Source organism: Artemia sp. Qi Xiang Cuo, chromosome 3, assembly GCF_049724085.1.
Source record: "Artemia sp. Qi Xiang Cuo chromosome 3, ASM4972408v1, whole genome shotgun sequence".
In the NCBI taxonomy this organism is placed as follows: Eukaryota; Metazoa; Arthropoda; class Branchiopoda; order Anostraca; family Artemiidae; genus Artemia; species Artemia sp. Qi Xiang Cuo.
In genome coordinates, this window is record NC_142796.1 from 30,866,262 (window position 1) to 30,932,121 (window position 65,860).

The 65,860-nt window shown below is 36.4% G+C and overlaps 2 protein-coding genes across 2 annotated transcripts; both read left to right on the forward strand.

The window, feature by feature from the left end:
• The first annotated feature begins 30,148 nt into the window (after positions 1–30,148).
• On the forward strand, positions 30,149–30,697 carry LOC148953996 (uncharacterized). The gene has a single exon (XM_089086068.1). It carries the CDS (start codon positions 30,149–30,151, stop codon positions 30,695–30,697), a length of 549 nt encoding a protein of 182 aa, XP_088942194.1.
• Positions 30,698–31,924: 1,227 nt separating this feature from the next.
• LOC148953997 (uncharacterized) lies at positions 31,925–53,314 on the forward strand. Its single transcript, XM_089086070.1, has 3 exons — positions 31,925–32,071; positions 50,659–50,770; positions 53,229–53,314. Exons 1-3 carry the CDS (start codon positions 31,925–31,927, stop codon positions 53,312–53,314), a joined length of 345 nt encoding a protein of 114 aa, XP_088942196.1.
• The last annotated feature ends 12,546 nt before the right edge of the window (positions 53,315–65,860 follow it).

A 65,860-nucleotide genomic window follows, 5' to 3' on the forward strand; every position in this document is an offset into this window, starting at 1 on the left:
AATTTTTTCGAACGAACAAAGTTTTATATTGTAACATTTTCCCAGTAGGATGTCGCTTAAATTTAAGAGAAGTATATTTTATTTATTGTAAAATTTGTAAAGAATATTACGGTTTAATTTAATTAAAATAAACAGTTTTAAACTTAGTCTACAGAACAATGTAATTAGCTTAAGCAAATATATTTTGCATCTCGAGTGACTACTTTTTTTTGTATTGTAAATCTTACTCTCTTGACAGTTTGGTATTTTCGAGCGGTTATTATTCGAACTACTTTTTTAGTCACCTGTCGTATAAGATTTGGTCAAGCTAATATTTATTGGATACTTTGGAGACGGGGAGTCGGATTTACTTATTACATTTTCAGTGGGAAAGATTTTTGTTTAATTAACTACGTTTATTACAGTTTTTTAAATTGAACGCTTGATATTTGTTTGATCTGTAGGTTAATCAAATTTTCGGATTCACATTCTTGGGTGATGTTACTTTATTGGGGTAACTTTGATTGTGGAATTTTGATGTCTATTTTTTGAAAATCCACCCCATTACATGCGTCATTGGCGCCTTACTGAAAACTATATGAGTCTTGAACAGTCTTGGAAAGTATAAACAAAATCAAATTCAATATTAGATATATAATGATATTAATTGTTGAAAGATCCATCAGTTCAAGATTTTTTTTTTTCACTGTAATTTTTATTTTCATTTTCAGTGCTGTAAGAACTGGAAAAGAATAAATTTGTAATATACGAGTAATTTTTTTCAGTGAAGCGCCAATGATGCAGAAGTATTTAGGTTTTTACGGTTAAAGAAGGGGGCAGTATTCAAATTTTGTTTGTAGTGAAACTATATTTGTCTTGACCAATCTTGGAAAGAACTAACAGATTAAACTGAATGCTGTAAGAACTGGAAAAGAATAAATTTGTAATATACGAGTAATTCGTGTTCAGTGAAGCGCCAATGACGCAGAAGTATTTAGGTCTTACAGTTAAAGAAGGGGGCAGTATTCAAATTTTGTCTGTAGTGAAACTATATTTGTCTTGACCAATCTTGGAAAGAACTAACAGATTAAACTGAATGCTGTAAGAACTGGAAAAGAATAAATTTGTAATATACGAGTAATTCGTGTTCAGTGAAGCGCCAATGACGCAGAAGTATTTAGGTCTTACAGTTAAAGAAGGGGGCAGTATTCAAATTTTGTCTGTAGTGAAACTATACTTGTCTTGACCAATCTTGGAAAGAACTAATAAATTAAACTGAATGTTTTATGTATAAAGATATTAAATGCTGAAACCTCATCAGTTCAAAATTTTACTGTAATTTTATTATTTATCTTCAATATTAAGTACAAAAGAAAACATTTGTAATATAATTTGTTTTCAGTAAAGCGCCAATGCAATGCTTAGATTGAATATGAAAATCAAGCTTAAAACAAGAAAAATAGTTTGTAATGAAAAAAAATAGCGAGTAATGCTTAGATTGAATATGAAAATCAAGCTTAAAACCAAAAAAAATAGTTTGCCATTAAAGCATAAATGAAACTTAAAACGAATAAAAATTAAATAAACAATCAATGCGAAAAACATACAATATATATTAATGTAAATGAATAAATAAATCTTAAAACCAGTGAAACTTAAATTGAATATACAAATCAAGTTTGAATCGAATAAAAATAACTACAAAGAGTTTGGGTATTGCCTCACTGCAGAAGTCTAAAACCTGCTGCGTCATCGGTGCTTTACTGAAAACGAATTATATTACAAATGTTTTCTTTTGTACTTTTGATAAATATTAAAATTATAGTAATATTTTGAACTGATGAGCTTTCAGCAATTAATATCATTATACATAAAACATTCAGTTTAATTTATTAGTTCTTTCCAGGATCTGTCAAGACAAATATAGTTTCACTAAAAACAAAATTTGGGTACTGCCCCTTTCTTTAACTGTAAAAACCTAAAGCCTTCTCTGTCATTGGCACTTCACTAAAAACGAATTACTCGTATATTACAAATTAAATCTTTTCCAGTTCTTACGGCATTGAAAATGAAAATAAAAATTACAGTGAAAAAAAAATCTTGAACTGATGGATTTCTCAACAATTAATTTCATTATATATCTAATTTTGAATTTGATTTTGTTTATACTTTCCAAGACTGTTCAAGACTCATATAGTTTTCAGTAAGGCGCCAATGACGCAGTAGGTTTTAGGCTTCTGCAGTGAGGCGATACCCAAACTCTTGTTTGTAGTTATTTTTATTCGATTCAAACTTGATTTGCATATTCAATTTAAGTTTCACTTGTTTTAAGATTTATTTATTCATTTACATTAATATACATTGTATGTTTGTTCGCATTGATTGTTTATCTAATTTCTGTTCGTTTTAAGCTTCATTTATGCTTTAATAGTAAACTTTTTTTTCGTTTTAAGCTTGATTTTCATATTCAATCTAAGCATTACTCGCTTTAAGATCTATTTATTCATTTATACTATTACTTGTTGTGATTTTCGCTATGATTATTTGTTTAATTTCTGGTCGTTTTGGGTTTCATTTATTCTTTAATAGTAATTTCTGGTCGTTTTGAGTTTAATTTTAACAGGTATTTGTATCTCCGGAGCCTAAATTTAAAATGCCTTTACTTTTCTTTGAAAAACTTATTTTTCGGAAAGTTTTTTTTTAATTAACGGATTCTGGTCCATATTAACTGAAATATTTAAATACAATATGAACTCTAAGTGTTTTCATGGTTTACATTAAAAAACGATTATTGGAATAGCAACCCATTGAATACATTGGACTTAGTTAGCTACCTGATTGTTTGAGATTCGTCTCTTACTATTTCAAAGAAGAAAGAGCCATAGGCTTTATCCTGTTTGTCATCGTTACATAAAGAATGTATATACTTCATTGTAAATGGTGCTAATTAGTATTACATCATATAGTAGTTATTAAATAATGTTTGGTTTGGACTTTAAATTGACAAATACGTAAAATTGGCTGAGGCAGGAACTGAACCTGTAACCTACGTATTAGAACTCCAACACGCAATCCAATACACCATTCAGGCTATTTTGGGTACAATTTTTAAACAGTTCATAATAAAAGACGATCATTAGAAGAACAAACCATTGCATAAATTGGACTTAGTTAGGTGCCAGATTCTTAGAGGGTCCTCTCTTACTGCTCCAAAAAAGAAAAAGCAGTAGGCTTTTTCCTGTTTCTAATCAGAGTTTAGTTTCTAATCTGAGTATCAGCTACAGTCCAGGTTATAGCGGTAGCTTGTAAGCTAGTAAGACATGATCACGCCCCCTAGTAAAAACTAAATTAACCCATAACTCGTAAAATTAGAGTCAAGTCAAAACAAAAAGTATTAGAACCGTCTTCTCCAAAACCTCTATATAGCAAACTTACCGTCACTTGGCTTGAACAAGAGGGAAAATATATTGGCTTGAAAATCAAGAAAAGTGGCTGAAACCACGATATTCTCTACATACGGCATCTTTTTATCTTTCCTTTTTTTTTCCTTAGCTAGCTTGGCACTGGAAAGTCACAGAGAGCTGTATAATGGCTCATTTTAAAGGAAATTGCTATATCTAGTGCCTTTTGTAATTAAAAGTAAAATAGTTTTTAAAATATATCAATTTTGACAAAAAAAACTGCATTTTCATGTACAAGCTTGATAAATTTTACATTAAAGAACGAATTCTAACCTATACTAACTGAAAGGTGTGTATGGGTGTGAGGAGTGGTTACAGTATCAAGTTTGCAGCTGTAGCTGTAATCTAGTTTATAGTAATAGCTACATAAGGGATCGACCTGATTAATTATAACTGGGGATTATGTAAGTTTTATCGGTATTATAGCTGTAGAGATGGCTGAAATCTACTAAAGAATAAACCAGGGCCTATATTGGACTTAGTTTGGTGCCTCACTCTCTGAAGTTCGTCTCTTACTATTCTAAAAAAGAAAAAGCCATAGGCGTTTTCCTGTTTTTTATATACATTATATGTAACTTATTTTTTATAAGTCTCCGATGGCACAACGGTAAGGATACGTGCTTGTATCTAGTAGTTAGGATAGCATGCATTCATCAAGATTGGCCATAAAAATGGAGTTTTTAGCGGAATGTTTGATTATATTTAAAAAAAAATTGGAATTAGAAAAGGTTTTTAACCCCATCATTTTTCTTTAAAATGAATTACACAAAGGATCGATATAGTTCATCATAAAGAGTGTCAGTGTAGAGTTATATTAAAGAACGAACTTTAGTCCGTAGAAACTGAAGTATTATAATTAATCATAATTTACATTAAAAGATGATTATTGGAATAACAAACCATTGCACACGTTGGACTTAGTTAGCTACTTGACTGTTTGAGATTAGTTTTTTACTATTTAAAAGAATATATTAAAGACCGAGCTGTTGCCTTTAGTAAATGATAGTCCTTCTAATAAAGGTAGTGAAGAATCAAATAGTTCGTGGTAACGAAGCGTATAGTAAGAGTGACTCGTCTCAATAGTAACCGAAACTCTAAAAAACGAAATTTTAATATCAATAGGTACATCAAAAGAATCGGATTTTATGCTGATTTTAAATATATAAGTTTCATCAAGTTTAGTTCTAGCCATAAAAATTACGAAAAAATTAAAACGAGAATTACAAAGTTACATCAAAAGTCCTGAGAAATCCTGGCTCCAGTGGTAGCTAGTAACCTAGCAAAAGACGATCACATCCAATGTTAAGAAATATAAAAACCCATAGCTCCTAAAAAAAGAGTCAGATCAAAACAAAAAATACACCATTGGAACTGCCTTGTCCGAAACCCCTACAAAGGAAACTTTCTGTCCCTTGGCTTTAACAGTAAGGGAAATATAGTGGCTTTAAACTCAAGAAAAGTGGTAGCTACTACAGCATTCTGCCTAAACGGCATCTTTTTCTCTTCCACCAATAGCTTGACACTGGAACATTGTAGAGTTGTTCAATGGCTCATTTTAAAGGAAATAATGGGGTTAAAAACCTTTTGCAATTAAAACAAATTATTTTTAAAATAGAATCAATTTTTACGAAAAACTGCATATTTCATGTTAAAGATTAATCAATGACGTCATAATCGTAGGTTATAGCCAGGTCGTCTCTTACTGTTCCAATTAAAAAAGAGCCGTAGGCTTTTTCCTGTTTGTAATTTTATCATACGGAGATCACTTGACTCTTTGCATGCCCTTATATTGATGCATGACGTCATAATATATAAAAGCATATATAATATGTTACAACCATAAATGACGTCATACAATATACACAAAGGATCAATATAGTTCTTTATAAATCATACAGTTCGTGGTAACAAACTGTGTAGTAAGTGGAACTCGTCTCAGTAGTAACCGAGACTCTAAAAAACGGAATTTTAATATCAATAGATACATCAAAAGAATCGAATTTTTACGCTGATTTGAAATATATAAATTTCATCAAGTTTACTCATATGAATCAGCGTAAAGTGACGAGCCTGAGAAAATTTGCCTTATTTTCAAAAAAAAGGGAAAAACACCCCCTAAGTCATAGAATTTTACATAAAGGATCGATATGGTGTATTAAAAAGCAAAAATTATACATAACGGGTTAATACAGTTCATTATATATGGGGACTATGTAGTTTCATTTGGTATAGCTGAAACCTAGCAAAGAACAAACCAAGGCACATAGTAACTAAAAGTTAAGATCGTACAAGCATCGTCTCTTGCTATTCCAACTAAGAAAAAACCATAGGCTTTCCTGTTTGTAATGTGGGTTGCAGTGGTATCCAGGTTGCAGCGGTAGCTAGCAACCTAGTAAGAGACAATCACGTCCCACGATGAAAAAAAAAATTCCATAACTCCTAAGACTAGAGTCAGATCAAAAAACGAAATACACTATTAGAACTGTATTTTCTAAAACCCCAATATGAGAATTAAAACTCTAGGGTCGACACAACCCCCCAGGACCCAGAGACAGGCGTTGCAAGTTACATTCTGGGGGTATATATGGTTTTTATAGAAGGGATGCTCGTATAAACTTCAGAGAGGGCTCATTTGATTGAAAATAGAAAGTTTTATTTCACTTTTAAAGAGTAAAAGAGACCGAACGGCAATCAGCCCCCCCCCCCCACCACCCCCTTTTTTCCTCATACCCATCTGATAAAAATTTTGAGATAGACATTTTGTTAAAAATAGTTCGAACATCAGATAATAAAAACTCCGAGGTGACCCAAACCCATTTTTTCACTTTGATATTGTTACTTTGATACCAGTTTTGATACTTTGATGAACATTTGATTAAAAAAAAAATTTTAATATGAAATAAGGAATTTTTAAGAACGTGAAACTTTTTGAAATCAAAAACGAACAAAAATTAATTTAAAAAAAACTTTCCGTAAAATAAGTTTTTCAAATAAAAGTAAAGGGCATTTTAAACTTAAGCTCAGCAGATACAAATACCTGTTAAAATTCAAACTCAAACGACCAGAAATTACTATTGAAGAATAAATGAAACCAAAACGAACAGAAATTAAATAAACAATCATATAAACAAACAAGCAAAAGACTTAAAACAAGTAATAATATAAATGAATAAATAGATCTTAAAGCGAGTAATGCTTTGATTGAATATGAAAATCAAGCTTAAACCAAAAAAATATTTTGCTATTGAAGCATAAATGAAACTTAAACCGAATAGAAATTAAATAAACAATCAATGTAAACAAACATACAAAAGAATAAATACATCTTAAAACGAGTTGAAACTTAAACTGAATATGCAAATCAAGGTTGAAACGAACGAAAATCACTACAAGCAAGAGTTTGGGTATCGCCTCCTCTCACGTTAAAACGTCTAAAACCTACTGCGTCATTGGTGCTTTACTGAAAACTATATGCGTCTTGAACAGTCTTGGAAAGTATAAACAAAATCAAATTGAATATTTGATATATAATGATATTAGTTATTTAAAGATCCATCAGTTCAAGAATTTATTTCACTCTAATTGTATTTTTATTTTCAATGCTGCAAGAACTGGAAAAGAAAATATTTGTAATATAATTCATTTTCAGTGAAGTGCCAAAGACACAGTAGGCTTTTGGTTTTTACAGTTACGGAAGGGGGCAGTATCCAAACTCTTGTTTGTAGTGAAACTATATTCGTCTTGAAAAATTATAGAAAGAACTAATAAATTAAACTGAATATTTTGATGTATAGTAATTGAATATTTGATGTATATTAATTGCTGAAGGCTCATCAGTTCAAAATTTTACTATAATTTTAATGTTTATTTTCAATATTAAGTACAAAAGAAAATATTTGTAATAAAATTGGGATGCGTAAATCATCATCATGATCTAATTCTAGGAGAGTTTTATCTCCCCATTTGATCTTGTGTTCTCCCATTTCCTTTGTCATGCTCCTTGAGACAAAGCCCATCAAAATGATCCATATAGAAGGGGATAGAACGCAGCCCTGCTAAACTCCTGATTTAATACCAAACCACTGAACCAGCTACTAACCTCATTTCCTTAACTGCAACAATGTTATTCTAGTACACGGCATAAATCCCTTTAATGTATTTATTTGGTATACAATACAAGGATAAAACTTTTGCCAAAGCTCTTCTGAATCAGTTGAATCAAACACTTGCCCATAATCTATGAAACTGTGGACTAAAGGTGTTTGATGACTCAGGTACTTCTCAATTATTAATCTAAGAGTTAAAATTTTAGTGACACATCCTCAATCCTTCTTTCTCTTAAAACTTTATCTACAGAATCTTCAGTTTGAAAAGTATCATCATACTAAGTAATTTTTTTCCTACAGATACCAGGCTAATTGGTTGAAATTATTGGATTGGCTAATTATTATGAATTTTTTTGCTATTGACGGTCTTGGATGTTTGTTGTGTTCCTTCATTATTTTATGTAGTGCAGTGTATCATTTGCATGGTTCTGTTGTTGTTGTTTTTTTGACAAATCATAAAAACACATTGGGGCACAGCCAGTTTAGGACAGTTCTCCCCTACTGCCCCCCATCCCTTAAGCAAATAAAATCCAGATCCTGTTGTTTGTACATGCTAATTACTTGTTTCACTTTATTTTCTTTCTTTTTTTCCCTACTGGTATGAGCTTTTCAGAAATGTAAATTCTGACTACTGCATTGAGTGCACCTACTTCTGATAAGTTGTTCGTTACTCTTAACAATGCTCGAAATTTGTAATTGAATATTTATCAGGAATGGATACTCGTTTGAAAAGGCATTACTTCTTTCTGTTTTTCGTGGTACTTCTGGAATAGACCGAATCTACTTGGGGTACCCTGTTAGTGGATTATTAAAACTGTTCACATGTGGTTTTATGTTTGTTGGCCAATTAATAGATGTGCCAGTGCCAGTTTGGACCTTCAGGGTCTAGTGCCGTCATACTTACTTACTACTATACTTATTACAATACAAACTCTTGGTCCAGCAGATGGCTCAGTATGCTTGATTAGCTATTATGGCCAGGTTTTAGAAATACTGCAAATAAATGATTTCACATACAGATATCCGCAGGAGGATTGGATCTCATAATGGTACGTTTATCTGAATATGAAAAACTGATACCGTACTATAAAAGCTAATAGCTGCGGAAATATACAAGGAGGAACTGAAAAATCCGGTGAAAATATAGTTGTGAACATCGTTCGATCCCTTGCTGACTTATCACTAGTTTTAGTGAGTTTGTTTTTCTCTCTGGGGTAATAAATCTTAGAATGGGAAGGGGAGCTTAGCTATGTTACTACCCTATTTGGAAGTCAGGATTTTGAAAGATAATAATGTTGGGGCCCAAGTATCCTTCCGAACAAAGTTTGTTATTACACTCTGGCTGCTTCTGTGCCTGTAAATCTGATTTCATTTTAACACTATAGCCATTTCTCATATTCATCCCCCAAAAATGCTGCGTAAAATACCACACTAGCGCACATATATCACTAAATTTGTAATTGCACACAGCCAAAATTCTTTTTCTAGCATTTGAACTTAGATTTTGCACACAGCCAGATAAGCTTTTTCTTCAAAGTCTACTGTATATGTTTACTTCGTAGGTTATGAAGAAAAAAAAATTAAAATAAAAATATATAAAAAGAGCATTTAGAGTCACTCCGAAATGGTAGTTTCAATTTTTGTTTGACAGGCTACTTTAAAAGCCCAAAATCAGTACTTCGATTTGACAAAGGAAGTGAACAAAAATACAACTTATGCATGTTTGTGTTTTTAATGTTTGTTTTTTGTCCCTTTTTTCCCCTGGTACAGCAATTCAATTTTTTAATCATTCCTTACTATTCAAGTCAATTTTATTTTACTTTTTATAAATTTTTCTCCTTAGGCCAGGGGTAGCCCTGGTTGAATTAAAACTTGGATGAGATAAGGTTGAAAGATAAATATGAACTAATTGAAATATTTGCATCAGATGAAAACTATTTTTTAGAATTAGCATCTCCACTCATAAAGTTTCAATTACTTTAAGCATTATTACCCAAAATCTAACTTCAAATACTATATTTCAAAAAATTTTGAAATGCATTAATATTTTTTCGGATAAATCATTAAAAAAATTCGATTAACTTTGATTTAGTGGGAAGCTTCCAGCTAAAAAAATTTTCTTTAACATTACAGATTTCATATGGTGTACTTCTTATGAAAATTTAATGACAAAATAATATTTTTAAGTGCAAACATAGTGACACAAAATTTAATTTGAAATTTCATATCCATATTAGGATTACCACTATTATACTATAATCAAAATATATTTATTCTCAGTTTAAGAAAGTTAAAAACGTCTCTTAGATTTTCTTGTGACGTGTGTGTAGGGTGATCAGCCTTGACCCTTGTTGGTGAAAAGGTACAGTATACTTTGACGGTCAGATCTTAGAACAATGATGAACTAAAAAACGGTAATCTGTGCATAATAATGTAAGATCTTAGTGGTAAAGAATGGGGTTAATAAATTGTCCATATCTGCTTGTAACATACTGAGCAAGCGCAGAAGGACAAGGTAACCAAAAAAAAATATTTTAATAGGCTCACCATTTCTAACCATCATTTAATTTTCATACGAAAATATCAGAATCCATTTGAATCTTTTTTGAATATATTAGTCAGCTTCTTTATGTACCAAATCAGGAGTTAGTTTGCTTTCACAGCCAGCCAGATCAAGCCAGTGGTGGATCCAGGGGGGCCCTAACGTAGTCTAAAGTAGTGTAATTTACTTAATTAACGCAAGACTTCGTTAATCAAGCTTGCTCCTAATGCAAGTTTATCGGATCAACCTAAAAAATCCTGTATCCGCCCCAGGATCAAGGTTCATATTGTAGAGAATCAGTCGGCAGGCTGGCTTTCACACCATCTCACCTAAGTCCTGCTAGTAGGACCTAGATTGTTTAACACCGACAAGTCTCTGAAAACATGCATCTTTGACAAGGCTCAAAGTTCTACCGAGTGAGGGCATACCTCGTTTTTACGTTGACTATGGACTTGGCTCGTTTTTACACCAGCCAAGCCTTTATTCAGCAAACGTACTATGAGCATCTATCTATCTAAAAATACCTTTCTCAACTGTATTATATTGCAAGGAAAAAAGGATAATTTATTATAAAATCAAAGCTTGAATTAATATGGATATTTAGCGCTCAAATGGAATTATTATACGATTGAATGAGTAACACTTCATTCGGCATGCCTAATGTTTTATGCTAATTTGTTAGCAGTCATCATAATGCTCTTGCTTGAGTAATAGCATAGTTTGCGCGAATGTGCTTATTGTCAGTATGCAGTGGAGTCAGTTTATTTAACAAAATTCTGGAGCCTTTTTTTTGCTGCTGTGGTGATTATTTATGCATTAGAGAGCTGATATAATTATTTAGCTGCTGTTCATGTTGATGTTGCTGCATAGTGTTAACCGTGCCAGTAACTAATGGCTAAAGTGAACAGCATGTTAAGATCACCGTGGGTAAATAATTGATTCCATTAGAGGTTCGCGAATCTCTTTAATCTTAATTTGGTATGGGGCGTCATCGCAAATGTAATCATCTTGGTGAAGACCCTGAGAACCATTCGAGTTCGAAAGCTACTAGCACCGGAAGTACGATTGCCAAAGTTACCATGAATACTTTGAAACTAAATTTTAAACAAATACTGGTATACATTCAAGAAAATTAAAAGAAGTTTGACATTGTGAATGATAAGTTAAAAGGGTTAGACGTTCCTGTTTCCAAATTAGAGGTATCCTAAGCGGGGCAATATTCTAAAGCTGCTAGCATATATTTTAAAATGGCATTTCTATTGAATGAGAATACATCTTTGAAATCACAAATACCAGTTCTTGTCGATGAAGCTAAGGTCCAGTCACAGGGAGCTTTAGATTTGTCGGATAGGGTTTCTAGAATGGAAATTGATCAGAGGGGTAAAATATATAATTGTTTGGATGCAGCTAGTGAGAAAGAAAACGCTGCTACTAATTTGTCTAAAGATGTTATTACAGTTGGCCTTGAACAGCCTGCAGTTCCACCCTTTAAATTTATCAAGTGTGATAACAAAACATAAAATCGTGGAAAAAAGAGAAAACGAGGAAAATAACAGCCAATTAAAATTTTTTAAAATTATGGAAATATTTTGATCAAGACCTCCACTTGACCGCCCTCAGTGCAGAATAATACTAAAAAAATATAAAATACCAAACCTTAAAACAAAACTAATATAAGATGACCCTTTCAGAGTAACGGTGAAAGGGTAACCGGTGAAAGGGTAAGTGAGTTATCCTTTTTCTATCCCTAGGAATAGGCGAATTATGCATTGCAAACAAACTAAAAAATAAGATTATTGGTCCATTCGAGGATTTGTTTCTTAGTAATGATGAAACCCCCAGTTACGCCGAGCCGGAAATGCCCTACTTAGCAAGCGATCCCAGTTACGTGATGCAAATTTTGATGTAAGGGTATCTAAATCATTCCCGCTTTATTTGCAAATCAGACACTCTGACGGATTGATAGCTAAATATTTTCAAAATGATCCAATTGATGAACTTGCTAAACCAGTCACTAGACAAGATTATGGTGAGCGTAGTCAAAGGGTTTGATTCAGGCGAAATAATTGAGAGTTTTTTAATAATCATTATTCAGAGAATTATACCATCAAAAGTTATGAAATAGTTTACTTACTTACTTAGGTCCCGGCCATCCTCGTGGGACGTTTTGGGGCCACTCCTCTTGCTAGCTCATGCGTAAGGGCTCGGTACATTGCTCTATCTGGTGCGATACGTGATAACTGGGCTATCTTTACGTCGTCGAAGTGGAAGTTCTCCACCCATCGTTTTCGTGGTCTGCCTCGTGAGCGAAGGCCATGGAGGGATCCTTCAAGGGCGATTTTCGGAAGGCGGCTCGGCTCCATTCGCTTGACGTGGCCGAACCAGCGCAGTTGTTGCTTCTTAATTTTATTGAGTATGGTTTCAGTGGACTGGAGCCTTTGACGTACTTCCACATTTGTGATTCGGTCACTGTATTTGATTCTAGAAATTCGACGGAGGCATCTCACCTCAAAAGCAAGAAGTTTTATTTCGTCTTCGGTTTTCAGAGTCCATGTTTCACATCCATAAATAACTATGGGGATTACTAAACTGTTTAATAGGCGCATTCTGAATTTGTTGGATAGGTGGTTACTTTTCCAGATGTTGGCTAGTCTTTGGAAGCTGGAGATAGCTAGTGCAAGTCGACGTTTCACGTCAGAGCTATGACAATTATCTGAGGAGAGTAGGCTACCAAGGTACAGGAAGTGATAAACCGTTTCAACCTGTCTCCCGCCTATGGTGATAATGGGCAGGTTGTCTAATTCACGTCTCGTAGTTACCATGACTTTGGTCTTGCTGGCATTGATCTCCATCCCGAAGGGCTTTGTGGTATCGTAGAGTTTATCAGCTTGTGCCTGCAATTCTTGTGTAGAGTTGGCTAGCTCATCAATATCATCAGCGTAGGCAAGATTCTCTATTAACACCCCTCCTATTGTTGCGCCATATTCCGACTGCATCATCGACAGAACGGCATTTAGAAAGAGGTTGAAGAGATGTGGTGATAAGATGCAACCCTGGAGTACTCCCGACGAAGTTGTAAACTCTTCTGACAACCCATCAACGGTTATTACTTGGCCTCGGAACTGGTCGTACAGACTCTTGATTATTTGGACTATCTCATAAGGGATACTGTAGTGAAGAAAGATATGCCATAGTCCTTCGCGCCATATCAGGTCAAATGCCTGACGGAAATCAACGAATAGTTGGTAGAGTTCTTGGTTGAATTTGATATATCGTTCCATGAGTTGCCGAATGACAAATATCTAATCGATTGTTGATCTTCCAGGGCGGAAGCCGGCCTGATAGTCTCCAATGGCGAAGGTAGTTGTTGCTTGAATGTAACGGAGTAGGATTTTTGTAAGGACACGTGACTGATGGCTCGTGAGGCTGATTGGACGGTAGTTTCCGCACTTTTTCTTTAACCCCTTTTTGTGAATGAGTACATTGGCAGCCTTGTACCACTGACGGGGTATGTGGCTCGTCTCCCACACCGCAGACACAATGGCATGGTACAGATCAGTTACATCATCCGATCCAACGTTAATGAGTTCAGCGGTGACTCCGTCTGGGCCAGGCGCTTTTCCTTGTTTGAGAGTCTTGATTGCTGACTCGGTTTCTGACTTGAGTAGGGGTGGTGGTCTGAGTTCTTGGTCGGGTATGGGGAAGCGGGTTAGTATTTTAGGATCCGCAGCTACTGGGGGATTCAGTTTATTGTTAAAGTATTCTTTCCATCTTTTCAAGTTTCATCTTTGAATCGTAGATCTCATTTCCGTCTTTGTCCAGGATCACTGATGTCTGCGGCTCTTTTTTCCGGCTTAACTCGCGTACCATTCTGAAAACTGCTCCGCTAGTCCCCTTCTTGGACAGTACTTCGCAGTCTTCGCATTTCTTCCGCAGGTGGTTACGTAGTGCCTTTCTGATATCTCGCTCTGCTCTTCTCTTGAGGAGCTTGTAAGTATCCCAACTGTGACGGTCGGATTTATTGCAAAGAAGTCGCTTATCCCCGCCTAGCACAATGATCTCATCTGTGATCCATGGTTTTTCATTTGGAGTTTTTCTTCCAAGGACGTCATTCGCTGTCTCTATGATAGCTGATGTAGCCTGCTCGGTCAGGAAGTCTATCTCATTAGCAGTGGTCAAGGAAGAATGAATTTTCTGGATCTCTCGGAATTTTTCAGATAGAGTGGAAGTGTAGGTCTGCCTTTTTGCGGGATCCCGCAGCAGATCCAGCCGGAATCTTGGGATTTTTGTTGCTTTTTGCAATTTTGTTATTCTTAGCTTGAACTTTGACATCAGGAGAGTGGGGTCAGATTCGAAGCCTGCTCCTGGTAATGCTACTGTGTCTAGTACGGAAGACTTCCAGCGCTTCGATATCAGGATATAATAAATCATGTTCTTGGTTTTACCGTCTGGGGATCTCCAGGTCACTTTACTTCGATGGCGGTGTTTAAAATTTGTGTTGATTAAGAATAAATCGTTTTCTCAGCAGAAGTCGAGCAATCGTTCCCCTCTCGCATTGAGTTTTCCGTGACCAAAAGTCCCCATTACATCGGATCGACCAGTATTATCCATACCTACTATAGCGTTAAAGTCCCCCATGACAGTCAGTACGTCTTTCTTGTGGATTTGGTCAATGACGCTTTGTAGTGTGAAATAGAATGCATCGCATTCTTCCTCACTTCTGGCGGAGTCTGGGGCATAGACTTGGACGACAGAGATATTCTTGGCAAACTATGAAATAGTTTGTAGTAATAATAATTGGTTGAGAGTGTTTGGTTACCTTCGTGCGTGGTTATGCTGTATGTTTTTTTGCAATTGATAAGGATTACTTTTCCTGTTTGCCTTAGTCTAAAAGTTGTACTTTTTGTTTTTTTCTTCTTTAGAGTTCATTTTCATTTTTGTCACTGATTTTTTTTATTATAATGTTATGAGAGTTGAAAGCGTATATTTAATTGTGACTGGTATTCACCCTATTCGACGCCACATACCATTTAGTTCTTTACTAGCTAGTGGTTAGAGAACTTGTTCTTCCGTGAGGGCTTATACCATAGTTTATGTAAGAAATCAGAGGGTAATTTTTTATGATTGTTTTATTGAAAGTAAAATGGAAATTTGAATTTTATTGTTCTGGTTTTGGAACCCCCTGAAGATACTAAATTTTTATTGAATTATAATTTTAGTAATGTTGGGTGCTAACATGGTGGATCACAGGATTTTAGAATTTTTGAGTTGAATTACCAAGGCCTTAATGCAACTTTTGATTTTCTAGTTAATGTTAATTAACAAATGATCAAGATGAGGTGCGAGCTGCACAGTTCCGGACGAATAGCCGCGGCGGCGAAACTTAGAAATCGAATCGTGGCCGTCAATCGTTTCAAGTGAAGAAATTATGTTCGGGAAAAGGTAGTACCCCTTCTCCAAAGTAGCAGTCGGAAGTGGCATTCCACAGTGAAACAAATGACTGGCAAGTCAGTTAACAGTGAGCTGAAAATACCCAAGCCTGACGGATCTCAAATGAGCGCTTCAGACGTAAACGAGTTCTTTGCTGGCATTTGTACCACCTAGCCCTCAATTACAGAGGTCAAACTGGTTGATCTCTTAGTCGATTGTGAAACTGACGAAATAAAACAGTTTACCGAATTTGCTGTTTATAAAGAACTTAAAAAACTAAAACCGAATTGCTCTTCCTACCCTGGTGAGTTGCCGGTCAAACTTATTCGCGAATATGCCTTGTTTATAGCCAAACCATTGGCATCGATCATCAATCAGTGCTTCAGTGAACAAGCCTTTCCCGATGCTTGGAAGCGAGCCTATGTTCGCGTAATACCCAAAGTTAAAGGACCTAAGACATGTGATCAGTTAAGACCTATTTCGATCACACCAAACTTTGCTAAAGTTTCAGAATCTTTCATATATCGTGTACTTCTCACGGACATTTCACCGTCACTTGACCCCTTCCAGTATGGTTGCTTGAAGGGATGCAGCACGTCTGTTTATTTAGTACGGCCTTATCACCTAGTAGTTGAATGGTTGGAGTTTGGAAGCTCGTTTGTAGATTTACTTCTGGTAGACTACCGAAAGGCATTTGATTTGATTAAGCACCCTCTTGCCGCCCAGAATCTCAAGTCAATGGGTGCCCGTAAGCACATCCTCCAATTAGTAATTGATTTCTTACGTCACAGGTATCAAAAAGTGTACGCCCTTTTTCTCGGTGATATTGAATTGGAATGGGTGGAAATTACATGTGGCGCCCCACAAGGTACCAAATTAGCAGCTCTTCTTTTCCTGGCTGTTATCAACTATGTACTTTCTGACTTTGACGATCGTTTTAAATTCGTCGATGATTTGTCTGCGCTTCTTAAATACCACGTAAAGGATTCGCAAGCTGTAGCCCAGTTCGACCCAAATTTTTCCGATCAGTTTAAATCACAGTGTACTGCGAACAGTCTTCAAATTAATGAGAAGAAATCAAAGGTTTTGAGGTTCAACCCACTTAAACACGATTTTACCTGCCCCGCGACTTTGTTCCCTTCTGCTTCGTGTGCGACTATCTTGGGTGTCACCTTTAGTGTGGACTGTTCGTTCTCAATTCATGTACAAGAGCTGGTTAAGAAGGAACAATATGCTCTGCGGACACTGGTGGCGATGCGCCGCCTAGGTTTTCCAGTATATAAGCTGAAAACAGCGTACCTCACTTTTATTCGACCCATCCTTGAATATGCGTGTCCCGTCTGGGGCCCAGTTCATGACATAGATTACTTAAGTGATGATTTGGAGGGGATCCAGAAACGAGCTGTAAAGATCATTCTTTGCGACAAATATGTAGATTATAGCTCCGCTCTGAAGTCTCTTGAAATACCAAGCCTTCGCGATCGCTGTTTTGAGCTGATGATTCGTTTTGGCCAGTTTTATTGTCTAGTCCTGTACATAGGACAATATTACCACCTGAAATGCCTGTCCGCGCAAATACCAGAAGCAAAAGCAAACTTATGCCCGTCTCGTGCCGCACAAACAGACTTAGTAACTCCTTTGTTCCATTTTTCACAAGTGCTTTTAATAAAATGTAGAGAAGTGTTTTTATGTAAAAAAGTTTTCATGTAAAAAACAGCGCCTTTTAGTGCATTTTTTTTAATGTGTCTATGACAGCTGTTTTTCATTAAAATGATTCTATGATTCTATGATTCTAATTCCTTCCATATGCTTGCTTTAACGGAGACTTGGCTGGGTGTTCGAAACTTTACTCTTTTGGATGGACCGGGGCATATTTTGTCTAAACGGAACTGAGAGCTGCGTCAGTACGGGGGTCTTGCAGTTTATGTCCATGAAGATCTGCAGGTGAAAATCCGTAATGATCTGAGCAAATATAGTGAAATGGTGTGTGAAACACTAGTTCTACAAGCTAGATTAAATAATGTTAATGCATATTTAGTCATTGTGTACATGTCTCCCTCTATCCCTATCCAAGAATTCTTGAGAATTTTCATGAACAGCTGGTGAAAGTGTAATTTAGCAATAAGCCTTGTTTCTTTCTAGGTTGTTTCAACATCAACAGGATAGATATCGAGTCTTCGGTAACCTCTCAACTGTTAATCCTTTGTCTGTCTTATGGTTTAGTCCCTACGATTAACATGCCTACTAAAGTTTTTAAGACGTCTGCAAAGCTTTTAGACGATATATTTTCAAATGTACCTTTTAGACCTCCAGGAGTTGTTGTGAATATTGAATTTGACCACTTTGGTGTTTTTGCTGAATTTAAGGTTTTTACTCATAACCGAGTAAATTCTAATTTGAGTAAAAGGGCCGTTATTCTTCTATCAAAATTCCATCTTAAAATTAAATAATAATTTGGTTCAAATTGATTGTATGTCCCGGCTTGGAGAGGAAAATGGTCCAAATAGTAATTTGCGCTTTTTTATGGTAAGTTATTGGAAATGGCTAAGGAAGCGGGATTTACTAAAAATATGAAAGAACGAAGAAATAATGAAAGGAAGCCATAGATAACATGAGATACATTTTGGAAAACAAATGTAAGAGACAAATTGTCTAAGTTACAAGCTTTAAAACCTGCGGATAAAGAACAACGCCGTGTTTTTCGTAATGGGTTTGAATAATCTTCTCAGTGAGGCTAAAAAAGGTATTTTAACATGAAATTTAAGGAAGCAGAAGGTAACCCACTGAAGACCTGGCAAATAATCCGTAGTGTTATGGGCCAGAGTCCTATTATACTACCATCTGAATTCATAGTAAATGGGGCCATACCTGCAAATAGTTTTGCGATTTATAATGAGATTAAGTAGGTTCAAAAATAACCGATCCAATTTCACCATTTCTGAAAGATCCACTATTTGAATCCACTTTACCGTCCCCTATTGATGAATCGTTGCATCTAAAGAGGAATACCAAGATCGAGCTATGGGATACCATATAGAATATATATGGATCAAGAAGTGCGTTTGGAGCCTGTGCTATTGAAGTTTGCCTCTTTGCTAAAACTAGTCAACTGCAGTCCAAGTTTCCATTGCACTCTAGACGGTATTAGTTAACGCTTCTGACATCTATTAACTTCTTGTAAAGTATCTTGTTCAAACAGAAAATTACACTGAAATTACCTATAGATAATTCCCATTTTGAACTATTGTGTTTAGGTTGCTTAAATATAAAATGGTTTGTTCTATTGCTTGGTTCTATGTTTAAAGCTACTGCAAATTTTTGCTCGGAAAAGGTTGTAGTAAAATAGTAGATGCCAGGCTTTTTGCTTCCTTGGAAATTAGGCTAGTTGGAAGGCCTAGGTAATGCCATGTGAATGAATGTTATTTGCGGTAAATTAGTTTTGGTTGACCACTGGTAAATATTTACCAAGTCATATTATTGAGTTAGGAATAAAGTGAATACGCCATTTAATGCCTTTTTTGGTAAATATCTACCGAATCATATTATTGGTTACGCATAAAGTGAATAGCCTATACAACTCAATGCTTTTTTTATGCTGATTACAAACATAATAATCATTTCTATTGGAAATGAATTTCAGCCCCCCCCCCTCTATATATGCCAATTCAGGGTATATATTTCTACATTAGGGAGGGGGTGGGGGTAAAGTTTAAACTTACCTCCCATTTACATCAGAAACAAAATTGGCCCCCCCCAAATGTAGAAATATATACCCTGAATTATCATATATAGGGGGGGGGCTGAAATTCATTTCCAATAGAAATGATTATTATGTTTTTAATCAGCATAAAAAAAGGCATTGAGTGATATATTCACTTTATGCACAAGTCAATAATATGATTTGGTAGATATTTACCCCTTTTTTATGCTGATTACAAATATAATAGGCCTAATCATTTCTATCAGAAATGAATTTCAGCCCCATCCCCTTAACCCCCACCCCCATATGTGCAAATATATATCCTGAATTGACATATATAGGGGAGGGACTAAAAATCATTTCTGATAGAAATGATCGTCATATTTGTAATCAGCATAAAAAAAAGGCATCAAATGGTATATTCACTTTATTTGAAACTTAACAATATGATTTGGTAAATATTTACCTGACCACATCTAAAGGAAACACATACCTCTATTTTAGTGGCCTGTGCCCTCAAAAGGAAACATCATAAAAGTTAAAGGTTAAGAATAGTAGCTTTCCAGAAGGAGACATGCTAGGACAAAAATGATATATTCTAAATTGCTAATTTTATGTTCATTTTTATGGTTTTGTCTACGTTTTTGACAATCTATTCCCAGACTCCCCCTTTAATGATTTTATGTAGTCTAACCAGAGCTATCAAGCAGAGATGATGAGGCCTACCTTAACAACAGTGGCTTTGGAAGGCTACCTAGAGGGGGTTCAGGTCTCCCTGAAATTCTCAAAGAATTTTTTTTAAGAGTTTAATTACTTGCTCTCAGCCATACCCTGATTTTTTGTTGCATATGTCAATGATATATTAGAAGTGCTGCACAGCAGAAATTTTCTCCCCTTTATAGATCTTTTATATATCTGTCTAGGTCTAGATCCTACACTTATAATTTATCTGTCATGTCCTTAGCCAAGAATTGTGAAATAGAAGAGCAGCATGATTTGGTCACCTTTGATTAGTTCTGTTGTAGTAGTCTAGCTTTGGGTAGCCTAGCATATAGCCTGAACCTGTTTGGTTTTATTCCCTGATTTAGTTGATATATAATGTCCAGCAAAGCTAAAAGAAAACATATTAGCCCAATTAAAGGCAATGACTGATGTGCTGCCAGTTTTACAGAACTGGATGAAGGGTCCTCTGCTATTGAGTATAATATAGTGAGAAGTGGATCTGTGGTAAATGTCTGGACCTGTCCCCTAGAGAATATAAATTATTAACTAAGATGATGCAATGCCTTACAAAAATATAGAGGCTTAACTCAACAGCAACTGGTTATGTGAAATTTGAAAACAGGAGTATATGCCTTATTTATGAGACAAAAACATTTTCTTACATATTGTGTGACATTTTCTGCTTAATATTACCTTTATTGTCAATTTAATTGATCCACCATTGTGTTTTATTCAACTTGTTTGGACATTGAAGTAAGTGAATTTTTGTTTCAAATCCCTTGGGAATTTTAATTCCTTTGTGTCTTTTTGCTTACGTTTTCTGTAAACAAATCCAAGTGTTCTTTCTTCTTCTTCAAACCCAAGTTCCTTCTTCTTCTTCTAATTCACAGCAGGCAGGCTATTCAGTTGGTACTATTTAGCTCTCTTCTTTTTGCTTCACTCTGTGGGCTACAGAGCTACTGTCTTGGTTGTCTCTTATTTATTAGATATTCTCAGATATCTTTCAGTAGATTTTTGACTCAAGGAGTTCAAATATAAGATGATAGATATCAATTTCTGTGCTCTGTGTGCAGGTATAGTTGTCTAGGCTCTTGGCTGATAGTGAGATTTTGTGGTGTTTCAAGCATTTTAACAGTTTACAAAACAAGGTATGTTGTGCAGACGTCAGCATATTACATTCAAATAGGCAATGGTCAATTGTTTCATTATTCATATTACAATTCCTGCAAAGGGGGGACAGGGGAATTGAACCACTTGAATTAGAAAACTTATATGAGCATGCAAGGAAATTTAGTCCATTTGTTCCAGAACGAATTCTATGATAAATTTTAGAAATATACTTATTGGGAAAGGGGGAAATGATAGGATTAATCTTATTAAAATTAATATCTGACAGCCTCCATCGGTAAATATCTAGAATTGGGATTGGTCTCCCACTTGGCTGGTCAATATTTATAGCATTTTTTGCTATTTCATCAACCTGATGATTAACACTTATGCCAGAGTGGCTAGGAATGTACTGAAAATAAGTTTTTATGCCACTTGAAGCAAAATTATCAATAATACTGAGACAATGATAAGTGTTAATGTCCAACTTATATTGAGGAGCTGAGGCAAGCAACTCAAGGCTTGATAGAGAGTGGGAATATATGATAATATTATTTGAATTTGCAATCAAAGGTTGGTTTTCCTTAAGATGTTCTAATGCCATGATTATGGCATTTAACTCAGCAGACATTATAGATAAATTATTATATAATCTCTTGCCCGTTGCAGTTTTCAGATGAGGAAGGAAAACACCACTTGCAACCTTCTCATTCATTTTTGACCCATCAACAAATATTTGGAAGTGATTTTTATAGGTAATTGTATTAAGTTCTGCAAATTTTTTCTGGACAAAAGAAATGGGGGTTAAATCTTTATTCCACTTTGAGAATTCATTATTTATTATGGGACCTGACCAATTCCATGGGGGGGATCGGGGGAAAGTGGGTGCCATAGACTTTGCTGGTATGGGGAACTTCTTCTGAATATTGGCATACTCATCTGCAATGCCTCTATACATGGCTGGATTTCTTAACCAATTATGTAATGTACACCTGCACATTGGAATAAGATAAAACAAAAGTTCCATCTTAAGATTAAGTCCCTTTGTACTATTTTTGTCGAATAAAATATTATTCAATACGTTTAAATTAACAAAAACACAATGTTTGAGATGTACCTTCATTGATATTTGATTCAATTTTTGTAAGATGTTTTGTCAAGAGAAAGCTATGTCTCTCCCTTATTGTTGTTAATCCACTCTTCATAAGCAGAAACTTGGTGCTTGTGGGTTTCCTAAGACCAAATATGAGACATATTATATCATTTTGTGTTTTTTCAATTTTTTGCATCTGTGTCTTTGCACATGCACCATAGACGATGTGCCCATAGTCAATATGGGGTCTTATATGTGATAGTATTGTAGTGTATCTGTTGTAAACAAAACAAGTCTTCTTCTTCTTCCAATTCACAGCAGCTGGGCTATTCAATTGGTACTATTTAGCCCTCTTCTTTTTGCTTCACTCTGTGGGCTACAGAGCTACTGTCTTGGTTGTCTCTTATTTATTAGATATTCTCAGATATCTTTCAGTAGATTTTTTGACTCAAGGAGTTCAAATATAAGATGATAGATATCAATTTCTGTGCTCTGTGTGCAGGTATAGTTGGCTAGGCTCTTGGCTGATAGTGAGATGTTGTGGTGTTTGAAGCATTTTAACAGTTTACAAAGCAGGGTATGTTGTGCAGACGTCAGTATATTACATTCAAATAGGCAATGGTCAATTGTTTCATTATTCATATTACAATGCCTGCAAAGAGAGGACAGGGGAATTGAACCACTTGAATTAGAAAACTTATATGAGAATGCAAGGAAATTTAGTCCATTTGTTCCAGAACAAATTCTATGATAAATTTTAGAAAGATACTTATTGGGAAAGGGGGAAAGGATAGGATTAATCTTATTCAAATTAATATCTGATAGCCTCCATCAGTAAATATCTCTAATTGGGATTGGTCTCCCACTTGGCTGGTCAAAATTTATAGCATTTTTTGCTATTTCATCAACCTGATGATTACCACACGCCAGAGTGGCTAGGAATGAATAGACTCTGATGATATGGAGAACTGCTTCTGAATATTGGTATACTCATTTGAAATACCTCTATACATTGCTTGATTTCTTAACCAATTATGTTATATGTGTGAGCTCTTTGATTCAATTTTTTAAGATGTTTTGTCAAGAGAAAGCTACGTCTCTCCCTTAGTGTTGTTAATCCACTCTCCATAAGCAGAAACTTGGTGCTTGTGGGTTTCCTAAGACCAAATATGAGATGTATTATATCACTTTGTGTTGTTTCAATTTTTTGCATCTGGGTCTTTGCACATGCACCATAGACGATGAGCCCATAGTCAATATGGAGTCTTTTATGTGATTTATAAAACTGGAGTAAGGTTTTCTCCTTACAGCCCCAGGGTGTGGAAAGAAGTCTTTTTAGTATATTTGTTTTTCTATAGCATTTTTTTATTGTGTTTGAAATGTGGAGGTGGAAATTAAGTTTTTGGTCAAGCATGAGACCTAGGTAATTAATATGATTATCTTCTGGAATAGCTGTTTTATTTAGAGTTAGTTTTGCATTAACATGGTTTCGCTTCCGTTGAAATTGGATTATTTTTGAATTGGTAGGTGCAATGGGTAAATCTGAATGCTGAGAGAATTTTTCAAACTGGAAATGCAACTTCAGCATATTTGACCGTGCTATCTGAAAAGTTTAGCCAGATGACCATTGCACCATATCGTCCGCATATTTTAGATTTGTGTGGGGTAGGCTCATGTCCCACAGATATAAGATAAATAGGAGGCAACTGAGGACTGTTCTCTGAGGAAGGCCAATGGTTATTGTCTTTTGGGGTGAAGAGGCCAAACCAACACAAACAATGAAACTTCGCACTTCTATGAAGGATTTAATAAAAGATACTAGCTTAGGGGATACTCCAAGGTTTGCAAGTTTGTTTAAAAGGATTTGGTGGTTCACATTGTCATATGCCCCTTCAAAATCTAGGAAAGCTGCAACTAGGACATTATTTTTTGAGAATGATTCATTTATTGCATTTGTTAGCAAAATGAAAGCATCTGTTGAGGAGTGGTGTTTCCTGAATCCAGTTTGAGTCTGAGGGATCATATTATTTTTTCAACAAACCAGAGGAGTCTGTAATATATCATTTTCTCCATTATTTTCCCTATCACAAGAGTAATCATTATGGGCCTATAAGACTCAGGGTTATGTTTTGGTTTATTTTTCTTTAGGATTGGTACGAATGACGGACATGTTCATATATTGGGGAACCTAGAAGTTGCCCAAGCATAATTAAAACAATTTAGCAATTCTTGTTTGTATGAAGGTGCGAGATTCTTTTTCCATGTAGGGTGTAAATTGTCATAGCTGCCGCTAGTTTTGGTTCTAATATGATGTATTGCATTATTTAGTTCTTGGATTGAAAATGGATTAGTTATGTACTCAGATCTTGGTCATGGTTTGTAACTTGGGCTCATAGGAATTGTGGACAGTTTGTTTTGATTATTTGATGTTAGCTTATTAACAAAAAGAGTTGCAAATAGGTTAGCTTTTCCATTATCATTTTCATAATGGGTATTTTTATGTATAAGCTCATGCAGTAGTGGGTTGGGGGAAGTCTTTTTCCCACAGATGTGGCTTATGACTTTATGTATAATTGGCTCATGCGTTTCTCTGGAGAGATGATTTGCAAAATTATTCCTGTAGTTATATTTAGCATTTATTATAGTCCTTTTTAGATTAGATTCTGCTTGTAATTTTTTTAAATATGTAGTAGGTGTTGGTTTTTTTATGCATTCTGTCCTAGCTGCCTTTTTTTATCCTCCATATATTTACGCACTCATTTGTCCACCATGCTTTAGGAATTTGTTTAGGGAATGTTTTCTTAGGTGTTGTCCTGGGGATAGCATGATCAGCTGTATTTATCAGTAAAGATGTCAAGGCTTCAGCATGTGTGTCAACTGCTGTGTTAGAAATGCATGAACTTTGGGTGAAACTTGTAATTTCATCATTTAGCTTATTTTGGAACATAGACTAATTTGCTTTAGTGTTGATATATTTGGAGGTATGAGATAAAGTTTCAGCATTTTCATTTAGGGAGCAAACTATAGCAAAGTGGTCAGTACATAGACTATCAATTTTATTTATGGTAAATTTTGTTCAAAAAATTTAATGACACAATTTGTACGTCAATTGTGGAGAATCTGCCACTTTTGGGGTTGAAATATGTATTCAGGTTTGGAGGGGTAGCAACAGCTAGTTCATTATTATTTGAAGTCATATGCTCAATGAATTTACCAGCTTTATTTGCTGGTTTATTCCCCCACAAAAGGCTGTGGGCATTGAAATCACCACAAATAATTATATTTTTTAACATATTAGAATTATTTATATAATTAAAGAAATCCTTGGCATATGTAGTTTGGCCATTAGGGTTATAAAAGCTTATTATGTAGGTTTTTAAATTATTCAGCCAAACACTGATACCAATTACATCAACATCATTTGCAAAATCTGGAAAATTGATGCCACAAAATTTTATATTATTATTAACTAATAAAGCTACCCTACCTCCTTTTCTCTCTGAAGATCTATCCTTTCCCTGGATAGTATATCCCAGAGACTTAATTTGTTGATTTTGGGTTAAATGAGTTTCCTGGAAGCAAGCAATATTAATGGAATTATTATTCATAAATGATATTAGTTCATTTAGCTTATTTTCTGTGAGTGATATTACATTCCATTGGAGTATTGATAAATGTTGTGTTGTTGATTTATTCTTCATATGACTGTGTATCAATGTTCAGCTATGTTCAAAAGTAAAGCAAGATCTTTTTTTTGCTTGAATGAGCATATCATCTGGGATGTAGATTTTTGACAATTCTGCAATACTTTTTGTTTTCTGTAGTTGATGCATGTTCATGGCCTGTACTGCATTACAGTTTAGAATGAATAAGCATACGTTTGGGGATTGCATTTTTGGTTGTGAATTCTGTTTTTTAGTTAAGGGATTAATTCCTGGCGGTGTTTCTGGTGCGTTTCTTCTCGGGAGGGGGGCCAGGCTGACCTCATCTCACTGGAAAAGGAGGCTCGTTGGCTTGGTGATTCCTTCTGATAGGGATTTGAGCTAGGGGGCTAAGAAAGATGGTGTTTTATATGGGGTGCTTGATGCATTGGGGGCATTCGTCTTGGGGGTTTTGGTTGGTTTCATTACAGGCTTTATTTGGTATCATTGGGCAGCATTTGCTTCCATTGCTGCAAAGGGGTATGAGATAGTCTTTTCTGTTGATATTTGGAGTTTTAGATTTCTTTTCTTGTATGCAGAGCAAAATGATTTATTTGTAGATTCATGTGGACCTTTGCAATTGATGCATGTAGGCTGAGTGTTGTTGCAAGTTGTCAGCTCTTTAGGATGGAAAGCTTTACAATTACTACACTCTCGGAGAATTTCATTACATTTGTTTGTTGTGTGTCCCAGTCTGAAACACTTCTGACACTGGATAGGCTTAGGTTTGTATTCCTTGTGTGGTTTGATTTGCCCAAATAGGTATGATTTTTCTGTGATATCAATTTTATCCTTCAGTGTGAATAAGAAGGATCTACTAGTTTTTAGGCCATTAGAGTTAGGTTTTCCAAGTTGGGTAACATCCTCAACTGGGATTGTTTCCAGCCCTATCTGAGAGCCCTTCTTTTAACTCCTGAGTAGATATCTCTGGGGGAACATTATAAACTACTATTTTTGTTGGTGATTGTTTTGGGTTCCAATTAGATGCAATAATTGGGGTATTCAGAAGGGATTTTAGGTTAATTATTGTATCTGCTGATTTCTGATCTTCTACAGCTATCAGCAGAGATCCATCATGGTTGACGGAATATTAAGAGAGAACATTGATTTTAGCAATTTAAAAATTGCAACTCTTATTGCAGTGATCATTTTTATTTCAAAGGGGGTAGTGGGAGTAATTTTAAGGTAAATTCCTAAGTTTTTGGAGGGAGGATATTGGGCAGGGAGAGGGGAAATGCTTTTGATTGGGGATATTTTTTTCCTTTTTTTTGAGCTTCTAGAGAGGACCTCTTGAAACCCATTATCATCATTTATGGTTACATTAGCCCCTACACTTATCATTGTCCTATTCTCCGAATTGGAGCTATCATTTGAACTTTGAGACAATGTGCTTGACCAGCCAAGATGGGTATCTTTCACAATCACACTTTCATTGGAATTTGATTTGGGATCTGGGGGGACTTTTTTTTTGGAGGACTTCTAAACATTGCCTATTGGAAAAAGCTTTAAACAAAGAAAAGACAAGACTAAAACAAGAAGGGGAAAATAGAAAGATATCAAACCGTCTGCATTGTACTATGGGGAGAAGAAACACCACAGTATAGCCCTGAGGATGAGTTGAACAGGATTGGTTTAGTTCAACTGCTGATTAGAAGCGATAATAATTCACAAGAAAATATATTTTAATTGTCTTATAAGGTTGCTGCTGTGTTGTAACAAGTGTATCTGTTGTAAACAAAACCATCTGTTTCTTCTGGATAAGTGAGGTTACATAGTTGCCAAATTTGGCTAATTGTTGTATTTCATTACCACCATAGATCAGTGACCCAGCCATTTTTTGCACATTTTTGACAATATATTTTGGGCTGCATTTTTTGGAGAGAGCTTGTGCAGAAGTGAGCAGCAACAAACAATCAAGAGGCCATACAGTACTAGCAGGATTTTTTCATCCTTAAATTGCTGGGATAAGGTTATTTGTGTGTTGCACTTCCCACAGGTCTCATCTACCGTTAAATCTTTAAAGCTTGTAATGCTGGTTTTGCCAAGTTCTCATGAAAAAATCCTTGTGAAAGAAAGAACACTTACCTGAATTCCGTTTATCGCCATCTCTTGAGCAAATTCCTTGCCAGCAGTGTTGCCTTGATCTCCTGATGCCACCAAAAAACAGTAAAAAAACTGCCACTAAACAGCCAAAAACAGTAACACCCAAAAAAGGCTCTGACAGATGTGCAGTAGATGGCTGTGCATTAGATGAAATCTCTAGAGCCATTCAGTGCAATGAATGTGACAAGTGGCTCTGCGCTGAGTGCCTCTTGATGTCAGATGTGGAATATGACATTTTTACCAAAATGAATTTTAGACTGGGAAGTGTATGGGTGTGCCCCATGTGTAAGGCTGGTAGTGCCAAACAAAGTGTTCAAGATCTTCTAAAAACCGCATTGAATGAGCACCAAGAAAAAATGCAGGACATGTTTGGCTCACTCAAACAGGACATGAGCACATCTTTGGACTCTGTTAAAGCAAAAATTCAAAATCTCGACAAGAGTGTCAAGACAAAAGTGTCTGTACCTGAAGCCGCGGACATAGCAGGTTGTGTTGTTGCTGAGAAATTAGAAACCAATGTTTGTAAAATTGTCAGGCAGGAACAAGACAGATATAACAGACGCCTGAACCTTATTGCATTTGGCATACCAACTCAAGCAGACAATGAACAATTCATACAAAAATTCCTACAAAATGAATTCAAGGTTGATGTGGACAGCATTATGAACATTCAACACTTACCAAAAGCTCAAAACTCTGCAGATTCTAGAACCCCTGCCGCTGCAAGGCCTGATCCCATATTGTTTTCTATTAGTTCAAGTAAGCAGAAAGCAGAAATTCTTAAGCTCTCTTACACCAAAAAAAGCAACGTAGCCTTTTATGCAGATACCTCCAAAGAGGACCGCCAGAAAAGAAAGGAACTAGTGGATGAGATAAAAAGACGTGCTGCTGCAGGCAAGTGGAATCTAGGAATTAGAAACGGGGTCATTGTTTTAAAAACGGGGCACCTTTGGGATTACCAGTCCCTGTGCAATCACAACAGATGGAGCACTAAATCTGGAACAGCCTCATCTAAATAGTAAATAGGGGGCAAGAGAGCATTGGAAGTTCCATGCACTCAACAAGTTATGAAAGCACAGAATCACTGGAATCAACCAATGACGTTTTTCTAAGTGCCAATTTGGACAATGAAAGCAAAATCATTTCCGAAAATGAAATTCCTGGTATTTGCAACAGTGCTACAAAGATAAACAAATCCAAAAAACCATTCAAAAATCAAATTCTCATACTCTTGCCCCAAAACTTGCTGAACTGGAAGCTTTTTTTTTTATCTTAATGTGGACATTATTTGTGTTTGTGAAATTTGCCCAAAAACCTCAGTGCACAAGCTGGTGGAATCTCACATTCAAATGCCTGGATTCAACTTGTGTAGCAATTTGGATAACTCTGAATGTTGTAGAGGAGTAGCAATATACTGTAGAACTGAACTGAAAGCTAAAACTGTGAGTTACCCTCTTATTAATTCCACTAGTAGTTGGGTTGAAAATGTTTGTTTTAAACTCCATGTAGGATCTGAATCATATATGATAGGGGTAATTTACTGAAGCCCATCAGTCCCTGATCAATTTATTTTGCATCTATCCATATCTGACCTGGTGTCCAAAATGAGTTCCAATGAGCACTCAACTGTCTTTTTTTTTTTGGAGATTTTAATATGCCTGATGTTGATTGGGTTGAAGGAATAGGATACCCCACTGAAAGTAGCCCATCCTGTGTCACAACAAATACCCTTTCTGACAACCTACTGATACAGATTGTTGACCAACCAACACGATTCAGGCACCAACAACAACCCTCCTTACTTGACTTAGTTATCACAAATGATCCTTAACGAGTTCTCTCTATTTTTTACCATCTTGCTCTCGGAAGCAGTGACCATGCCTGTATCTTGACTGAGATACAGATAAACAATAAGAAGGAGAACATGATAAAGAAATCCTGTATGGACTATGAGCAGATAAGGCAGGACATATCCAGGATTAAATGGGAGGATATAGTCAATAGTGGGAACATTGAAAACGTTTAAGGAAACGTTAGGAAACGTTTAAGGTAACAGTCTTAGATGCTGAAAAGAAAAACACCCAAGAATATTGGTGTCTACTGCCTGAAACACTCCCATACCTGCCAAAAGAAGTAAAAAGAGCAATGAAGAAAAAGAAAAGAGCTTGGGCCAAGTATGTAAAATGAAAATGTGATAACCACCATGACAGGTTTAAAGAAATGTAGAAACAGACTAAGAAATTTGACTCAGAAGGTTATGAGGGACCACAAAGATGCAATTGTAGCTAACTCAAAACAGAACCCAAAGATGTTTTGGAAACATGTCTCTGCAGCTAACCCGTCTAGACAAGATATCCCAGATCTAATGAGAGAGGATGGTAGAAAAGCTTCAGGTACAAAAGAAAAAGTATACCTCCTGAATTCCAGTTTTTGTACCAATTTCTCTGCCCTACCCACAGCCAACACACCTCTTCCTCTACCAGAAAAACTAATCCCAGAACCAATGGTCATGCCAATTATTTGTAAAGAGGACGTTAAGAAGAGGCTAAAAAAACTTGAGGCTAACAAAGCTGCTGGACCCAATAACCTACACCCAAGACTGTTAGAAGAAACTGCTGAATACTTTACCAAACCAATTGCTATGATGTTTGAGATGTCTCTCACTTCCAAAATACTTCCAAATGATTGGAAGCAAGCCAACATCAAGCCAATACTCAAGAAAGGGAGAAGGGATCTTGCTAGTAACTATTGACCTATAAGTCTCACATCAGTTGTATGTAAAGTACTTGAGGGCATCATAAACAATGCAATTGGTCTCCCACCTTGAGAAAAACCAATTGCCCAGCAAAAGCCAACATGGTTTTCGAAAAAGCCACTCAATTGATAGTAATCTAATTGAGTCATGATTTTATGACTAGACTCTTGGATACTGGTCAGCTGGTGGATGTCATATTGCTTGACCAAGCCAAAGCATTTGACAAAGTTAAAGACCAACTACTAATTTTGGAATTAAAGGCTTATGGAGTGCATGAAGATATAGTAGCTTGGATAGAAGCCTTTCTAATTGGCGGGACTCTGAGAGTGTTGGTGTACAACTGCAATGGCAATGCTGTCTATTCTGAACTGCTACCAGTCACCAGTGGAGTGCCACAGGGCACCATCCTGGGGCTCACATTATTCAGCATGTACATCAATGACTGTACAACAAACCTGAATAATCCTTTGATGCTATATGCTGATGACTGCAAGCTCCTAGGACTGGCCCAGAACAACCTAAATCTGTCAACTATGCAAGAAGATCTGAACAGACTGTCTAGATAGTCATTCGATTGGTGTCTACAGTTCAATGCCTTAAAATGTAAAGTTCTACATCTTGGACACAATAATCCAAAACTAGCATATCACATAGGAGATGCCCAGCTTGAGGCAGTCAGTGAGGAGAAGGACCTGGCTGTTATTGTTGATAGTGAGCTGAAGCTTCACTGCCACACATGAGCTCAAGTTGCAAAAGCAAATCAAGCCCTTGGCCTCATGAAGCAAACATTTACAACCAGGAAGTTTGGAGTGATTACAAAACTCTACAAAGCCATGGTCCGTCCTCACCTGGAATTTGGCATGACCCTAGCCTCTCCGTACTATAAGATGGATGTGAAAGTACTTGAGAGTGTCCAAAGAAGAGCAACTAAGCTTATCTCTGCATTACAAGACAAATCTTACGAGGAACGTCTCACCATACTCAAACTCCCTACCTTAGTATACCGTAGGAAAAGAGGAGACGTAATAACAACTCGTAAGTTGCTAGAAAATGACCTATTAAGTCATGTCTTTTCCCTGTCATTCCCAACTACCACAAGAAGACATACCAAGAAGCTGCAAGCCCCCTGTTTCATCTAGCAAGAGTGCCAACAGTTCTTCTCAGTCTGTTCCGTCCCACTCTGGAACAGCCTGTCTGAAGCCACCGTCCAATCTAAAACTCTAGATGCCTTCAAGAAAGGAGTTGATCAAGACTGGGCCAACGCTGAATGGAGGCAGAACTGGAATGTCAAATCATAACCTTGAAACACCTACAGCAAGATTTCTACAGGAGGTTCAACGCCACCTTATCTTGCTGGACATGCGATTTAAGGTAATGTTCCTGGTCATGTCCAGCCTGCAAAGTTAACCCTCCCCCCTCTAGTGAGGAAGCTATGATAAATAAGCTAGCATCAGTTATGGATAATTCCTTGAAATCTTTTAAGGAAGATCTTAAGCAGGAGTTTCCCACTACTAGTCAGTTGACAAAAACTCTTTCCCAACTGAGAACTGACATAAAAAGTGGCATTTCTGCCCAAGTTAGCAATATTGCAAACAGGGTACCAATCATATATTGAAAATTCATTACAGTCAATTTTCTCTACTCCAACAGTTCAGGACCTAGTGGTATCTACAGTGTCGTCTAAGTTGTCTCAACTTCTGTCAGCCCAATTATCTGAATATGATGTTTGTCAGATAGCACATTCAGAGCACCAGCATTTTGAAAGACGTCTTAATACTGTTGCTCATGCTATCCCCCCTCAGACTGTTGATGTAGTTTTCCTGTACAATTATCTGTTGCGCAATTATGGAGTTGACATTGGTGCCCCCCCCCCTGGCCCAAGTAAAAAGACTTTCTAATAGCCATCAAACATCTGGTAGCTGCCCCCCTCCTCTTCTCTTCTCTGTACCATCAACAGAATTTAGAAAGCAAATTATACGGAAATCCTTTGAAACAAAAGGACCAATCAGTTTTTATGGAGATAGTCCTAAGGAAGATTGCATAAAGCACAAAGCTCTAGTTGAGGAGCTGAAATGCAGAAAAGCTAAGGGAGAGGCAGATTTGGTAATTTGTAAGGGTGTAATCATTAAAAAAAACTTGCCAATTGTAGCAATCCACCCAACTGCTCCTATGTCCCACTAATGTATGTGCCTCCTTTTACCTCTAATAATTGTTTAAATATTTATGGACTTGCATCACCTAATTCTGTCTCTCAATGGTCTAGTAGTGAACATAATAATAATAGTTCCCTTTCTGATGTTGACATTTCTCTTATTTCTTCAGCAACAACTTGCTTACCTGATGTTTCTTCTTTGTCATTTCATAGTGCTGTATCCAACAACCTTGCCAGTCCTTTAGTTCCTGCTTCCTCTCAGGGAATGAGATTCCTTAGCTCTATGTTGATAGCCTCCCTAATAAGCTTTCTGAACTTTCCTTTCATATGAAATCTGAAGGAGTAGATGTTGCTGTAATTACAGAAGTTTCACCAAAAAAGACCTCGTCAGTTTTAACTCCTGATGAAATCAAAATTGATGATTACCAACTATTTTCTAATCTGAATTCCCCCATTTGCTACCAAGGAGTGTGCCTTTATATAAGAGATGGACTAGATGTTATTCTCATTCAATTCTCTGAATTCTGATGGAATTGAGTCTGTGTAGATTAAATTACAGAATCAAAGAACTTCAATTGTAGTGGGTATTGTTTAAGCCCCAGTGCTCCCTGTGCTAGGGTGTCTGAATCTAATTTGGCTGCCATGTTGTCTCACATGATGACCAATTTTGCTAGTGACAATCTTGTCCTTATGGGGGACTTTAATCTTCCTGAAATCCATTGGATTGATGGATCTGGTTTTTGTAATAGAGATTCTCTTTTTTTGTCTGTCCTCTCTGATAATTCCCTCTGTCAAACAATCTCACAACCAACTTGTTACAGGGGAGGTCAAGTCACCAACATTCTTGATCTGGTTATACTCAATAACCCAAACCTTCTTATTAAGAATGTTATAACCACACCTGTTGGTAACAGTGACCATGTTGTAATTATTTCAGTTATGTCTACCTACCATTCAGCCTTCTTCTAAGCAACAAAAGTATGTAAACTACAAAATAGTCTCTGAAAAACTTGCCAAAGTCAACTGGAAAAAGCTTATTACTGATGATATTAAGGAGAGTTGGTCAAATGTAAAAACAGAAATTCTAAATGTTGAAAAGTCATGCACCAGAATTTTTCAGGTAAAACAGGCAAAAAGTTTACCTTTTTTAACTACTAAAATTCTCTAAGCTAATCAATAGAAAACACAGAGCATGGAACAGATATAGAAAAAATAAGACCACAGAAAATTATCTAGTTTTCAATTCCTTTTGTAATCAAATAACAAACCAAATAAAGGTGTTGAAGAGAAGGTTTGAGGAAAAACTGGCAGAGGAAGTTAAGGTTAACCCTAAATCTTTCTGGTGTTATGCCACTCATAAATGTAGCAGCAGACGCACAATCCCAGATATCCTGCATGATAGTAAATCACTTGCTGATCCTGAACTGAAAGTTGAAATTTTCAATCAATATTTCTCTTCTTTTTTCGTTCAACCCCAGTATTGTATATCCTACACCTCCTGTATATGATGTATCACATAATATTGGAACCAATTCTGATTACAGATACTTTGGTTCTAAAGGAACTGACATCCCTCAAGCTGCTTGGTCATGATATTTTCTTTTCTTTGGAATACTCAACCGTCTTTTGAACCTCCTGTTGCTTCCAAGCTAATAAGTCATAAAATAACTTTACTTGGTGTGGTGATTTCTTCTGACCTCTCATGGTGGGAGAATACAAAGACAATTGTAAAAAAAGCTAACAGTGCAATCCAAATGCTAAAAACACTGAAAAAAGTTCAAGTTCCTAAGGACAAGCTGAAACTAATATTTTGTACTTACATCTGCCCCTGAGTTGAATAAGCTTGTCTGGTTTGGCACTTTGCCCTTACGCTAGATGAAACTGATAAAATAGAACAAGTTCAGAAGAGATCACTGCAAATCATTTATGGCGGTTCCCCTCTACCTTACTCCTTTTAGCTCAAAGAATTTAAACTTGAATCCCTTATCCTGCTGAGAAAAATTATGCCAAAGATTTGGCTCCTCCCTCCTCAAACATCTGATCTACCAATCATTCCTTCCCACACCTTTTGTCCCTATAAGATCTTGTCCCCCAGGGAAGTGGCTGAGAAGGCTCCAAAACTGACCCCAGTCCACTTTAACACCATGCGCTACAGTAAAAGCTTTGTGCCAAGCTTTGTGAAATATGACAATGATCTCTAGTGTTTTTATTCTTTAGTTTATTTTATCCTGACAAAGTTTTATCAGACAACTTTATTTTGCTAATTATGACTAAGAGACATCATATTTGGGCTTTGCCCACAAGAGCTATGTCTTGTTTTTGAATTAAATGAATTTGAAATTTGTAAAAAAAAACTGGATAAATCTGGCTTTCGTCAATCAACATGGCTTTCGTTCTGGAAGATCTGTTGACACCAATCTCCTTGAAACATATGATCATATCACCAAGTTGCTTGATGTTGGGGTTCCTGCTGACATGATTCTGCTTGACTTTTCTAAAGCTTTTGACAAAATGTGTCACAATCGACTTGCAATGAAATTCTGTGCAGTTAAGCTCAAAGAGAAATCCCTGCTCTGGACCCTTGATTTTCTTTATTTGCGAAACCAATGTGTTCAGTTGTTTGATGACTCTGGAGATTGTATTCTTTCTTCCTCAATGTGTGTTCTGAGTGGAGTTCCTCAGAGAAGTGTCTTGGGTCCTACTTTATTTAATGTATTCATCAATGATGTTCCTTCCATTATCAGCAGTAATTCAACTCTTTATGCAGATGACCTGAAGCTTCTTGGATCAGCCTTGTTCTGTGAAGATCATGCCCTGCTATAAAATAATCTTCAACTGCTGGGTCAATGGGCTGAGGCCTGGCTTCTTGAATTTAATGTTCCCAAGTGCCATATCATTCACTTAGGCAATCAGAACCCATGCTGCTCTTATTTTTTCTTAGGGCACCCACTCTCCTCTGTAAATAATGAGCAAGATCTTGGTGTCACTATTGACAATGAATTAAAATTCAGCACACATGCTAAGAGGTCTCCTGCTGGGGCTAGTTCAACCTCGGGTTTGATTAAGCGTACCATCTCCACTCGTTCTTTTAAAGTCATCAGTCTTCTTTATAAGGGACTTGTGCATCCTAAGCTTGAAGTTGGAATATCAGTTGCCTCTCCATATTTTTAAAAAAATATAAAAGTTCTTGAAGATGTGCAGAGACGTGCCATTAAAATGATATCTGGCATGCAAGAGCTTTCCTGTCCAGTAAGACTATCAAAGTTGAATCTCCCTACACTTGTATACAGGAGAAATAGAAGGGATGCCATTTTAGCCTTTAAGTTGTTGAGGGTTAACATTCTCCCAGCATTATTCCCTACTGTTAGTACCAATTCAAGAACTAAAGGTCATCAACTGAAACTTGTCAACTAGTCTACAACATCTAGAGTCTGTACTCAATTCTTCTCAACACATATTGTCAACAATTGGAACAAAGTATCTAATGAAACTGTTACTGCTGAATCTGTTGATGTTTTTAAACAAAGGCTAGATGATGAGTGGCTCAAAGAGTGTAAATTCAATTGGGATGCTATCAAAGATAGAGCAGCACCTGGTCCCCAGTGATTCTTGCATACAACTAGTCATCATTCTGGAGCTCTACAAGGAGAAATCCTTAGATTGCTCCTAGCTGCAATTTAAGGTATTCTTGATTCTGCAGCCAGTCCTACTTCATACTTATAGTGATAACATTTGATCAGGTTGAAAGCTTTGTTGGTAGTATTTGACTCAGTCATATTTAAAAAGAAAGCACAATATATATTGGCAAGTATCTTAGAGTAAGACCACCAGTACTTGGCCAGTGCCAAATCTTGGCCAGATATTCTGATTAAAATGTATCTTTCATATACATAGACTACATGCTCTTAATCTAGGCCATTATTTGTATAGGGTTAGATTGACGGATTGTTAGGACTAGGTCAGTTGGGATTAGCTGACTACTATCTTGGAAAACATCTGGTTTTTAAACATTTGAATTTACACAAAAGTTACTTCTACACTCTAGTCTACTTAAATACAATTATTCTCTTTTACAATTCACTTGTCTGAGATTAAATTCATCCAAGGCTGACTGTGTCTATGATTAGGATGTATTTATATAACTTCAAGATTGTGTGTCAAAGATTAGGCTCCACTGTTGTCTATCAGTATATTTGAAATTGTGAGTGCTGTATAAGGTAAAATATTCAAGCTAATCACATACTTGTTAAGAAGATTTTGAAACATCAAATGGTGAAACAACCCACTTTCTAAGGAGTATGATAGAGATTTTACAATGATTTAGCTCTTAAAGAGGGAATTAGCTGGTCAACTACTGAATATGTTACTCTAATGGCAAAACAAAACTGTATAATTTTTTTCAAAAACATTGCATGTAGTTGATGTAAATTGTGCTTTGACTCCTACTGTTCCAGTTGTTGAGGGAAGAGGAGAAGGTACTTGGCTAATCTCATTCCTGGCAAAGCCATTCAAGTCAAAGGGATTATGAATGAATTGTTTTATTTTAATTGCAGCTTTATACACCATTTTTCTTTTTTCATGCTTTTAAATGCCCAAGAAAGATTGAACAGTAGAATGAAACAGATTAGCCCTATAACAGCATTTATTGACACTGATAGTCCAGATCACTCTATTGTGTATAGATCTATAATTTTTGTCAACATTGTTGGTGAACATAAAACCTCGGTTCTAGGCAACTACCCCCCCCCCAAAAAAAACACCCCCCTTGGGAAATACCCCCCCCCCCCAAATGGAAAATGAGGCTTTCCAAATTCGAGAATTTTATTTGAGTTGTATTTTTTTTAAAAAAATTTAATTTTTAAAAATTGAGTTGTATTTTTTTTTTTAATTCCATAGGGGAAGGAATTTTGGTACTTGTGTATTATCCACCACTCACTCAAGTTTATGCTGTGTGAAATTCAAGAACAGACTGGTTTTTTGTTAGTGATTTTGTTACTTTAGAAATAAATTTGGGCTGTAGGTTTGCATATTAGGGGGGGAGTAAATCATATGGGGAGTGCATGCCAAATATGTTTGGTACAATTATTCTGCATATTAGATAGATAGATGAGTGTATTTTAAATCCAAATATACAGTCATGAATATGCCCCCCCCCCCCCATTAATATTTATACCCCAGTAAAATAACATAAATTAAAGGCACAAATAACATAAACTTTGATCAGCAATCATCAAAAAACACTTAAATGAAATACCACATTAACCTAATAATAGTACTTAACGCTTCGAAAAACAGTCATTGAAAATAACACCTAACACTTGGAAAAAACACTTAAATGAAACATTACATTTAGGGGGGAGTGGTCCATACTGAGCTGGATTTTGGAAAAATGAATTTTCTTGCTACCTGTTGGGTGTTTTGTTACTTCTCTTGCATCATAACATAGCACATAACAAGTAGGTTTTTTTTGTTTTTTTTTGCAGATTATATTACTGGCTCCATCTAGGGAAAAATCTCAGTGGATCACTATTTACCAACTGGCCCAGTATGGACTGGGTTGGTGCATAGTGAGCCATCCTATGGTACATACTGGGCCGCTTGAAGACTTTCACATAAAAAATCATTTGTTTGTTGTGTTAAAATGGTGCAAAGGTAAACAAAACTTCTAAAAAATGAAACAGATGACAGTCATTTGCTTATAATGTTAAAGTGCTAGAAAAGTAAGAAAACTAAAATGCTATGCTATAAAAAAAAAGTGTTTGGCAAGAAGTGAAAACTACAGATGTTTACCAATCCTCAAAATTAAAGAAAGAAGATGCCCTTGAAGCTGTCCCTTTTGCTGGGATCGGGTTTGAAATCTTCTTCAGAATATCTTCATGGGGATACACAATGGGGTCTTCTTTTTTGGGCCACTTCCACCTATTCACTCCTGCCATGCTTAGCACACCAACTTGAGCAGAGTCTGTTCTTTACCCAAACCACTCCAGGGAAGTATTTGCCTTCATAAAAATTTTCACAAAATTGCCAACTATAATTGTGCCAAAAAGTCCATTATCTGGACATAGCTTGTCTTCTTCCTCCTGTCCAATGTGAAGCAATGAATCATCACTGTCATCATAGAGTGAAAGGCTTCCATCACTGTCCTTGTCAAACTGTAAAACCTGCTTTGCTGCTTTCTGTTGCACTCCCCTTGGCTTTGCAGCTTTCCCCTTTCTGCTGGTTCCTGCTACTTCCTCTGATTTGATTTGTTACTTTACAGGTATATCAGTCAAGATTTTGGATGAGCCTTGCTTCCTACCTCTGAGAGACTGCTTCCTAGGAGCAGCTTTAGCAAAAGGCCTCACCTGTTCTGGACTGAAGGTGATGGAAGATGAGGGTATGTGCATCTGTCTTATATTGTTGGTCATACTTGGTCTTTGAAGTGGAGGGCTGGTACTCACACCTGTGCTGTTAGCCTTTGGGTGAGAGTCCACAGCTACTGTGTCATGATTTGCGGTACTGCTTGATCTGTTCTCCTCACTTTTGCGTCTGTCTGTGAGATATGAGCACAGGAAATCTTGTTCTGTAAATGTGCCTGGGCTGTAAGGCCAAATGTCTGATCTAGTAAACCCACTCTAGATGTTTGAAGGGGTAAATGCGAGTGGAAAGGCTGAACCAACTAGTCAAGCACTATTGTAGATCAAGCTGGTTTTCCCAGATTGCTCAACATACAATTATCCATTGCCCTGCTATACTGGGCCTTGAATGAGAAATAGACACTGACATCAAGGGGTTGTAGCCTGTGGCTGCAGTGTGGGGGAATAGTCAGTAGGACTATGCCATTCTTCTTGGCAAATTCCAGTGCATTTATGGAGATATGGGATTTGTGATTGTCTAGTATGAGCAGCTTTTTCTGCTCAGTTGAAGCATTTAAATGTTGCAAGTAGTTGCAAAACAGTTCTTGGGATACCCATTCAGCTTCTATTCAGCATATGTGGCTGAAATTTCTTTCTGGGAAAGATCAAGTATAGAGGCAAGAAATGTCCAGTAGCAGCAACTGTTCCAATCATCGTCACTAGAGTTCCTCTTTCTGCTGAAGTGACTTTACCTACTATTTTTCTTCCTTTCTCGACATGGACCTTTTGGTGCTTGTGAACTGTTGTCACACCTGTTTTGTCCGTGTTGTAAATATCAGATGCATCAAAGCAGTTTTTTTCAAGCTCAGTGCACAGGTTGTTGAAAAACTGCATCACATTGTGAGGATTGAAGCTGGTTGCTTGACTGAGGCTGGTTGTTTCTGGTTTCCTCAGTGATAAAGTAGGATTCCGAGATATGAAACCACACATATTAACTGGATTTATTGTTTCACTATTATGTCAAGGCCCATGAAATTCACATGCCCTGAGTGCAGACTTTGTGCTGCTAGTGGAATAGTGCAGTGCAGTCAGTGTCAACAGTGGTTTCATCCAAAGTGTGCAGGCATTTCTATTGAGGAGAGAAAACAATGTAGTGAGTGGTTATGTTTAAACTGCCAGTCCCCCCGTTCTTTGAATGATGACCCTGAACCACCTTTAACACGACTTTCTCTTTCTCTACCCCCTGGCTCTAAACCACGCTCTACACCCAAGTCTGCCACAAAACCTAGAACCCCAAAATCAGTTTAAAAAATCAAGCGTCCCAAGTCCCCCCTTGTGTTGACTATGTTAAACATATCAAACAGCTGGCTCATTTCCGACCCAAATACAATTCCCAGTTAGAGAAGAATTCAGAGCATGAAATAGCCATTGAAGATTTGAAAAAAACAAGTTGAAATTCTTCTCAATGACCAAAAAATTGGTAACGATATATCCCATGAACGCGATCTTGAAATTAAAAAATCAAGTGAAAATATCAACTCCCATAATTCCCACCACCTCCTTATGGAAGATGAACTCTACCATCTAGAAAACAATCAAGTGACCCTTAAATCGAAAATCACCAAATTACAAGAGGACTGAAAAAACAATGAACCAATTATAACTACACTTGGGGATCAGAGTTCAGCAAATCCACCATTAATTGCAAAGTATCCCAAGAGAGCAGCAAACAAATACCAACGTGTACTATAATTACTGATGACGCCCTTGAGTTCGGAAATAGTCCAGTGACTTCTAGTTTTTTACACAAATTATTAGATAATAATAAACTAAACAAAGGGATTAATAAGGTTATGGAGAAGTCATTACCAGATGATGACATTGTTATTTTTTTTTTAAAAATTACGAAGGTGATGGATAAAAGGGAAATAAATATAAAAATAAGCAGAAAGGAAAATGTGATCTGCAAGCATTTTGATAGTGGTTTCTGCAAGTTTTGCAAACAATGCAAGTTTCTACGTATTTTTCTTCATTTTATTTCGGGAGTTTGTGTGTCTGATATGTGTATTTTTGACCATGTTGATCTGTGTTCTGTTTTATCTTATATTGAAAAGTCGTGTACTTGTGCTCATGCATCTTCAGGATTGGTGCGCAGGTTCAAAACCCAACGTTTTTTAGAGCGACGCCGAGAGTATTCACGACCCCCCGCCCCCCCACTCCCCTAGTTCGTGTTCCATTCGATTTTCAGTCTTATCCCCTTGCATACTCGATACAGATATACCTCAGGAATCCATCCCTCGAACAATCCTCCGCCCCAAGTACTTACGCGTGCCCAGTCAGTCCAACCCCCACAATCACTTCACTCAATTTGGACCATCCCTAAACCCCCCTCACTCATATTCCTCCCAAAAATCCACTTCCTTTCGACTCCGTTCTTCTCCGTGCGTCCAAGAAGTTACTGGCCGGTTCTGGACTCCCCGTTATTTGCCGAAACAAACCCAACCCCTCCTCTCTCAGACACCCCCCATTGTACTTCTCTCCCTCAGCATAATCTTGCCCCCCCCCCACCCCTCCCATATAAAGAACACCCCCAATTTGACTTATTCCCAGATCACCAGGAAACCTTTCTCCCTTCCCTTGCATTTTATCCCCCCTGGCTACCCTACCAGTATGACTCTGGTTTAAGAGTAAGCAGGCCGAACAATCCACTTGTAACACCTCCATGCAGAGTTTCTAAAACTTCAAATAGTTACCGCTGTTTAGAGTCTCTGCTAGTACCTGCTCAATTAAATGAAATCCTATTTGAAAAAGATGGATTTGATCCCCCTGTCCTTGTTCTCACTATCCAAGTTTAGTCCCCGTCAGGAATTCCACTAGAACCCCAGACCCCATCTGTGATATAAAAAAAGTAAAGTGTAAAAACGGTACCTTCACTAGTCGCTTTCGGTTCCCTAAACTTTTGTTGAGCAACGCTGAAAGCCTTAACTTAGAAAACTTAATGAATAAGACACCCTTTCTAAAATATATAGATTAGATGTAATCGCTATTACTGAAGTTCAAGCTCAAAATTTGCACATGTTAAAGATTAACAATTTTTCTCAATTTATTAAACTCAGACCAGAAAACCACCCTTTGGGTAAGAAAGATGGCGGAATTCTGTTCTTTGTCCGTAAGGATTTATACCCAAGTGAAATCCCAATTCCGTGTCTTACTCCCTTTGGTGAAGTTATGTGGGTGTGTGTCCGACCTAAAGTCTTGCCGCGTCCTTTTAACTTAATTGTCCTGTGCTGTTTTTATTACTCCCCTAATCAGAAATCCGCTGACAAAATAAATTTTATCGAGAAATTACATGCAAGTACTGACTTTGTACTATCAAAATACCCAAATGCAGGAATTTTCCTGATGGGTGACGCAAACGATATGAGACTTGATTCTACATGTAACGCTTGTAATTTAAAACAGGTCGTTAATGTCCCTACTACAAAAGGCAATACTACTCTTGATTTAATTTGACTAATCTTTCGAAGTTTTACAAACCCGTCTCCACTCTGCCCCCTCTTGGGGGTAGTTACCACTTTAGCCTTTTCCTATCTCCGCTGGCTAAAGTTAAACAGTCGTTTTCTATAACTGAAACCGCTTATAGACCTCTCACTGACTCAGGACTTTTCAATTTTGGCTCCTGGACTACTACTGAAAATTGGTCCACTGTGTATCAAACAAATGACGTTGACTACCTGGCTTTGTCCCTCCAAAATTTATTGAGGAGTATTTATGAATTCCACTTCCCTGAGAAAAAATTTAAAGCGTGTTCTACAGATAAGCCTTATGTTACAGAGTCTTTTAAAAAACTTAAAAGAAAAAAAATCAATTTTTTCAAAGCAGGTTGTATTACTGAGGCTAATAGTCTAAGGAAGTTCCTAAAGATAAAATTAAGAAAAGCGGCTTCTAATTATTATAATAGTAAAGTCAAAGATCTATATTATAACAAGCCCAAGCAATGGTACAGAAAAATTAAAGAAACATGCGGAAAAAGTCCTTCCGAAATTGATTTTCATCCCCCTGAACCCCCTAATAAGACTGCCAACGATTTGAATTTGTACCTTGCTTCCATCGTGGAAAGTCTCCCCCCTTCCACTGGCTCAAGTCCAACTATTCCTCCCAATACTTCCTTCCCCTTTATTTCTCCCTCTGATGCTATAAATAAAATTCTTAAGCTCAGAAAATCAAGTATTTGTCCCTTGGACATCCCAGTTTACTTAATTAAAGCCTTTTCGGACAAAATTGCTGAGCCTTTATCAAATATTTTCAACCACATCACAAAATTTGGTAAATTCCCAAGTTGCTGGATACAAGGTTTTATAAGACCTATCCCAAAAAAATGGACCAGTCTGACTTTCGCCCCATTACACTCACTTCTGTTTTTTCCAAACTTCATGAACGTTTCCTCTGTGACTGGCTTAAGGATAGAATTTGTCCGCGTATTGACACCCGGCAGTTCGGTAACTTAAAAAAAACTTCCACCACCCATTACCTTGTGCACTTAATGCATACCATCGTAAGTAACCTTGATAAACCAAATTTTTGGCTGAACCTTGTCTTAGTTGATTTCCAAAAAGCGTTTGACCTGGTGGACCACACCACCCTAATTCGTTCACTACTGGTTAACTTTAAACTTGATCCTCTGTTAGTAAAAATTGTTATATCGTTTCTTTCAAATAGATCTCAAGTTGTTAAATACAAAAATATTTTCTCTAACCCCCTCCCTATATATTGTGGAATTCCTCAAGGAACCTTATTGGGACCACTTTTATTTCTAGTCATGATTAACCATATTGGTAAGGAATTCCCCCAAAGGTGGAAATACGTGGATGACTTGTCGATCCTCAAAGTATGTCACAGGAATATTAAAAGTGACCCCCTTGAAATTCTAACCCACATTTTGGATGAAGCTAAGAACCTAAATATGAGAATAAATTCCACTAAATCAAATATAATGACGATAAATTTCTTGAAATCTACTCCCGCCTTCCTTGACCCTATCCCTCAAGATATTTCTGTGTCTTCCTTTAAATTACTTTGGGTTACAATTTCCTCTAATTTAAAGTGGGATATCTACGTGAAAGATATTGTCGTAGAGCTAATGCGTCCATGTCTCTCCTTAAGCTCTTGAATAAATTTAACGTCCCCCCATCCCATTCTTTAAGGATTTATACTTCCTTTGTCCGCCTGCATCTTGAATATGCTTGTCCAGTTTAGCATCCTGGCATCTCCCGTGATGAATCAGATAAAATTGAATCTATTCAAAAAGGAGCCCTAAGAATAATTTTTAAAGAAACTTTGGTACCATATTCACTCCTTCTAAAAATGGCCAAGCTGGAAACTCTTCAGCACAGGAGAGGAACACTGTGCCTCCGTTTTGCAAAAAATGCAATAATAAACCCTCGCTCGGAAAACATTTTCCCCAAAAGACACTCCCCATCCAGACACCGCCTGCCACGTACTGTTTCTGAACCCGTTCCTATCTTGTCCCCCATCCTTTGTTTAACCTCCAGATATGAAAAAACCTTTGTCCCCTTCATTCCTGATCAAATAAACCACTAGTTTTTTTTTGTTTTTGTTGTTTTTTTTTGTTTTTTTTTTTTCGTACTGATGATACCCATGCTTGTGTCCGTTTGGTTCTTCTTTTTCCTCCCCTTTTTATGTACTCTATTTTAAACCATTTTAACACTATTTTTATCTCAATTTTTTTTTTTGGTTTTGTTTTAGTTTATGCCTTTTTAACTTTCTTACATTTGACACTTTTTGTTTTTTAGACTAATGAATGGCTTTGCCTTTCTGATATTGTTTTTGGCATTGTCTAGCCAGTTTTTTAGTTGTTGTGCTATTTCTATGTTTTTTTTATTTATTATATGACCCCGAAATTCAAATTCGGCCATTCTTTAACCACTTTTTCGTGGTCAACCCATGCCTGGGGCATTTTTTTATTATTTGCTAATGCAAACTGATATGCAAGTTTCCTGGCCTGTATTTCAGTAAGCCCGTAGCACATGTTTGAAGCAATGATTAAGTAAGTGACCAAAGCAGCTTCTTCATTGGGAGAAAACACAGTGACAAATCCATGCTTTCTGGCAAGACTGGCTGAGACTTTCTAGTCATCACTGAAATTCTTGTATTGGTTGTACTGCTGCTGAAGCGTTGCTCTGGGAATGCCAAACATACTTCCAACCGTTTGGACACTGATACCTTCACAGACCTTATTCAAAGTTAGTCTAGTATTCTCTTTGGATTCAGTCTGCCATACAGCTGCATCCTGTCTGTACTGTTCTATCTGGCCCCTTTGGGACTCTTGGCATTTTGAGACTTGTTTCTGGTTGTAGACCAGTTCCTAGAACAAAAGTACTTTGATTAGCAAATCATTTTCTTGAAGAAACTTGAGCAAAAAATCCTATGGTACATAGTGAGCCACTGACCCAGTGTGTACTGGTTCTGAGTGGCTCAGTATGTACCACAGGCCATCTGTTCTTTAAAAGTGAAACTGCCTGAAGCTGGTTGTAATAATAGGTAAAAGATGGCACTGTTTATGCTCTCTGATAAATAAGGATTCAAACAAGGTAGAAAACAACCTTCTAGAATAAACCATAGCAGAGGAAGATTAAGAAGTGCATACAAGAAATATTTTTCCTAGGTTATAACAAAGAGGTTAAAGAGACCTGGGTAACAACGAAGATAGAAACATAGGCTATCTTCAAAAATGGACAAAAAAATGGCCATCTTGTAAACTATGTCAAAAGGCTTGAGGGTCCTTTTTCAACTCAGTGGATGGCAGTTAAGCTTAGTGGCTCACTTATCTATGCTCAGTATGTACCACTTACCCCTACTTTTTACTGGGATTTTTTTTCAATGACTGTTTCAATGAAAGAATTGTTTTCTGACTTCAAACTGTCCTAATACTGTACCCCCTCCCCCCCCCCATGTGCAAATATATAGCCCAAATTATATATTTCCCATATATTCTGTCACTTGTCTTTGTCTTGTGCTGAAAAAACCAGTTTGTTCTCAAAAACAACAAAAAACCAGTTTGAAAAGTTTTAATAGCATTGTTTAGCCAGTTTTTTAGTTGTTGTGCTATTTCTATGGGGCTTGTGATAGTCATTTTTTAAAATAAATATCTTATCTTACATCCATTCTTTGACCACTTTTTCGTGGTCAACCCATGCATGGGGCATTTTTTTTTTATTTGCTAATGCAAACTGACATGGAAGTTTCCTGGCCTGTATTTCAGTAAGCCCGTAGCACATGTTTGAAGCAATGATTAAGTAAGTGACCAAAGCAGCTTCTTCATTGGGAGAAAACACAGTGACAAATCCATGCATTCTGGCAAGACTGGCTGAGACTTTCTGGTCATCACTGAAATTCTTGTATTTGTTGTACTGCTGCTGAAGCGTTGCTCTGGGAATGCCAAACATACTTCCTGCCGTTTGGACACTGATACCTTCATAGACCTAATTCAAAGCTAGTCTAGTATTCTCTTTGGATTCAGCCTGCCATACCGCTACATCCTGTCTGTATTGTTCTATCTGGCCCCTTTGGGACTCTTGGCATTTTGAGACTTCTTTCTGGTTGTAGATCAGTTCCTAGGACAAAAGTCCTTTGATTAGCAAATCAATTTCTTGAAGAAACTTGAGCAAAAAATCCTATGGTACATAGTGAGCCACTGATCCCGTATGTACTGGTTCTGAGTGGCTCAGTATGTACCACAGGCCATCTGTTCTTTAAAAGTGAAACTGCCTGAAGCTGGTTGTAATAATAGGTAATAGATGGCACTGTTTATGCTCTCTGATAAATAAGGATTCAAACAAGGTAAAAAACAACCTTCTAGAATAAACCATAGCAGAGGAAGATTAAGAAGTGCATACAAGAAATATTTTTCCTAGGTTATAACAAAGAGGTTAAAGAGACCTGGGTAACAACGAAGATAGAAACATAGGCTATCTTCAAAAATGGACAAAAAAATGGCCATCTTGTAAACTATGTCAAAAGGCTTGAGGGTCCTTTTTCAACTCAGTGGATGGCAGTTAAGCTTAGTGGCTCACTTATCTATGCTCAGTATGTACCACTTACCCCTACTTTTTACTGGGATTTTTTTTCAATGACTGTTTCAATGAAAGAATTGTTTTCTGACTTCAAACTGTCCTAATACTGTACCCCCTCCCCCCCCCCCCATGTGCAAATATATAGCCCAAATTATATATTTCCCATATATTCTGTCACTTGTCTTTGTCTTGTGTTGAAAAAACCAGTTTGTTCTCAAAAACAACAAAAAACCAGTTTGAAAAGTTTTAATAGCATTGTTTAGCCAGTTTTTTAGTTGTTGTGCTATTTCTATGGGGCTTGTGATAGTCATTTTTTAAAATAAATATCTTATCTTACATCCATTCTTTGACCACTTTTTCGTGGTCAACCCATGCATGGGGCATTTTTTTTTTATTTGCTAATGCAAACTGACATGGAAGTTTCCTGGCCTGTATTTCAGTAAGCCCGTAGCACATGTTTGAAGCAATGATTAAGTAAGTGACCAAAGCAGCTTCTTCATTGGGAGAAAACACAGTGACAAATCCATGCATTCTTGCAAGACTGGCTGAGACTTTCTGGTCATCACTGAAATTCTTGTATTTGTTGTACTGCTGCTGAAGCGTTGCTCTGGGAATGCCAAACATACTTCCTGCCGTTTGGACACTGATACCTTCATAGACCTAATTCAAAGCTAGTCTAGTATTCTCTTTGGATTCAGCCTGCCATACCGCTACATCCTGTCTGTATTGTTCTATCTGGCCCCTTTGGGACTCTTGGCATTTTGAGACTTCTTTCTGGTTGTAGATCAGTTCCTAGGACAAAAGTCCTTTGATTAGCAAATCAGTTTCTAGAAGAAACTTGAGCAAAAATCCTATGGTACATAGTGAGCCACTGACCCAGTGTGTACTGCTTCTGAGTGGCTCAGTATGTACCACAGGCCATCTGTTCTTTAAAAGTGAAACTGTCTGAAGCTGGTTGTAAGAATAGGTAAAAGATGGCACTGCTTATGCTCTCTGATAAATAAGGATTCAAACAAGGTAGAAAACAACCTTCTAGAATAAACCATAGCAGAGGAAGATTAAGAAGTGCATACAAGAAATATTTTTCCTAGGTTATAACAAAGAGGTTAAAGAGACCTGGGTAACAACGAAGATAGAAACAAAGGCTATCTTCAAAAATGGACAAAAAAATGGCCATCTTGTAAACTATGTCAAAAGGCTTGAGGGTCCTTTTTCAACTCAGTGGATGGCAGTTAAGCTTAGTGGCTCACTTATCTATGCTCAGTATGTACCACTTACCCCTACTTTTTACTGGGATTTTTTTTCAATGACTGTTTCAATGAAAGAATTGTTTTCTGACTTCAAACTGTCCTAATACTGTACCCCCTCCCCTCCCCCCCCCCATGTGCAAATATATAGCCCAAATTATATATTTCCCATATATTCTGTCACTTGTCTTTGTCTTGTGCTGAAAAAACCAGTTTGTTCTCAAAAACAACAAAAAACCAGTTTGAAAAGTTTTAATAGCATTGTTTAGCCAGTTTTTTAGTTGTTGTGCTATTTCTATGGGGCTTGTGATAGTCATTTTTTAAAATAAATATCTTATCTTACATCCATTCTTTGACCACTTTTTCGTGGTCAACCCATGCATGGGGCATTTTTTTTTTATTTGCTAATGCAAACTGACATGGAAGTTTCCTGGCCTGTATTTCAGTAAGCCCGTAGCACATGTTTGAAGCAATGATTAAGTAAGTGACCAAAGCAGCTTCTTCATTGGGAGAAAACACAGTGACAAATCCATGCATTCTGGCAAGACTGGCTGAGACTTTCTGGTCATCACTGAAATTCTTGTATTTGTTGTACTGCTGCTGAAGCGTTGCTCTGGGAATGCCAAACATACTTCCTGCCGTTTGGACACTGATACCTTCATAGACCTAATTCAAAGCTAGTCTAGTATTCTCTTTGGATTCAGCCTGCCATACCGCTACATCCTGTCTGTATTGTTCTATCTGGCCCCTTTGGGACTCTTGGCATTTTGAGACTTCTTTCTGGTTGTAGATCAGTTCCTAGGACAAAAGTCCTTTGATTAGCAAATCAGTTTCTAGAAGAAACTTGAGCAAAAATCCTATGCTACATAGTGAGCCACTGACCCAGTATATACTGTTTCTGAGTGGCTCAGTATGTACCACAGGCCATCTGTTCTTTAAAAGTGAAAATGCCTGAAGCTGGTTGTAAAAATAGGTAAAACATGGCACTGCTTATGGTCTCTGATAAATAAGGATTCAAACAAGGTAGAAAACAACCTTCTAGGATAAACCATAGCAGAGAAAGATGAAGAAGTGCATACAAGAAATATTTTTCCTAGGGTATAACAAAAAGGTTAAATAGACCTGGGGGAAAGCGAAGATAGAAACATACCTTCAAAAATGGACAAAAAAATGGCCATCTTGTAAACTATGTCAAAAGGCTTGAGGGTCCTTTTTCAACTCAGTGCATGGCAGTTAAGCTTAGTGGCTCACTTAGGCCTACCTATGCTCAGTATGTACCACTTCCCCCTACTTTATACTGGGATTTTTTTTTCAATGACTGTTTAAATTAAATAATTGTTTTCTAACTTCAAACTGTCCAAAGACTGTACCCCCCCCCCCCCATGTGCAGATATATAGCCCAAGTTATATATTTCCCATATGTTCTGTCACCTGTCTTTGTCTTGTGCTAAGCTGAAAAAAAAACTAAAGAAAAAACCAGTTTGTTCTCATGTTTTACACAGCATAAACTTGAGTGAGTGGCCCATAATAGCTTTTGACCCCCCTACTTTATACTGGGATTTTTTTTTCAATGACTGTTTCAATGAAAGAATTGTTTTCTAACTTCAAACTGTCCAAAGACTGTACCCCCCCTCCCCCCATGTGCAGATATATAGCCCAAATTATATATTTCCCATATGTTCTGTCACTTGTCTTTGTCTTGTGCTAAGCTGAAAAAAAACTAAAGAAAAAACCAGTTTGTTCTCATGTTTTACACAGCATAAACTTGAGTGAGTGGCCCATAATAACTTTTGACTCTTTTGTTGTAGCCTATCTGATGATAGAATTACTAAATTTCAGTAAAGTTTTAATAGGCCACTTTTACCTTTATTTAATGGCTTTTTGCTTTTGCATGACTTGTTTATTTTTTTGTTGTTAGGTTACTTGGTGTCATTAGTGTTCCTTTTTCTTTGTCTAGAAGTTATGTTTATTTTCTTTTGTTTACATTGTATGTTTTTCCCCTTAATTTTCTTCCTTTTTTTCTCTTCTACTCTGCTTGTAATGTTTTGTTGCTTTGAGCAAGAAATATCATATTTCATCCTTTAGATTCTGGTTATACAACCCAGGATAATATATTTTATTTATATTTCAGGCTGGATTCCCTTTTATGAAGCCATTGCCTAGCAGGTTTGTCAAGCAATATAGATGTTATCCATTTTCAATGCTCACAGATGATAAACAAGACCTAGGAAAAGGAGGGAAAAGTAAGTGGCACCTGATTTATTTTTTGAGTAGGAACAGAGTACTATTGTTTGTGATATCTATCTATCACAAAACGATAGATATTACAGTCCTATAGGCTCATCTCAATACAAAATAGCAGAAAATAGAGACAACACTTCTGGTTACAGCAAAAAAAAAAAAAAAACACACATCACAATCAGCCCCGGATTTTAACAATAGGCCTAGGTCTAGGGGCATACAATAGCAGGGGGCACAACAAATTATCACTGAGGGATTTTTTTCATAACAAAGCCGGACTGGTGTGATTTATCATCAAAGTGCCAAGTGCACTCTGCCAGCGTGCTGCCTTTTCACAGAAAAGTGATTGTAAAACAATACAGGAATTTTGTGGCCACTTATGAACTGTCAGATGTGTCCCAAGAATGGCAGTTGAGAGTTCGGTGTCACTTCTCTCTTTCACTTTTGGCTCATCAATTGCGTTCTGTTCGGTGCTTCCACTATCCCTGAATTTTTGGGGATTTCCCTGAAAATCTCACAAAAAGGAGCAGCAAAAACACTTGGGCCTAGAAGCGTCAAAGCCTTAAATTCAGCCCTGATCACAATAACAAAAAAAAGACAATAAAGAAGAACTGAATGTCTGGGTATAGGTTGGTAGCTTAAATGAAACGTTCCATAGGTACCAAAACCATAGATGCTACAGTTCCATAGAACTGTCACATTACAAAATGACAAAAAGTGAACTATATTTCTGGAAACAATATAAAAGAACTTCACAATAAACAGAAAGATTAAAAACAAGGATCTGATGTCTGGATATTGAATGGCACCATAAATAACATAAACCATTTAAATAACATATTTCATATGTTTATCATATTACATGACCAATATAGGTACCTCACAATGAACAAGGAACCAATATACCGTACTAGGACCATAGATATTATGGTTAAGTATGCTGTCTTTTGTAAAATAAGGTCCCAAACCAAAGCTGTTTTAAAAACAGGAATTTTATTTGTTGAAACATCAGGGTCAGGCAACCAGAGGCTGTTTTAGGGAAGGGACAGAGGGGGCACTTGCCCTGGGCATAGAAATGTTAGGGGTGCATAATTTCAAATAAATAACGTAACAGTTATAATCATTTTGTACTTTTGAAATTTCGTTTTATTAAAATAAAATAGAGGGCACAAATAATAAATGAAAATATTTAATAAACTATTAATTAATTCATAGAAAAAATTAAACAATAACTATTAAAATAATTAATTATAATTAAATAATCTAAATAATAAATTAACATAATAAATAATTGAAATTATTGAACCCAGTAAAGGAAGAACCACAGCCCATAGTAACCTAAAAAAACAAAACAAAAACAAGTTGTATAAAAAAAACTGACAAGTGAGAAAAAATTACAATTTATAGCTGATGCAGGAAATTGTTCTATTATCTCAACTAGCCTTATTAGTAAAATGCTATTTGAAAAGCCAAATTATGGAAATTTCGAAAAATAGCCTGAATTCCTATTATGTAAAATTGTATCAAATTGAAGCAAAAAGAACACTATCGGGATCTCCAAAAGCCAAATTATGGAAATTTCGAAAAATAGCCTGAATCCCTATTATGTAAAATTGTATCAAATTGAAACAAAAAGAACACTATTGGGATCTCCATGGCCAAAAACCCTATTCAAGGAACTCATAGTTTCATGACTTGAACAACAAGGAAAATCACTTTTTTGTATGGATAACACTGATGTTCTTTTCCTTTTTATTTTTTTCTCTACTGCTATCACAGCACTGGAACATTATAGAGAGCTGTTTAATGGCTCGTTTCAAAGGAAATCGCTACATTAAGTGTTTTTGTATTTAAAAAAGCATAATGTTAAAAATGTAATCAATTTTTCGACAGGAAACTGCATCTTTGTGTACAAGATTATAAATGATGTCATATTCGTATAGTACAACCATGAATGATGCTATAGTTTGATTACATGATGGTCAGTTGCAACTTGGGTTCATTCCTTACTATAACCAGCTAAGAAGAAACTGAAAGCTTCTACCTGTGTCTGATATATAGTCATGGTTGTATCATTATAAGTTCAGCAGAAGGTTTGTGTCTAAAATAAATGTAAAAGTCTTAATTGTAAAATATTTTCAGAACCAATTTATTGGAATTTTATTAAGGAGTGATTTTGGGTGTGGTTAACGAAAAGGAGTAAGCAATTATCATAGTTACAGCATCTGCTGCAACTAGGTGAAGAACGAGCTCTAGCTCATAGTAACTGAAAATTCGCGTAAGTGTTTCGAAAAAAAAACTGTCAAGTGATGGAGTCACCATTTAAGGTGATTCAGGAATTGCAAATATTAGATTTAAGGTTAAAAGTTTCTACTATAAGACACAATAGAAAAATAACCCATGTGGGTCACACCAGACAGATTGTAACGTCAAACATGATAACACATCCACAATTCACAGTTACTGCAGCACAACGTCTGTGGGACTCTCCTCTGGAGAAGGAGGATCGAAGTTCAAGTGTCTGTGGTAACGAATTGATTTATTGATTTGACTTAGTGATCGCCGTGGATTTGTTTTTGGTTGTGCTGCTACCCTGGTTGCAACTATCTCCTCAACTAATAGAAGTAAAGTTTATAGTGGTATTTTTAGACCTTTGAAGCAGGATTTTTAGGACTTCAGGTAGGATTACCGAGGGGAAGCAAGTAGAAGCGTTGATTTCGATATCAATGTAGGGAATGAAGCAAAACTTGCGGTATCTGAAATGCATCACACGCTAGGAATTATAATGCATTTTCCCAGCTTTACGGTAGCACTGAAATGGATAAGAATTAAGACATGGATAATCTTTAAAGGTGGTTAAAAATATTTATAGTTGTTTTCAATAGAAACATTGCTAAGGTTTATGTATAGTTTGTGTTTAGTATCTTGAGTGGAATACGATTTGAATAATGCTTTAGAGCAGTGGCGCAATTCTTGATGTGTATCTCACTCTAAACGTTTTCAAAGTCTAGTTGAAAAACAGAGTAGAACCGTTAACACTAGTTAACTGAGAAGCTGGCGTAAGAAAGGAGGAGTTGCTAGGGAACAAAAGGAGCTACTTAAATTATATGGGTAATGTCAAGGCTATTACACAGATGAGCAGCACTCAGTAATAGGTCGTATAATTTTCTTATACAGGGTAGTAATGCTTTGCAGGTTAAATCTTCTGAATATTCTTTTGATGCAAAGCAAATTGTAATTTGCTTTGCAGACAGCTGATTCTTGTTTATCAAACTTCATTTATCGAAAATGATACCGAAATTTCGGACAGAATCAATAGAACATACATCTGCATCATCAGGGAGATACTGGTATTCTGCGTATTGGAGAACCCTACTGTAAAACTTTCAAGCTCCTATATACAAAAACGTGGAATTTTTTCATTTTTTGCCAGAAGAAAGATAACGCTTGTGTGTCAATTTTTTTTCTATGGGTGATCGTATCGAAATAATGGTCCTAGAAGATCAGGAGAGGGTTCATTAGAACAGAAATAAAAAATTTTAGTGCGCTTTTTAAGTGACTAAAAGATTGGATGGCAACTAGCAATGTATTCATGTATGAATGTATTTCAGTATTTTGGATGCACAGTAGCTTATTTTAGATTACAGATGTACAGGGTGTCCACAGTTCAGTTCAGTTCATTTTATTTAACATCAAAAATACATTTAACTAATATACCTGCCTCAAGAAAGATACAAAAAGTACTTGCGACCGGGCGGGTACATACAACTCATCTACTAACTAATAATCATAGGCAGCGCCCTAGCGCTACCTAAGTAAAGAACGATGTGGGCACAATGTGTGTTTTTTGTTGTTTTTTTTCTTAAGCCGGGCACTTCGTATCGAAGGAGTTGTCGTAGAAACTTCGAAAAGGGCTCATTCGATTGGAAATTGGAGTGGCTAGTGCCCTTTTTAATAGTCGAAAGCGATTGGAGGGCAACTAGCCCCCCCCCCTCACGCCATCATTCCCCCAAGCACATCCAATCAAAATTTTGAGATAGCCATTTTGTTCAGCTTAGTTGATTTCCAGGTAGAAAATATGTTTTTGAGGAGGACACTCCCCACGACCCTCGGGGCAAGGGTTTTGAGTTATGCCCTGAGGGCATATAAGAACGATGTTGGCACAATGTCCTATGTATAATATTTTTCCTTTAGATCAGGGCACTTCATATGGAAGGGGTCATCGTAGAAACTTCAAAAGGGGCTCATTCGATTGGAAATTGAGAGTTCGAGTGCCCTTTTTAATAGTCGAAAGTGATTGGAGGGCAACTAGCCCCCCCCCTCACGCCATCATTCCCCCAAGCACATCCAATCAAAATTTTGAGATAGCCATTTTGTTCAGCTTAGTTGATTTCCAGGTAGAAAATATGTTTTTGAGGAGGACACTCCCCACGACCCTCGGGGCAAGGGTTTTGAGTTATGCCCTGAGGGCATATAAGAACGATGTTGGCACAATGTCCTATGTATAATCTTTTTTCCTTTAGATCAGGGCACTTCATATGGAAGGGGTCATCGTAGAAACTTCAAAAGGGGCTCATTCGATTTGAAATTGAGAGTTCGAGTGCCCTTTTTAATAGTCGAAAGTGATTGGAGGGCAACTAGCCCCCCCCCCCCCTAAGCCCACCATTCCCCCAAACACATCCAATCAAAATTTTGAGATAGCCATTTTGTTAAGCGTAGTTGATTTCCCGACAGAAAATATGTTTTTGAGGATGATACTCCCCCACAACCCTCAGGGCAAGGGTTGTAAGTTATGCCCTGGGGGCATATAAAGTTTTGATAGAAAGTGTTGTCGTAGAAACTTCAAAAAAGGCTCATTCGATTGGAAATTCAAAGGGCTATTGCCCTTTTTAATAGTCGAAAGTGATTGGAGGGCAACTAGCCCCTCCCCCACGCCCATCATTTCCCCAAACACATCCAATGAAAATTTTGAGATAGCCATTTTGTTCAGCGTAGTTGATTTCCAAATAGAAAATATGTTTTTGGAGGAGGACACTCCCCCACAACCCTCGGGGCAAGGGTTTTAAGTTATGCCTTGAGGGTATATAAGAACGATGTTGGCACAATGTACTATTTATTATTTTATTTCCTTTTGAGTTGCGTACTTCATATGAAAGGGGTCGTCGTAGAAACTTCAAAAGGAGCTCATTCGATTGGAAAATGAGAGTTCTAGTGCCCTTTTTAATAGTCAAAAGTGATTGGAGGGCAACTATCCCCCTCCCCACGCCCATCATTCCCCCAAACACATCCAATCAAATTTTTGAGATAGCCATTTTGTTCAGCGTAGTTGATTTGCACATAGAAAATATTTTTTTGAGAAGGACACTCCCCCAGAGTCCTCAGGGTAAGGGTTTTAAGTTATGCCCTGGGGGCATATAAGGTTTTTAAAGAAGGGGTTGTCGTAGAAACTTCAAAAATAGCTCATTCGATTGGAAATTCAAAGGGCAACTAGCCCCTCTCCACGCCCATCATTCCCTCGCTCTTTACGCTAAAGTTTTTTATTGTTTAAAAAAATAAAGTTGTAAGACAGAGTCAAACTTTAGCGTAAAGAGCGAGGCGTCTAGGAGCAGACAACACCTTTCATATACAGAATAATTGTTGTTCGTTTTAAGTTTTAATGTCACTTCTTACTTTCAGTTAAAAAATTTATTTTTTTTATTTAATTTCTGAACGTTTTTGAATTAATGCAGCTTTTATTTTGGCTCACCGTACATGAATAATTAAAACGAAATTCGCATATTAATTTTATTTTTTTGGCTAAATGGCTTTCTCGAAATTTCGTTCTGACGTAACTTACGAATTAACTTACATAACGAATTTCTATATTTGTATGTTTATTACGTATATTAGGGAGTTCGCCTCCTAGTCAATACCTCGCTCTTTACGCTAAAGTTTAAACTTTGTTCGAACCACAAACCCCTGAATCACAAAGACCGGTTAATTAGAATAGGTAGCTCTTTTGAAAGTACTGAAAAAAACTTTAGCGTAAAGAGCTTGGTAATGACTAGGGCACGAGCCCTCTCATATACTTACTAATTTTTGTTCGTGTCAAGTTTCCATTCTGCTCCTTGCTCTCAGTTAAAAAAAACTTGTTTTTTTTTATTTAATTTCTGATCGTTTTTTAAATAATGCTGGGAATTCCGGCATCCCCTTTATAGAAATTCCACTTCTCCCAAGGAACTGTCCTTCATGGAAAGATTTTCCCCCGTAACCTCTACTCCGACCCCCTCCCCCCTAACCAGAAAAAATTCTTCCTGAAAACACCTGTATACTTCCCAATAACCAATACTATACGTAAACAATGGGCAAAGTTTATAACTTGCAGCCCTTCCCCCAGGAACTTTGGGAGATTAAGTCATCCTCAAAGACATATAAATTAGATTTTCGACTATGCTGAACAAAATGGCTATCTCAAAATTTTGATTGGGTTACTTCGGGGAAAAAATGAGCGTGGGAGGGGGCCAAGTTGCCCTCCAATTTTTTTGGTCACTTAAAAGATCGCTAAAGCTTTAAATTTCCGTTCGAATGAGCCCTCTCACGATATTCTAGCACTACTGGATCAATATGATCACCCCTGGAAAAAAAAAACACTCATCCGCGATCTTTCTTCTGGCAAAAAATACAAAATTCCATATTTTTGCAGATAGGAGCTTGAAACTTCTTTAGTAGGGTTCTTGGATACGCTGAATCTGATGGTGTGATTTTCGTTAAAGTTCTATGACTTTTAGGGGTTGTTTCCCCCTTTTTCGAAAATAAGGCAAATTTTCTCAGGCGCGTAAGTTTGGAATGGTAAGACAAAACTTCGTAAAATTTGTATATTTGAAATCAGCATTAAAATTTCATACTTTTAATGTTCCTATTGGTATCAATATTCCGTTTTTAGAGTTTCGGTTTCTATTGAGCCGGGTCGCTCCTTACTTACAGTTCGTTACCACGAACTGTTTGATTATTAAAAATGATGCCATTTCACTTGTTGATAGATAGTCTTATCAGCCATCCGTCCTAGGGCAGAACTAAGGTAGATAGTCATGGAATAGGGGTAATTAATTAAAATAGTATATGAATTTCTATAAGCCATTTAAAGGCAATTGGAGACCCCAAATAAAAGGCTTTCAAAGATTCATGACTGACCATGTTCACAGGACTTTGAAGACAATTGGAGTAGAAATGACCCTATTGACACGATCAGAACACCATATTTGGGCATGGAATCCCTAGGGAGAACACGTTTCCGAGAACTTGATTGCGTAATCGATTGGGAATTTGGAATACCTGTGCTGTCAGTCATTAATCAAATTGTTTCCGGGCAAAGTTTATTAATGTCTGACAGGTGCTGTCAATCATTAATCAAATTGTTTCCGGGCAAAGTTTATTAATGTCTTTGATTTATTTCCAAGGAGAATTGTCTCCGGAGCGATGTTTATTAATGTCTTTGGAGTTCTTCCAGGAGAATGTTTCCGGGCGAATGTTTTCATCTTAGAGACGAAGAGAATTACGCGGGAAAGGGTTTCCTAGTAATTTGAAATGTGACAGCGCAGGGATGCCAAAAACAAAAGGAACACGCTGAAATTATGTTTAGGGGTTATTTGGGCGAAACCGTTTTAGACATTTTAGGGAATTATTTCGGCGAAACAGTTAGAGACATTTTAAAAGATGATTTTAGAAGAGGTTTTAGAAGAGGATTTGAGGGTGAAACTCTATGGTCGTTATAATACACAAGTTGTATTTGAACAGTATCGTGAGGTCCCCTACCCCAAACCCCAAGGGCCCACATACCCCACCCCAAACCCCAAGGAAGCCCCCGGTCCTCAAAGGTCCCCCGGGCTCCCAAAGGGCCCCCGGCGCCCCAAAGGCCCCGGAGCCTCCATTTTAATACTTTTTTAAGGCTTTATTATATCTTTTCAGAACAAATTATTTTCTTAATGTCCATCCTAAGCCCATTTTACAAGTTGAAGTACCCATCCTTTTCACTCACAACTTTACTATGCTTCTTTTTTGAATGCTCCAATACCAAGCAATACTTTTCAAAGGCATTTCAGAACCAGTTCTTTTCTAAATGTTCCCTTCTAAACCCATTTTACAAATTGAAGTAGCCATCCTTTACACCCACAACTTTAGATTACAGCTTTTTGAATGCTCCAACAACCAGCAATACTTTACAAAGGGCATTGCAGAACAATTTCTTTTCTTAATGTCCTTCCTAGACCCATTTTACAATTTGAATTACCCATCATTTTCACACACAACTTTATTTTACAGCTTTTTGAATGCCCAACACCAGGCAATACTTTTCAAAAGGAATTTCAGAACAAGTTCTTTTCTTATATACCCGTCCTAACCCCATTTTAAAAGTTGAAGTACCCATCTTTTTCAACCAAATCTTTACTTTACAGCTTTTTGAATGCTCCAACACCAAGCAATACTTTTCAAAGGTATTTCAGAACCAGTTATTTTCTTAATGTCATTACTAAACCCATTTTACAAGTTGAATTATCCCATCCTTTTCACCCACAACTTTACTTTACTGCTTTTTTGAATGCTCCAACACCAAGCAATACTTTTCAAAGGGCTTTTCAGAACAAGTTATTTTCTTAATGTCCATCCTAAACCCATTTTACAAGTTGAAGTATCCATCCTTTTCATCCAACAACTTTACTATACTGCTTTTTTGAATGCTCCAACACCAAGCAATACTTTTCAAAGGCATTTCAGAACCAGTTCTTTTCTTAATGTCCCTCCTAAACCCATTTTACAACTTGAAGTACTCATCTTTTTCACCCACAACTTTACTTTACAGCTTTTTGAATGCTCCAACACCAAGTATTACTTTTCAAAGGCCATTTCACAACAAGCTCTTGTCTTAATGTATTTCCTAAACCCATTTTACAAGTTGAAGCATCCATCCTTTCCATCCACAACTTTACTTTACAGCTTTTGAATGCCCCAACACCAAGCAATACTTTTCAAAAGGCATTTCAGAACAAGTTCTTTTGTTAATGTCCTTCCTAAACCCCTTTTACAAATTGAAGTACCCATCCTTATCAGCCACAGCTTTACTATACTGCCTTTTTGAATGCTACAACACCAAGCAATACTTTTCAAAGGGCATTTTACGACAAGTTCTTTTCTTAGTGTCCTTCCTAAACCCATTTTACAAGTTGAAGTACCCATCCTTTTCACCCACAACTTTACTTTACAGCTTTTTTGAATGCTCCAACACCAAGAAATACTTTTCAAAAGGCATTTCAGAACAAGTTCTTTTCTTAATGTCCTTCCTTAACCCATTTTACAAGTTAAAGTACCCATCCTTTTCACCCACAACTTTACTATACTGCCTTTTTGAATGCTCCAACACCAAGCAATACTTTTCAAAGGGTACTTCACAACAAGTTCTTTTCTTAATGTCCCTCCTCAACCCATTTTACAACTTGAAGTACTCATCTTTTTCACCCACAACTTTACTTTACAGCTTTTTTGAATGCTCCAACACCAAGCAATACTTTTCAAAAGGCATTTCAGAACAAGTTCTTTTCTGAATGTCCTTCCTAAACCCATTTTACAAATTTAAGTACCCATTCTTTTACACACAACTTTACTTTACAGCTTTTGAATGCTCCAACACCAAGCAATACTTTTCAAAGGGCATTTCATAACCAGTTCTTTTCATAATGTCCATCCTAAACCCATTTTACAAGTTGAAGTACCCATCCTTTACACCCACAACTTTACTTTACAGCTTTTTGAAGGCTCCAACACAAAGCAATACTTTTCAAAGGGCATTTGAATTAGCCGTCCTTTTCACCCACAACTTTACTATACTGCTTTTTTTAATGCTCCATCACCAAGCAATACTTTTCAAAGGGCATTTCAGAACCAGTTCTTTTCATAATGTCCATCCTAAACCCATTTTACAAGTTGAAGTACCCATCCTTTACACCCACAACTTTACTTTACATCTTTTTGAATGCTCCAAAACCAAGCAATACTTTTCAAAGGACATTTGAAGTAGCCATCCTTTTCACCCACAACTTTACTATACTGCTTTTTCGAATGCTCCAACACCAAGCAAAACTTTTCAAAAGGAATTCCAGAACCATTTCTTTTCATAATGTCAATCCTAAGCCCATTTTACAAATTGAAGTACCAATCCTTTACACCCACAACTTTACTTTACAGCTTTTTGAATGATCAAAAACCAAGCAATACTTTTCAAAGGGCATTTGAAGTAGCCATCCTTTTCACCCACGACTTTACTATACTGCATTTTGAATGCTCCAACACCAAGCAATACTTTTCAAAGTCATTTCAGAACCAGTCCTTTTCTTAATGTACCTCCTAAACCCATTTTACAAATTGAAGTACCCACCCTTTTTACACACAACTTTACTTTACAGCTTTTTGAATGCGCCAACACCAAGCAATACTTTTCAAAGGGCATTTCAGAACAAGTTATTTTCTTAATAACCCTCCTAAACCCATTTTACAACTTGAAGTACCCATCTTTTGCAGCCACAACTTAACTTTACAGCTTTTTGAATGCTCCAACACCAAGCAATACTTTTCAAAAGGCATTTCAGAACAAGTTCTTTTTCTTAATGTTCATCCTAAACCCATTTTACAACATGAGGTACCCATCCTTTTCACCCACAACTTTACTATACTGCTTTTTTGAATGCTCCAACACCAAGCAATACTTTTCAAAGGGCATTTCTGAACCAGTTGTTTTCATAATGTCCATCCTAAACCCATTTTACAAGTTGAAGTACCCATCCTTTACACCCAAAAATCTACATTACAGCTTTTAGAATGCTCCAACACCAAGCTATACTTTTCAAAGGGCATTTCACAACCAGTTCATTTCTTAATCTCCATCCTAAACCCATTCTTCAAGTTGCAGTTCCCATCCTTTTCATCCACAACTGTACAGCTTTTTGAATGCCCAACACCAAGCAATACTGTTCAAAAGAAATTTCATATAAAGTTATTTTCTTAATGTCTTTCCTAAACCCATTTTACAAATTGAAGTACCAATCCTTTTCACCCACAACTTTACTTTACTGCCTTTTTGAATGCTCCAACACCAAGCAATACTTTTCAAATGGCATTACAGAACAAGTTCTTTTCTTAGTGACGGTCCTAAACCCTTTTACAAATTGAAGTACCCATCCTTTTCACCCACAACTTTACTTTACAGATCGTTGATTGCACAACACTCAGCAATACTTTTCAAATTGCCTTTGAAGTAGCCATCCTTTTTACCCGCAACTTTACTCTACTTCTTTTTTTAATGCTGCTCAAACACCAAGCAATACTTTTCAAAGGGCATTTCAGAACCAGTTCTTTTCATAATGTCCATCCTAAACCCATTTTACAAGTTGAAGTACCCATCCTTTACACCCACAACTTTACTTTACAGCTTTTTGAATGATCCAACACACAGCAATACTTTTCAAAGGGCATTTGAATTAGCCATCCTTTTCAACCACAACTTTACTATACTGCTTTTTTGAATGGTCCAACACCAAGCAATACTTTTCAAAGGCATTTCAGAACCAGTTCTTTTCTTAATGTCCCTCCTAAACCCATTTTACAAATTGAAGTACCCATCCTTTTTACGCACAACTTTACTTTACAGCTTTTTGAATGCGCCAAATCCAAGCAATACTTTTCAAAGGGCATTTCAAAACAAGTTCTTTTCTTAATGTCCCTCCTAAACCAATTTTACAAATTGAAGCACCCATGCTTTACACCCACAACTTTACTTTACAGCTTTTTGAATGCTCCAACACCAATAAAAACGTCTCAAATGCCAATTTACAACCATTTCTTTTCATAAGGTCCTTCCTAAACCAATTTTACAATTTAAATCAGCCATCCTTTTTACCCACGACTTTAATTTACAGCTTTTTGAATACTCCTACATACAGAAATTAGTCCCAAAGGACACTTCAGAACAAATTTTATTCATAATGTCCCTCCTAAAACTATTTTACAAGTTGAAGTGCCCATCTTTTTCACCCAAAACTTTACGTTACAGCTCTTTGAATGCGTCAACACCAAGCAATACTTTTCAAAGGGCATTTCAGGACAAGTTCTTTTCTTAATGTCCTTCCTAAACCCATTTTACAAGTTGAAGCATCCATCCTTTTCATCCAAAACCTTACTTTACAGCTTCCGGGGAAATATTTGGAACAGAACTTTAAAATTTTTCATCTCTTTGAGAAAGGTCGGAACTGAATTTAAGAAAATTTAGAATTAAAGTGAAACTTTTTATCTTCATAGAAAATAATCAAAATCATAGTATAACTTTTCCTATATTCTAGGGAAAAATTTAGAACTGAACTTTAAATTTTTTTATGTCTTGGTGAACTTAAAACTGAAGTGGAAGCTTTTCATTTTCTCTGGAGAAATTAGAATTGAATTGTGTTCGTTGGTAAAATTCAGAAGAGAACTTGAACTTTTCTATCTTCTATAAAAAATTTGGAATAGTATTTTAATTTTTTCATCTCTTTGAGAAAAATCTGAACTGAAGTGGAAACTTTTTATATTATTTTGGGAAAATAGAATTGATCAATAACTTATTTCATTTTCATTGAGAAAATTCAGAATCGAAGTTGAACTTTTCTTCTTCTGGGAAAATATTTGGAACAGAACTTTAAATTTTTTCATCTCTTTGAGAAAGGTCGGAACTGAATTTAAAAAAATTTAGAATTAAAGTGAAACTTTTTATCTTCATAGAAAATAATCACAACATGTTCTCTTCCTATTCTAAGGAAAAATTTAGAACTGCAAATTCCTAAGTCTTCTTAAGATGAAATGGAAGTTTACCACTGAAGTTGAAAGCTTCCATTTTTCATGCAAAAAATTTAAAGTTCAGTTCTAAATTTTTCCTTAGAAGATAGGAATAGTTATACTTTTGATTGTGATTATTTTCTATGAAGATAAAAAGTTTCACTTTAATTCTAAATTTTCTTAAAATTCAGTTCCGACCTTCTCAAAGAGATGAAAAAATTTAAGAGTTCTGTTCCAAATATGTTTTCCCGGAAGAAGAAAAGTTCAACTTCGATTCTGAATTTTCTCAATGAAAATGAAATAAGTTATTGATCAATTCTATTTTCCCAAAATAATATAAAAATTTTCCACTTCAGTTCAGATTTTCTCAAGAGATGAAAAAATTAAAATACTATTCCAAATTTTTCATAGAAGATAGAAAAGTTCAAGTTCTCTTCTGAATTTTACCAACAGAACACAATTCAATTCTGAATTTCTCAGAGAAAATGAAAAGCTTCCACTTCAGTTTTAAGTTCACCAAGACATAAAAATTTAAAGTTCAGTTCTAAATTTTTCCTGTAGAAGATAGGAAAAGTTATACTATGATTGTGATTATTTTCTATGAAGATAAAAAGTTTCACTTTAATTCTAAATTTCTCTTAAATTCAGTTCCGACCTTTCTCAAAGAGATTAAAAAAATTAAAGTTCTGTTCCAAACATTTGCTGTAGCTGTAAAAGTAAAGTTGTGGATGAAAAGGATGGATGCTTCAACTCGTAAAATGGGCTTTAGGAAGGACATTAAGAAAAAGAACTTGTTGTGATGTACCCTTTGAAAAGTATTGCTTGGTGTTGGAGCATTCAAAAAGCTAGCAGTAAAAGTTGTGGGTGTAAAGGATTCGGGTGCTTCAACTTGTAAAATGGGTTTAGGATGGACATTATGAAAAGAACTGGTTCTGGAATGTCCTTTGAAAAAGTGTTGCTTGGTGTTGGAGCATCTCAAAAAGCAGCATAGTAAAGTTGTGGGTGAAAAGGATGGGTACTTCAACCCTGTAAAAATGGGTTTAGGAAGGACATTAAGAAAAGAACTTGTCTGGAAATGCCTTTTGAAAAGTATTGCTTGGCGTTGGAGCATTCAAAAAGCTGTAAAGTAAAGTTGTGGGTGTAAAAGGATGGTTAGTACTTCAATTTGTAAAATGGGTTTAGGAGGGACATTAAGAAAAGAACTTGTTTTGAAATGCCCTTTGAAAAGTATTGCTTGGATTTGGCGCATTCAAAAAGCTGTAAAGTAAAGTTGTGCGTAAAAAGGATGGGTACTTCAATTTGTAAAATGGGTTTAGGAGGGACATTATAGAAAAGAACTGGTTCTGAAATGCCCTTTGAAAAGTATTGCTTGGTGTTGGAGCATTCAAAAAGCAGTATAGTAAAGTTGTGGTTGAAAAGGATGGCTACTTCAAATGCCCTTTGAAAAGTATTGCTTGGTGTTGGATCATTCAAAAAGCTGTAAAGTAAAGTTGTGGGTGTAAAGGATGGGTACTTCAACTTGTAAAATGGGTTTAGGATGGACATTATGAAAAGAACTGGTTCTGGAATACCCTTTGAAAAATATTGCTTGGTGTTTGAGCAGCATTAAAAAAAGAAATAGAGTAAAGTTGCGGGTAAAAAACATGGCTACTTCAATTGCCCTTTGAAAAGTATTGCTTAGTGTTTTATATTCAAAAAGCTGTAAAGTAAAGTTGTGGGTGAAATGGATTGGCACTTCAATTTGTAAAAGGGCTTAGGACGGTCAGTAATAAAAGAACTGGTTCTGAGATACCTTTTGAAAAGTATTGCTTGGTGTTGGAGCATTCAAAAAGGCAGTATAGTAAAGTTGTGTGTGAAAAGAATGGATACTTCGATTTGTACATTGGGTTTAGGATGGACATTAAGAATAGAACTTGATCTGAAATTCCTTTTGAAAAGTATTGCTTGGTGTTGGAGCATTAAAAAGGCTGTAAAGTAAAGTTGTGGTTGAAAAGGACGGGAACTTCAACTTGTAAAATGGGTTTAGGAAGGACATTATGAAAAGAACTTGTTCTGAATTGCCCTTTGAAAAGTATTGCTTGGTGTTGGAGCATTCAAAAGCTGTAAAGTAAAGTTGTGGGTGTAAAGGATGGGTACTTCAACTTGTAAAATGGGTTTAGGATGGTCATTATGAAAAGAACTGGTTCTGAAATGCCCTTTGAAAAGTATTGCTTGGTGTTGGAGCATTCAAAAAAGCAGTATAGTAAAGTTGTGGGTGAAAA

Bases quoted from the DNA above. Each gene is read 5' to 3' on its own strand.
- LOC148953996 (XM_089086068.1), top strand. From the start codon at position 30,149: ATGACAGGTTTAAAGAAATGTAGAAACAGACTAAGAAATTTGACTCAG.
- LOC148953997 (XM_089086070.1), top strand. From the start codon at position 31,925: ATGCCTTCAAGAAAGGAGTTGATCAAGACTGGGCCAACGCTGAATGGA. The intron at 32,072-50,658 runs GTAATGTTCCTG...TTTATATTTCAG, and splicing joins TGCTGGACATGCGATTTAAG to GCTGGATTCCCTTTTATGAA. The intron at 50,771-53,228 runs GTAAGTGGCACC...CACAATTCACAG, and splicing joins CCTAGGAAAAGGAGGGAAAA to TTACTGCAGCACAACGTCTG.